This window comes from Oryzias latipes, chromosome 10, assembly GCF_002234675.1.
Source record: "Oryzias latipes chromosome 10, ASM223467v1".
Lineage (NCBI taxonomy): Eukaryota > Metazoa > Chordata > Actinopteri > Beloniformes > Adrianichthyidae > Oryzias > Oryzias latipes.
In genome coordinates this window covers 3,066,433-3,119,564 of record NC_019868.2, presented here as the reverse complement: position 1 = coordinate 3,119,564, position 53,132 = coordinate 3,066,433, and the positions used below count along the sequence as shown (strand labels likewise).

General features: G+C 47.1%; 3 protein-coding genes and 1 pseudogene across 4 annotated transcripts in view; all 4 read left to right on the top strand.

Moving 5' to 3' along the window:
* The window catches only part of LOC101170411 (START domain-containing protein 10), a 15,003-nt gene extending 14,946 nt beyond the window's left edge, over positions 1–57 (top strand). The window contains exon 7 of the mRNA XM_004086482.4: positions 1–57. This exon is cut by the window's left edge and continues 340 nt beyond it. The gene's annotated coding sequence lies outside the window, so the exon portion shown is untranslated.
* Positions 58–5,436: 5,379 nt separating this feature from the next.
* On the top strand, positions 5,437–40,352 carry arap3 (ArfGAP with RhoGAP domain, ankyrin repeat and PH domain 3). 2 transcript variants are annotated; one of them, XM_020701772.2, is made up of 36 exons: positions 5,437–5,589; positions 18,054–18,213; positions 18,431–19,330; positions 20,501–20,541; positions 22,419–22,501; positions 22,607–22,683; positions 22,864–23,100; positions 23,271–23,402; positions 23,530–23,599; positions 25,301–25,421; positions 26,388–26,572; positions 26,677–26,783; positions 27,953–28,152; positions 28,310–28,395; positions 28,499–28,681; positions 28,772–28,907; positions 29,180–29,284; positions 29,472–29,625; positions 30,598–30,700; positions 30,821–31,019; positions 31,104–31,167; positions 31,259–31,422; positions 31,878–32,090; positions 32,926–33,031; positions 33,097–33,244; positions 33,334–33,402; positions 33,538–33,612; positions 33,686–33,803; positions 33,877–34,005; positions 35,145–35,281; positions 35,355–35,437; positions 38,431–38,466; positions 38,740–38,803; positions 38,868–39,005; positions 39,160–39,198; positions 39,271–40,352. In XM_020701772.2, the coding sequence occupies exons 2-36, from the start codon at positions 18,104–18,106 to the stop codon at positions 39,712–39,714; spliced, it is 5,256 nt and encodes a 1,751-aa protein (XP_020557431.1). In that variant the 5' UTR covers positions 5,437–5,589; positions 18,054–18,103; the 3' UTR covers positions 39,715–40,352. The 2 variants fall into 2 exon arrangements, with proteins under 2 accessions (XP_020557431.1, XP_011471450.1); XM_011473148.3 differs by lacking the exon at positions 23,271–23,402 and having other exon boundaries at positions 5,438–5,589.
* Positions 40,353–49,848: 9,496 nt separating this feature from the next.
* Positions 49,849–53,084, top strand: LOC101162584 (protocadherin-10). Its single transcript, XM_023959515.1, has one exon. It carries the CDS (start codon positions 50,489–50,491, stop codon positions 52,901–52,903), a length of 2,415 nt encoding a protein of 804 aa, XP_023815283.1. The 5' UTR covers positions 49,849–50,488; the 3' UTR covers positions 52,904–53,084.
* On the top strand, positions 52,968–53,061 carry LOC111948079 (annotated as a pseudogene).
* Positions 53,085–53,132: the final 48 nt, after the last annotated feature.

Sequence of the window (53,132 nt, the reverse complement as noted above, 5' to 3'; positions counted from 1 at the left end):
GTTTCTTTCTTCCTCAGTGTGACAGTTGATCAATAAAGTTCCAGTGACTTGAACTGATTGAAAGTTTGGTCCATTTGTTTGTCCTCCTGAATCTTCAGCTCTCAAATTTAGTTTAAACTTCGGTTCCTGATGAGAGGCCAACACTTCAAAGCCACAGAGCGGGAAAAATATTTTAAAAATTCCCCTTTTTACTCAGAGGCAGCAACCTGAACGATGTCAAAACGATGACAAAATATGACTGAGAACGGCACAGGAGATGAGTGTTAACTAAAACAAACTGCACTAACGGCCAGTGAGAATACGCTGCATGTTAAAGCTAACTGCCATGAACTAACCAAGTAGTTTACCAAAATGTGAAGACTTGAAAAAAGTTGCTAAACTTTCAAGTTACTTGACGAAGTTGAATAAAGCTAAAGTAAGCTTAAAAAAATGTCTATTGGAAAAAGCAGTCAAGTTAAATTGCTCAATTGCAGAACCGCTCCTAAATCGACAAAGTCCTCATTTGTGGGAGCCCTCCAAAAGCCCCAATAACTGCAATAAAAATGTATTACATGAGCTCCCAAAGTCTGAAATCCAGAAAGATCTGTTTACATTTCATTGCAGATTACAAAAGGTGAACAGTTTAGGAATTTCATACATTGTTCTGTTTTGCTTCATATGTTCCTTTAAGTCTTTGGAATTTTGAATACAGCAAAAACAATGTATTAGTGTCATCTTTATTCAGAAATCTTGTAATAATGTATTTCTGAAGTGGATCCCAGGAAGAATAGTTGCTACATTGACAAACGCCAACAGGGTTTCTTAAATAAACATAAAAAAAAAAAAAAAGGCAGAGTTGGATGCCAGGAATATATAATTTCAATCATTATGAAAAAGATGCAAAACTGTAAATGTATAAAACAAAATAAGAAGGGTTTAGATTAATATTTCTTCGAAGTAAAAAGAAAGTGATTTAATGTGAACACTGACCTTTAGTCTTAGTCTATTACACCATTTTTCTAAAGTATTTTTGTCTTACCAATCAGCTCTTCAGTTCCCGTTACTCTTCTAATAAAAAAACAAAAAAAACCCTTCTGTTTGTCAATGCTAATCTGAAGGAAGAAGTTTGACAATATCCAGGATTTTAGCTTCTCTAGACAATAGCAAAGGGTGTCTAATTGACCACAGGCTTGTATAGAGCTGAGGATCATTCAACATTATATAGGCCCGTGATCCTACCCAAAACAGAGAGAGCATGTAAAGGGAGAACAGCAGAGGTCTAATGGAACTCGCGTGACGTGGAAACTGTCAGTCAGATCTATGATCACCATGGGAACAACGCAACCACTCCCGTCCAGATAAGACCTGACCCAACAAAGGACTTTACCTGATAAGTCAAACCAACTTTACCAGCCTGTCAAGAAGGATCTCATGTCTATGGTTGCAAAGGCTGCATTTAGATGAAACGGCACTATTGATAATGCTTTTGCTGAGTCAGCATTGATATGGATGTCATCACTTTCAGAAGTGCAGTTTCAGTGCTGTGCTGCTCTCCAAAGGTGGACTGAAAATTGTCAAAGCGGCTGTATGTAGCCCTATTTAGAGGAAAGGTTTATTTGGAAAATTAGGGAGCCGGTTTAGCTCGTGCTGGTTTGCGGCGCCTTCCGTCCGTGCTCCCTGTTACCTTCTCTACCTCTGTGCCGGTCCCAAGCCCGGTTTGAGAAGGTTGCGTCAGGAAGGGCATCCGGCGTAAAACATTGCCAAGTTTACCATGCGACTTGTTCGCTGTGGCGACCCCTGATGGGAGAAGCCGAAAGAGTTTGTTGTTTATTTGGAAAATTAGCCCATAAGGACATTTTTCACAATCCATTTTCAGAAACTTCTCCATCCCTTTTTGGGTCACAGGGTTGCTGGAGCATAACCTGGCTACTATTGGGTAAAGGCAGGCTATTCACTAATCAGGTCACCAGTATGCTGCAGGGACACACACACTAACATGCACTCCTAGGGATAATTTTAATTAGTTAAATAATGATGCATTTTTTTGGACTGTTATGATGCACCAGGAGAACATGCAGACTCCACACAGAAAAGTCCCAGCTATGATTTGAGTCAGGGCCTTCAAACTGTGAGGTGAGGGTGCTAACCACTACACCACCATCCAGCCCATTTTGCACAATGATAATGTTTCAGATTCATGATTTATTGTGAAGCGTGTATTTTTGAGGACAAACTATGACCTTTAACCTGCTTATAGATCCTAGGTCCAGATGTATGGTCTTCTACTCGTGAAGACTCCCTCCAGAGTTTGACATTGAAGTGTCTCAGCTGTGGATCTTGTAAAAGTTCACAGATTTCTCTGTCGAGACAAGAAAAACAGAAACTAGAATAACCGGACTTGCAGCTGAGTGGGAGTCTCATCTGATCTCTGTCTGTCTGTAGGCCTGATGTTGATCAGTCCCTAAACAAAACCATGTTTGCAAGATGCAGGTGAGTGCAATGGACCACATGGTGGCGCTGTTATTAGCCTTGTGTCAATCTCTGATGAATCTATGCAGTGTATAGAGTCTTTTGCTGACCGCCTGAGTAGATCCTGACTGGAATGAAGCTCGAAGTTTCTGATGAAGGTTTAGCGCGCTCATCCTGCTCCCACAAGGAAAACGTTACGAGGGACCGTTTCCTTCGTTATTGCCAAAGAATGCAGTGGTAGTCCGGACCCTTGCCCCTGTATTGTCTCAGGCGCTTCCTGTTTCCTGACTGCTCAGCTCTGATTGCAGTTGGAGCAGCGAGGAGGAAACTCCACCACCGTCCAGCTTGTTGCTGCGGAGCGGACGGGACACCACGTCCAGCAGGACTTCCTCCATCCGCCTCTGAAGGACTCACACTCAACATAAGGAAGAAGCACTTATCTATTGGTCTCAAACCTGCTCCAAGGAGCTCTGATAAAACTGTTGGTCATCCTCTTCAACATCAGACAGTCAAGGTCTCATTGGGGGACTCACCAGCAGTCTGTTTGTTTCAGTGTCTTTGGGTTTCAGGTAAGGCAGCAGCTTGGACACCAGCAGGCCACAGCACGGGGAACCCATCTGAACTGTTTTTTATACATGTTAGAAGAGCAATGTTTGTTTTTTCTTACCATTGTGACTTGTAAGCAATAAATTGTTGTAATGGAATTTCAGTCTACTTCTTTTTATTTAATAGAGCTTGTTAATAGAACTACTTGTTTCAAGGTTTTAACATCTCTTTTCATGATTCCTTTCATGTATTTGCTGCATGGACAAATGCTTTTCTGAATGAAGTTTAGTGTTTACATTATATAATTACACTGAAGATTTCTGACTGCACTTGCAGCAGTTCTGAACATCCAACCCGAAAAGTAATTGTGTATGCTGGACCTCTGAGTCAAGTTTACATCAGTCATTTAAAAGCCATTCATTCAAACCACATCTGAAGTTTGCAGATGGTATTGCAACAAGTGGAGAGGTATTGTATCTAGTATCTGTGGAATAAAAAAGTATGAAGAAAAACCCAAAGAACTGATGAAATTTGATGGGAAACTACAGCAGAAAACACACCAGAGTTCCTTTTCTGTCTGCTAAGACCTCCTTTAATAAACCACAGATCTGGGTTAGTATTTGATTTAAGATAAGATAAGATGGGACTTTATTGATCCCCGGAGGGAAATTCAGTTGTCACAGCAGCCAAAGCAAGAAATATAGCAATTAGAAAAAAACAGAAAACAAAGTAGCAATGAGTAAGAATAAAATAGTAATAATAGAAAGTGGAAGTAAAAGTACACGTCATGAATAACATGTTAAATAATTCAATAAATAACAGCAGCGGTTTCAGCAGTCCTATAATCATTTTATAAGACTATCATGCAGGCTCTCTTTGTCCAACCCTAAGACCCAGCTTATCAACAGGCTATAATAAAGATTTCCAATGATAGAAAAACAGCATTAAAACCTCAAACATTAATTCCAGAATGTCAACAATCCACAAAATGGCAGAAACTTTAACAACTTTTTTAGACATTACAACAGGCAAGTGAAATACACATTGACTTTTTGAGAAGAAAAGACTCTGAAACAATCAAAAATATATGTGCTGCTGCTGTGAAACAAACACCGATGAAGTTATTGGCAAAAGAATTGCAATGATTTTACAGTAGGTGTGGAGGGTGTGCTCCCATTGATGAGTCTCAACATGTCAACCAACATCCCAAAATGTAAGAAACAACCTAGGTATAAATTTGTATACCGAGGTTTATAAATACCGTATAAATCAAATTTTGGAAAATATGAAGATCATGAAATCAACTCACAGAACTTTAGTCCAGATGTAACATCAGCACCTGGAAAAATGAAAAGAGAGCAAGGGTCCATGAACAGAGAAGTTCCACAGTTTTTATAAACACCAACAGGCCTCAGGATCTTCTCACTGTATCTCTGTGCATTCAATGCCATATATTACATATACCGGTGTTCTTTGTCCATAACATGCAACTGCCCGTACCATAACCCCACCGCCACCATGGCCAGTCCAATCACAACACTCATCAGAAAACAGCCAATCGGGATGCAGAACACAGTCAACTGTAAATAAATAAATAAACCGTTCAAAATTGCACTAAAAAATCTGCAAAGCAGCAAGACTGAGAAAGGTGAACTGCAATATTGCGAGGGATCTCCGCCTTTGGAGGAATTGCAACATGAAGTGTTTTCCAGCTTTTTCTCTTTTGGGATGGGTGGAGGATCAAATTTCCCATCTCTTACCTTCCTCATTGACCCACATTACTCTTGTAGCTGTTGCAGTTGTGAACATTGACCTAATATGTGTAATCTATTTGGACTGGAGACAGACAAAGGACCTTGTAGAGTTTTAAATTTCACCATGATCATCTTTTGATCTATTGTGAAATTGTTCTCAGAGATCTTTCAGTTATGATTATGCCGTTTTTAGCCAAGATCGTAAAAACCCTTGTTGTATTCTAGGACATAGTTTCTGCAGAGTGGCAGAAGTACATTAGAAATTCACCTCTGAGTTGTAGACGAGACTGTTGGTAAAGAAGTCATCCCCCCTTCTCTTGCCCTTCTTGTTACCGAGAGTTGTCTGTTTAAACGCTCTCCTACTACCTTACAGCCTTTCACAGCCCCTACCTAACATTATCTGTGCAACAAAAATGGTGAGCAATATTTATCCAGACGTACAGTTTTGATCCAGATGTATCCTCAACAATGGAAACTCCAGAAATGTCAAGCCTTTAAAAAAACAATGATCAAATTATTTTTTTCCCACCAGCTTTGTCATACAGACGCACATTTTTAAAGGAATTTTTGACATATTATTTTTATCTTAGTGTGGGACAAAAAAGTTTTACCGGAAGTCTTTTGGGTGCCTGTCTCTTATTATGAAGGCGGGCGGAAGTTGTAGCGGTAGTGGTCTTGTCTGTTTTGTTCCCGCTCAGACCGGAGTTTCCTCCCAGACCTCCCAGTCTCACCCACAGCCTCCCCGGACCGCACCGGCTCTTTCGCCGGGACCGACGCCTCTGACAGCCCAGCAGGGACCCGGGCTGGCCCGAAAGGGTTCTGGAAGCGACCCAAACCCGAGGTGAGACGTTTTCAATCTGTTTCCCCTCAAGCGGAGATTTGGTTCTGCGAAAGTCGGGAGTCCCACGGGATCAGGCCAGACTGTCCCCGGCTCTGCTCGGTGACTCGAAACCGGGTCTGCAGGCTACTCAGCAGACCCGGGTTCGAGCCCCCGGTGGCAGCCTGACGCATGGGCGCCTACAGGTGTGAGTCAGAGTGAGCTATTCTGAGGCAGACGGACTCAGATGATCCAAAAATCCACCGGCTGCCGCACAGCTGGTCTTGGATTCTGTTCAGGTTCTGGCTGTTTGCTTGCTATGGTTCTGGCTCTGTTTTCTGCAGCTGCAGGTAGTGTCTTCAGCTGACAGACTAGGGTGGAACATCCATGAGCTGCTTGTTCTATGTGATCACTCAGAACCAGAACTGGACTGCAGGTTTGTGAGACCTGCCCTCACCCTGCCCTGTGCTGTAAACAGGTGCTCTTCATCAGGGATGCTCTCGTCTTCATCGGTAGTGTCCTAAATGCATCAGAATCAAAACCAGAGTGAGAGCAGCTTCTGCTGTCAAGGTCTGAAGGTGCATGAGCTGCTGGTTTCAAACCTGCAACCCCTGCAGAGTGACATCACAGTGACACACTTGTCTGTAAAGGAGCAGTAAGAGGAAGTGAGGCGCTGCGTCTGCGGTGCTGGAGTAACCTCCTCTCAGTTTCTGATCCAGAAATCATGGATAGCTGTCAGTCAATTTGCCTCAGGTGTGGGCGGAGCCTCAGTGTAACAGTTATCAACAACGCCTCTGTGTTATATGAGCTTTCTGTTTAGCTGCTTTGTTTTTGTTGGTTCTGTCTTTGACAGACAGATGCCTTGTCCAATCACAATCCTGGGTCATGGTTCTGTTCTCAGCTCATGGGATCATAGGTCAGACCTCTAGCCCCTTGAAGAGCACGCGTCTTTGCATAAACATCAGGATCATGCTGAGCCGGGACCGGGATGGTGGTCTTCACTATCAGTTTTGGTCCTGATGAAGCGGACCCGGTTGGCAGAAGGTTTTAAAGAATAAAACGGACTGAAGGCAAACTTTTAATGAGGAGGTTGGAAACAAACCCAGACAAACAGGAAGCACCTGAGGGGCCCGCTCACACGCTCTGCTGTCAGAACATTCAGGAGCCGGATCCCAGCTCTTTGCTCCCAACGCTCCCAGCGTTCCCAGTGCTCCCAGTGTTCCATCAGCCTCAGGCAGGAACAATTAGCTGTCTGTTCTCTACTACAGAGCAGCTCCATTGTTCTCCCGTGCTGCGCTCTGGCCTCTCAGCTTCTTTTAGTCCAACTCGCATTCAGAACCAATTCAGTCCTGCAGCACTTTGATTGGCAACCATGACAACCAGCACACGACCAGTACGACCCACTGGAGAAATCTGATCCAGAATCAGTTTCTACCTGATCTCAGTGATTCACAAACATTTTATATGTGTCTGTGTTTTTTCAGTACTGGTCTGCAGTGGTCTGGACTGGACTGGACTGGTCTGCAGTGGTCTGGACTGGACTGGTCTGCAGTGGTCTGGACTGGACTGTACTAGTTTGCAGTGGTCTGGACTGTACTGGACTGGTCTGAAGTAGTCTGGATTGGACTGTACTAGTTTGCAGTGGTCTGGACTGTACTAGTCTGCAGTGGTTTTGACTGGACTGTACTAGTTTGCAGTGGTCTTGACTGTACTGGACTGGACTGGTCTGTGGTTGTCTGTACTGGACTGTACTAGTCTGTGGTGGTCTGTACTGGACTGTACTAGTCTGTGGTGGTCTGGACTGTACTGTACTAGTTTGCAGTGGTCTGGACTGTAATGGTCTGGAGTGGTCTGGACTGGACTGTACTAGTTTGCAGTGGTCTGGACTGTACTGGTCTGCAGTGGTCTTGACTGGACTGTACTAGTTTGCAGTGGTCTTGACTGTACTGGACTGGACTGGACTGGTCTGCAGTGGTCTGGACTGGACTGCACTGGTCTGTGATCATCACCTCCCAGGTGGTCCAGCACATAATCCTCCTTTTCGATGATCCCTTTCCAGTGTTTCTAACTTTAAAGTAATCTTGGAGGACTTTTGCGGTTCTTGCTGCTTGTGGTGCTGTCGTTGTACCTGACCACTTTTTCAGGAATGTAATGTTTGTTTCAGATCCTGACCTCTGACCTGTGAAGCGCTAAGATACAAGGCTGGTCTTCACCTTTGTTTCTGTTGTGTTTATCTCCCGTCTTGGGGGCGTGAGCTCAGCGCAGCAGCAAGAACAGACACGTCTGCTGCTGGTTGTCCTCCGCTCTGTCACGTCTGCGGCTGCACAGTCCCCGTCCTCACAGCTCTGCCTGAAGAGGCTGTCGAGACCTTTGCCTGTAGAAACATCGGGACATGGGGATGAGGACGGAGAAGGAATGTGAGGAGCTGAGGGAGAGGCAGAGGAGCGAGGAGGGGAGGAAGGGTGCGCTCAGTGTTCTGGGACATGAAGGAGGGGCTGAACGAGGAGGAAGACTCCTTTCAGAATTTGCAGGAAGAGTGACTGCTGTGACAACCGAACCTGGACACCTCAGACTAGGAGGAGCGCCGGTTCTGATCCGCTGTCAGGAAACGGGACTGCCATTTGTATCTTTTTCCTGACAGGCTGATCTATTTTAACCTGCATCACTCACACCTGCTTCGTCATGAGGTGGGTGGAGCCTGTCCACAACAGACCAGCCCACAAAACCCAACAATAATAAGACTTTAATCTATTTTGAAGAAATCAATTGGAGTTCAAGTGTATTTAGTTCTGGTTGTTATTCGGCTGGAGCTCCTCCAGTTCTGCTGGTCTGGTCCTGGAGGGTGTGAGCAGTGGGGTCCAGCTGCAGAGGAGGACGTCCTGATGGTTCTGTGTGCGTTTCCTGTGTGCGACGTGAGGGACGTCTGCATCCTGTGTTTTCAGATTCACAGAGCTGATTACAAGAACAGGTCAGAGACATACGGGGGTGAAGAGGTGAGGTGGGGGAGGGAAGACCAAGGCCGGCTGATGATGGGTTCGGGTGTTTCTGGTTCAGCGGAGAGCTCAGAAGGAATGCTGGCAATGTTTGGCTTTTATTTTGAAAAATGGATCAGTGAAGAGGCTGCATCCTGTCGTTAAACACCAGCTCGGAACCGAGGGCCTTTTTGGACTTCAGCGGTGAGTTTGAGTTCTGCCTGAGAGTCTGTGGCTTCAGTTTGGGTCATCAGTTGTTGACTGTTGTTTCTGGGCTCCTGGTTGGGGCCCCCGTCTTTGGTGTTGGCGTGTGTTTGGAGGTGGAAGTGGGGTGGAAGTGGGATGGGAGTGTCCGTATCCTCCCGCTGCGTTTCCTTGCCTTGCTCCCTGACTTCCTGCCTCCCTGAAAAGCTCTCCAGACTCTCCTCTGCTATTTCTCAGACCCGATCAGAAAGTTCTGACAGGTTGAGAACCTTTGTTGAGTTCTGATTGTTGTTGTAAGCGCAGCGCTTTGATTTTTGTTCTTTGCTTAAATGATTCTCATCAGACATGCTCAAAAATGAAACCTGTTTTATTTTGTGTCTCGGTTCTGCAAAGTTCTGGATTCTAAAACGGAGCAGAAACTGTTGAATGAAGACGAAGAAGAGATGAAGAATCTAAGTGCAATAATTCTCATCTGTTGCCTTCATTTGGAGCTTGATGAATGACCTTCTCACACCCTCAGTCTTCCTCCATAAATACCAGAGTGTGCATAAAAACGTGCACATTTTCTGTGTGCGAGGCTTTGTTCTGGTCCCAGAACTGAACGGGGGCTGATCTAGGATCAGAAAAACAGAAGTCTGTTGGAGGAAGCTGCTGTGACTCACTTCCTCCGCTGCGTCCTGCTGGACAGCATTGACGTCTGAATGTGTCAGTCTGTGTGTGTGAGTGTGGGTGTGTGCGCGTAAGTGTGCATGTGCGTGTCCAAACTTTGTTTCTCCTTCTGCTACAGGAAACCGTTACAGTGATGATGTCATTGGTGTCCTGATGACATCATCTCTGGATTCTCCTAGCTGTCCTCTCATAGTCTTGCGGCAGCATGTCAGTGGAGGTTCTCCTCCATCCAGGTGACGTCTTCAAGTCTGGACTTCAAATCTTCTCTCTTGAAATGTTTCAGCTCTCATCCAAGTGGCTTCATCAGTCTGGTTTCCAAAACCGCTTTATGTTGCCTGTTCTCTGTCACGCTGAGCGTGCTCAGAATCGTCCCGGTCCATTGTTCTCCTTGTTCTGGAGGAAAAAAGGAAAGAACTGCGGAGTCAGAAGATGCTGCGATCATTGAAAGAAAGAAGCAGCAACATCCGAACTTCAGTGCAGCTGTGAATCCCAACACTCTGCACGGGGTATGAGACACCGATGAAGACCGTGGATGAAGATGTTCAATTTTAAAAATAAATTTTCTCATTTTATGAACCAAAAGTCAAATAGAGATCCAAGAAAGCATCCTGAAGCTCTGTTAATCGCATGGATGCTAGTCAGCACAGTAATGATGACCATCTTTATTCTTGTTTTCTTCAGATTCCTACAAATCCAATCTGAAACTGAAATGGTCCTAAAGTTACGACTAGAAACAAAGTCAGAAAGATTGTTATAAATAATAATAATCCCAGATTCTGAATGGAACATTAACAGTCAGATTAAATCTATAACATCACCAGCATTTAGCTCCTTAAAAGCATCACCAAAAATCAAAGCATTTCATTCTAGAATGAAAGACCTGGAGAGACGTGCTGCTCCTAGGCTGCTCCATGGTTGCTCCAAGGCTGCTCCATGGTTGCTCCATGGTTGCTCCAAGGCTGCTCCAAGGTTGCTCCAAGGCTGCTACATGGTTGCTCCAAGGTTGCTCCAAGGCTGCTCCATGGTTGCTCCAAGGCTGCTCCAAGGTTGCTCCAAGGCTGCTACATGGTTGCTCCAAGGTTGCTCCAAGGCTGCTCCATAGTTGCTTCATGGTCGTGACAAGGTTGCTCCAAGGTTGCTTAAAGGTTGCTCCAAGGTTGCTCCTATGCTGCTCCAAGGTTGCTCCTATGCTGCTCCAAGGTTGCTCCTAGGCTGCTCCAAGGTTGCTCCTAGGCTGCTCCAAGGTTGCTCCAAGGCTGCTCCATGGTTGCGACAAGGCTGCTCCATGGTTAGTCCAGGTTGCTCCAAGGCTGCTCCAATGTTGCTCCAAGGCTGCTCAAAGGTTTCTCCTAGGCTGCTCCATGGTTGGTTCATGGTTGCTTCATGGTTGCTTCATGGTTGCTTCATGGTTGCTCCAAGGTTGCTCCTATGCTGCTCCAAGGTTGCTCCTAGGCTGCTCCAAGGTTGCTCCAAGGCTGCTCCAAGGTTGCTCCAAGGCTGCCCCAAGGTTGCGACAAGGCTGCTCCATGGTTAGTCCAGGTTGCTCCAAGGCTGCTCCAATGTTGCTCCAAGGCTGCTCAAAGGTTTCTCCTAGGCTTCTCCATGGTTGCTTCATGGTTGCTTCATGGTTGCTTCATGGTTGCTCCAAGGTTGCTCAATGGTTGCTTCAAGGTTGCTCCATGGTTACTCCATGGTTGCTCCAAGGCAGCTCCAGGGTTGCTCCATGGTTGCTCCAAGGTTGCTCCTAGGCTGCTCCATGGTTGCTCCAAGGCTGCTCCATGGTTGCTCCATGGTTGCTCCAAGGTTGCTCCTAGGCTGCTCCACGGTTGCTCCTAGGCTGCTCCACGGTTGCTCCAAGGCTGCTCCAAGGTTGCTCCAAGGCTGCTACATGGTTGCTCCAAGGTTGCTCCAAGGCTGCTCCATGGTTGCTTCATGGTCGTGACAAGGTTGCTCCAAGGTTGCTCCAAGGTTGCTTTAAGGTTGCTCAAAGGTTTCTCCTAGGCTGCTCCATGGTTGGTTCATGGTTGCTTCATGGTTGGTTCATGGTTGCTCCAAGGTTGCTCCTAGGCTGCTCCAAGGTTGCTCCTAGGCTGCTCCAAGGTTGCTCCTAGGCTGCTCCAAGGTTGCTCCTAGGCTGCTCCATGGTTGCGACAAGGCTGCTCCATGGTTAGTCCAGGTTGCTCCAAGGCTGCTCCAATGTTGCTCCAAGGCTGCTCAAAGGTTTCTCCTAGGCTGCTCCATGGTTGGTTAGTGGTTGCTTCATGGTTGCTTCATGGTTGCTCCAAGGTTGCTCCTATGCTGCTCCAAGGTTGCTCCTAGGCTGCTCCAAGGTTGCTCCAAGGCTGCCCCAAGGTTGCGACAAGGCTGCTCCATGGTTAGTCCAGGTTGCTCCAAGGCTGCTCCAATGTTGCTCCAAGGCTGCTCAAAGGTTTCTCCTAGGCTGCTCCATGGTTGCTTCATGGTTGCTTCATGGTTGCTCCAAGGTTGCTCAATGGTTGCTTCTAGGTTGCTCCATGGTTACTCCATGGTTGCTCCAAGGCAGCTCCATTGTTGCTCCAAGGTTGCTCCATGGTTGCTCCAAGGCTGCTCCATGGTTGCTCCAAGGCTGGTCCATGGTTGCTCCAAGGTTGCTCCATGGTTGCTCCATGGTTGCTCCAAGGCTGCTCCATGGTTGCTCCAAGGCTGCTCCAATGTTGCTCCAAGGCTGCTCCAAGGCTGCTCCAATGTTGCTCCAAGGTTTTTCCTAGGCTCCTCCATGGTTGCTTCATGGTTGCTCCATGGTTGCTCCAAGGTTGCTCAATGGTTGCTTCAAGGTTGCTCTATGGTCTCTTCATGGTTGTTTCATGGTTGCTCCAAGGTTGCACAAGGTTGCTCCACGGTTGCTCCATGGTTGCTCCGAGGCTGCTCCAAGGTTGCTCCAAGGCTGCTCCAAGGTTGCTCCAAGGTTGCTCCAAGGCTGCTCCATGGTTACTCCATGGTTGCTCCAAAGCTGCTCCAAGGTTGCTCCATGGTTGCTCCTAGGCTGCTCCACGGTTGCTCCAAGGCTGCTCCAAGGTTGCTCCAAGGTTGCTCCAAGGCTGCTCCATGGTTACTCCATGGTTGCTCCAAAGCTGCTCCAAGGTTGTTCCAAGGTTGCTCCTAGGCTGCTCCACGGTTGCTCCAAGGCTGCTCCAAGGTTGCTCCAAGGCTGCTACATGGTTGCTCCAAGGTTGCTCCAAGGTTGCTCCAAGGCTGCTCCATGGTTGCTTCATGGTCCTGACAAAGTTGCTCCTAGGCTGCTCCAAGGCTGCTCCAAGGTTGCTCCAAGGCTGCTACATGGTTGCTCCAAAGCTGCTCCATGGTTGCTCCAAGGCTGCTCCATGGTTGCTCCATGGTTGCTCCAAGGTTGCTCCTAGGCTGCTCCACGGTTGCTCCAAGGCTGCTCCAAGGTTGCTCCAAGGCTGCTCCATGGTTGCTTCATGGTCGTGACAAGGTTGCTCCAAGGTTGCTTTAAGGTTGCTCCAAGGTTGCTCCTATGCTGCTCCAAGGTTGCTCCTAGGCTGCTCCAAGGTTGCTCCAAGGCCGCTCCATGGTTGCGACAAGGCTGCTCCATGGTTAGTCCAGGTTGCTCCAAGGCTGCTCCAATGTTGCTCCAAGGCTGCTCAAAGGTTTCTCCTAGGCTGCTCCATGGTTGCTTCATGGTTGCTTCATGGTTGCTTCATGGTTGCTCCAAGGTTGCTCCAAGGCTGCTCAAAGGTTTCTCCTAGGCTGCTCCATGGTTGCTTCATGGTTGCTTCATGGTTGCTCCAAGGTTGCTCAATGGTTGCTTCAAGGTTGCTCCATGGTTACTCCATGGTTGCTCCAAGGCAGCTCCATGGTTGCTCCAAGGTTGCTCCATGGTTGCTCCAAGGTTGCTCCATGGTTGCTCCAAGGCTGCTCCATGGTTGCTCCAAGGCTGCTCCAAGGTTGCTCCAAGGCTGCTCCATGGTTGCGACAAGGTTGCTCCAATGTTGCTCCAAGGCTGCTCCATGGTTGCGACAAGGTTGCTCCAAGGTTGAGACAAGGCTGCTCCATGGTTATTCCATGGTTGCGACAAGGTTGCTCCAAGGTTGAGACAAGGCTGCTCCATGGTTACTCCATGGTTGCTCCAAGGCTGCTCCAATGTTGCTCCAAGGCTGCTCCAATGTTGCTCCAAGGTTTTTCCTAGGCTGCTCCATGGTTGCTTCATGGTTGCTCCATGGTTGCTCCAAGGTTGCTCAATGGTTGCTTCAAGGTTGCTCTATGGTCTCTTCATGGTTGTTTCATGGTTGCTCCAAGGTTGCACAAAGTTGCTCCACGTTTGCTCCATGGTTGCTCCGAGGCTGTTCCGAGGTTGCTCCTAGGCTGCTCCACGGTTGCTCCAAGGCTGCTCCAAGGTTGCTCCAAGGCTGCTACATGGTTGCTCCAAGGTTGCTCCAAGGCTGCTCCATGGTTGCTTCATGGTCGTGACAAGGTTGCTCCAAGGTTGCTCCAAGGTTGCTCCAAGGCTGCTCCATGGTTGCTTCATGGTCGTGACAAGGTTGCTCCAAGGTTGCTCCGAGGTTGCTCCTAGGCTGCTCCACGGTTGCTCCAAGGCTGCAGGGCTCGACATAGCCATTTGTCCGCTGGCCCGGTCCTGTTTTTCGAGCAGTGCGGACCACAAGACTTTACTTTTCACTTGTCCGCTCGGGCCACTAAAATATCTAATGGTTTATACATTCTTCACCTTTTTCAATAAAGTAAATTTTGCGAAAACGTGTAGATTTACCTCGTCTTCATGATTTAGTTTTTTCTGCTAGTCCTGTGTTCAGACTTCAAGGGTTTCTATGGGAAACCTTCGATCACTTCTCCTTCTCTCCCGCCTGCGCGCGCGCGCGGCTTTCACTGCCGAGCACCACGCGGCACGCGCTCACTACTTTTTTTTTTCAAACTTTATTGAATGTAACAATTCAATACAAAACAATGTTAAACAGCAACAACGAAGGCACAAGCCAGTGGGTTATTATTACATTTGATTATAAATCCGACACCGTCACTGAAGAGAGACTGAAGCATGTCAGAGATGTGGAAGACATGGCAGGAATAGAAAGGAATATGTTAGATGGAGTAATGGGTATAATTAGTAGTATGGACAGCAAGATATTTAATGAATGCATTGAAGATGAAACTGTATCCACTAAGCTTTAAGCTGAATGTCAAAGAATCAAAGGCAACTCCAAATACCTGAATCTCAGACTCAAATGCAGTAGAATGTTAAACTACTTAATTTTGTTTTTCTTTACAACACTGTAAGCAGTAAGTATTTCTAGTTAGCTGAATGATCTCAGTTAGACCTGCACAATATGGGGAAAACTCGCGATATGCGATATCAGAGATTAAAATTGCGATAACGATATAATTTGCGGTATATAAACAAACAGCAAAATAACCAAATAACCATTCCCAGTTTAAAAATTATACTCCAAATGACCCACGTTGACATAGGTTACAAACATCTAACATAACAGGGCTCCATCTGATTGGTCAACAATGTGAAGGCGTCCATCCGATTGGTCAAATGCATTAAGGGATTTATTTGATTCGTTAAATGGTTCAAGCTGCCATTAGATTGTTTTAACACATTTAAGGTTTATGATTTATTGCGATATTTGCCGTTAAAAGCACCATGAAAACTTCTGAACTAGTGTTACCTACTACACTGCAGTGCTCTCTTCAAAACATCTGAAACAGACTAGAGCAGATTTAAGTTTGATATGGTCTATTTTCAGTCATTGAAAAGTGTAGAAATAAGTGATGTCACCAGAATGCACCAAATTGCACCATATTAAAAGTTTCCGGGGGGGCATGCCCCCGGACCCCCCTAAAGTTGCAAGCACCTGCGGAGCGGCGGGTTTCGCTGTGCGCGGTGTCGGGCCAGTAACTTTCAAAAACTACTGGCCCTGTGGGCCAGTGCAAATTTCTGGGCTATGTCAACCCCTGGGCTGCTCCAAGGTTGCTCCAAGGCTGCTACATGGTTGCTCCAAGGTTGCTCCAAGGCTGCTACATGGTTGCTCCAAGGTTGCTCCAAGGCTGCTCCATGGTTGCTTCATGGTCGTGACAAGGTTGCTCCAAGGTTGTTCCGAGGCTGCTCCAAGGCTGCTCCATGGTTGCTCCAAGGTTGCTCCTAGGCTGCTCCACAGTTGCACCAAGGCTGCTCCAAGGTTGCTCCAAGGCTGCTCCATGGTTGCTCCAAGGTTGCTCCTAGGCTGCTCCACAGTTGCTCCAAGGCTGCTCCAAGGTTGCTCCAAGGCTGCTACATGGTTGCTCCAAGGTTGCTCCAAGGCTGCTACATGGTTGCTCCAAGGTTGCTCCAAGGCTGCTACATGGTTGCTCCAAGGTTGCTCCAAGGCTGCTCCATGGTTGCTTCATGGTCGTGACAAGGTTGCTCCAAGGTTGCTCCGAGGTTGCTCCAAGGCTGCTCCAAGGTTGCTCCAAGGTTGCTCCTAGGCTGCTCCACAGTTGCTCCAAGGCTGCTCCAAGGTTGCTCCAAGGTTGCTCCAAGGCTGCTCCATGGTTGCTTCATGGTCGTGACAAGGTTGCTCCTAGGCTGCTCCTAGGCTGCTCCAAGGTTGCTCCAAGGTTGCAACAAGGCTGCTCCATGGTTGCTACATGGTTGCTCCATAGTTGTGCACCAAAGCACATCTCAGACACGTTGGTTCCTCATGAACCAGCTGGAGCTCTAAGAAGTTTAGGGACAGACGTTTTGCTGCTGTGTGGTCAGGACTAAACACGGTGAAGACTCAGTTTTATCATCTTGGACGTTCCCTGTGATGACAGTGTTCAAGTCCAGACTAAAAGCTGTTCCTTTTTGATTCGTGTGTGACAGCTGAAAGTCTCGTCTCAGCTCTTCTTTCATTTCTTGTTTTAAATTGTTCTTTTAATTAAATAGATTTGAGTGTTTTTATTTAAATTTTGTCCATAAGCTTTTAATTTACCCTTTTAATTGTGATGAACACTTGTGTAGTAAATGTTTACACATAAACCTGCCTTTGCCCTGTTTTCAGGAGCTAAATATTAGCCTGTAGAGCAACCAGAGCTGCTTTTATTTTGAAAATGTTTAGATAAAGAGAAAATGATCCGTTAATCTGTTTGGTTGTCTCAGAACCTTTGAAGTTCTGTCGTAGCTGTCCAAAACAATAAAAAAGCTGCTTTTTTTCTTAAATCATTTGAAAACATACATGGATTAGAGGGGGGAGGACAACATCAAATTCTTAGTTGGATTGTTTCTGCAGTCTCGCATAAAACTATTTCATTTTGTTTCACATTCACTGTTTTGACTGAGAAGACAGAAACTGGCAACATGCACTTTTGTTGCTTGTGAGAACAAAACATCACTATCATTTTCATGCTCTCCTCCTATATGTGTGGGCTTTCTACGGGAACTCCCACAGTCCAAAAACATGCTTCAGAAGTTAATTGCTACCTCTAAGTTGTCGTTGCCTCTTAAGTGTGTGTGTGACACTTGCAACAGACTGGCGACATGTTAAGGGTGTTTCCCGCCTCCACTCTGGGCTACTGCAAGGGATTCAGCGAATGGATGGAGATCATTTTCATAATAATAATAATAATAATAATAATAATAATAACAATGCACAGATGATCCTGCTGTGCATTATGGGTACCTGGGTTCATAAACTGAGAGGATCTGGAAGGTGCTTAAGCCCCTCCCCTCAGGCTGCAGATCCTCCTGATGGACCTTCTGACGTGGTGATACAAACGCTGTCTCTTCACTTCCTGTTTTCCTGCTGACGTCAGCTGATGGTTTTCTGTGGAACTCGACTGGTTCTGGTCGGAGTATGAGAACCCTGATCATGAAAGAGGTTTGTCCTCCTTTGGATGAGGTCTGGACCTGCAGACAGATGGAACCTTTGTCCTTGATGAGCTGATGTTTGGTGCTCCGTACATTTACAGATAGCAGATAGCATCAGAATGGAGCACACCAACTTCTTTTTTTTTTTTTTTTTTTTTTTTTTTTTTTTTTTTACTTTCTACTCAGTTTTTCCTTGAAAGCCCTCCCACCCTGCAGCTGGATGCAGCACATCTCTGCTGTAGACACTCCCTGCATCCTGTGTGTGTGTTTGTGCTGGTTATAAATGGACTACTGCTCCGTCCTCTAGCCTTTTTCTCTGTTATGTGTTGTGAGAGCCTCCAGGAAAGACTTGGCGTTGAGTGAGCTCTGACTGAAACGTAGACTCTCCTCTGACTGTCTGAGCCTCGGCTGAAGATCTTTGCTTCTTATCCTCTGTGCTCCCTTCTGAAACCAGCCTCTACTGGGCTCTTGAGGAACTGCAACATTGCTTCCGTTTTGGGAATGGAAAGTGTGGGCTTAGTGCTTTATTAGCTGACTGTTGCAGCAGACAATCCCTCTCCTTCAGCAGTTGTTCTTCTCACTGCTCTTTTCGGTGTTTAAAGGAAGATACTATCTTTTTTTTTGGTTATAAGGTAAAATATACAGAACTGAAGTTGGGAGTTACCATGGCGGTACCACAATGCACAACCTGGAGCTGAGGGGCGAGCGTGTCCCTGAGAGGAGGACTGTTCCTGCAGCAACAAAGAATGATGATGGATGAGCAAAGATCCCACGCCTGACTGTGCTGTCTTCCTCAGATGGACTCCTCTCCTCTACTGCTGCTGTAGGTCAGGGATGGCCAAAGCGTATGCGGCTGGCGGAGGGGACGAATCCTTATCCAGACTCCGTGGTTGTCATGGCTTCACTGGATGGAAGCACGCCGGTTGAGACGCTTCTGGCCGCGATCCATCTGGAGAGGTGAGCATGGAACAGGAGATGTTTGTAAACATCTGGAACAACTGGAGGTTGAAGAAGCTAACAAAGACATCAGACACTCTCAAAAGTCAACCCCAAACAGACATGGTGTTATGGGAGTTTCACTCTGTTTACGCTGTATTTTCTAATCCCTTCAGGTACAGACATGCATGTTTTTATTTAAAGGCACATCTTCTGACGTCTGCTGTCATCTCTGCAGGTACCTGGACTCCTTTAAGAGAGCCAGTTTGTTGTTGGCTAGAGACTTCACGCACCTGGACCATGACGCCTTGATCAGTCTGGGTGTAACGGCCACAGGACACAGGAAGAGGATCCTGCGTCTGGTCCACCTCATCCAGAGACAGAAGACGGATAACCCACGTGGTCGCTGTCAGTCCATGACGGAGTCGGGCTGGTCCACCACGGCTTCACGAAACTCAGCCGGACTGAGCAAAAGTTCAACACCGGACCTTTCCTCCATGTCAGACGACCCTGACACCAGCAGACAGCCGGTGAAGCCGGTTCCCAAGCCCAGGACTGTTTTCAACCGCAGCAGGACTGTGCCGGTCAACTTTTGCCCGTCACCGGACCCTGCCCCGCCCCCAGACAAGAGACAGTCCCAAGAGTCAATTTGCCTCACCGTGTTGGAGGACGTGAGCTCAGACACGCCCACAGCTGAGAACAGCCAAGCCTCTGAGGCCACACCCAACCACAGCCAGAGACAAAGGCAGGCGGGCAGGACCCGGCCCAGCCGCAGCCTCTCTCTGTGTGACAGTCTTGGGTCACTGCCCCCCGTTCCCCCTCGGCTGAACCGCAGGGCTGTGGTCTCCATGTCTCCACCCTCTTCGTCCCCCTCTTCCTCCTCACCTGTGCGCTCGGATCAGAGACCGGTGTTGTCCTCTCAGTCGTTTCGTTCTGACAGTCTGGACAGTAGCAGACTCTCTGGATCTCCACCTTCAGGTTCTCCCCGAGGACCGGGGGTGGAGATGGTGTCTAATGAAATTTACTGGGGCTCCTCACCTGTCTCTACTGCCCCCAATGGAGGGAGGCGTTACTGCAGCCAACAGTCAGCTCCGCCGACTCCACCCAGAAATACACCAGAGAGGAACCGCAAAGACAGGTGGGTACTTCAGTTAATGATGGGCGTGTAATTGAGTCACACATTTTAGAAAGAAGACACATGAGAACAGTTCAAAAACACGCCAGAAAAACATGGACTGCACCTCCAGATTAGAAATGAGCTCCTCCCCAGAGTGAAGGGCTTGAAGCTTTTGAACTTTATGTTCCAAAGAGAGAAACCTACAACCACAAGGTTTCTGGTTAATGAGGGGTTTAAACCACAGATACAACAGGCAGAAATTAGCTGAGGAGACGCCCAGGAGAAACAGATAGATGGATAATTATGGATGAAGATGATGGATGAATGGACAGACAGAGAGGTGAATGGGTTAATAGAGGATGGATGGATGGACAGTAGGGTGATTGGATAGAGGGATTAATAGAGAACAGAATAGATGAATGGTAGATGGATGGACAGACAGACAGAGGAGTGAAGAGATGGATGGATAGATGATGGATGGACAGGGAGGTGTAAAAGAATGGATGATGGATGGACAGACAGACAGAGGGGTGGATGGATTGATGGATGGACGGGTTATTAGAGGATGGATGGATAATAGATGGATAGACAGAGGGTTGATTGGATGGATGGATGGGTGGATTAATGGAGGATGGACAGACATAGTGTTGGATTCTCAAATGAGGGATGGATTGATTGACGGACAGACAGGGGTGAATGGATGGATGGATGGATTATTAGATGATGGATGGACCAACATGGGGTGGGATGGATGGATATTAAAATTCACCAACAAAGCCAACAAAAGATCAGAACCAAGAAATGTTGGTAGAAAGTAAAAGTAATGCGTGGTTAAAAACAAACAAGTCCACTTCTTCTTCTTTTTTTTCTTTTTTTTAAATAACCTGGAGACACTAATCCAATGTTGAATCTAAAATAATTCAACCACAGAGTCAAACGTTGTAGGGATGGAATGATAGAGGACGTCTTCAGCAGATTTCAGTACTGTGCATTCATCCAGTGAGTTACAGTTTGTAACTGTCTTCATGTCTGGACCTGGATGCTGGTTCAGATCCAGGTCCAGGCGCTTGGTGTTTGCAGTGTCTCCTCCTCCGTGGCGTTTACTCTCAGAGCTGCACGAGCAGCAGTATGAGCTCCAAAGTCTCTAAACTGAATGATGAATGGAAGTGACACTTTACTTCTCACTTTCAGGGCCAGCACTTTAAGCAACAACTCCTCAGGATCAGCCAGAGGTGAGATGCTTGTTCAGAAATGACACACTAACGGCCTCTGAAACAGTGAGACATGCAGCTGCCACTTCACCACATAAAAAAGATCTTATCTTCTAACTGGCATTATTCCTCTAAGTCCAGCCTGGATAAAAAAAGCTTCTTTCAAACTGCACCCAATGTTCTTCTGTGTCTGAAAAAACCCTCTTCAAATGCAGCCATGAAGAAAAACGGTTTAAAAACAAGCTAAAGATCCAAATAATTAAATAAAACTAAACTTGTGACCTTAACAGGCAAAAATGTAACTTATGTCTTTAAGATTGGTATTATTGATAAATCCCAAATCAACATGAATGCTAATATATCTACAGTCAGTATTTTTACTGCTTAAAAATAAACCAAAAAAATTAATATTTAAAAGACTAAGATACATTTCCAATGGCAAATTCACTGAAAATGTTGGAAAATTGAAAGAAAACACATCAACACGAGCCTTAAAATACTGTTAGTAGGGTAAATTGGTACTCTAAACGCTTAATCTACTAACAATATAACAGCTCAAATGAAAAAATTCAAATGCAAATTATTTTTCAAAGTATTTCCCAAGAAAACTAAAAATACCAAACGTGAGCTGAAATTAATGCAACTATATTGCCGTGTATGCAATATTTTATTAATGCAGAAAAATATATACAGTAAATAAATAAAAAATTCATTACAGATATAAAAGTGCTTTTAAAAAAACAAATTAACTGTAAAATTGTTCAATTATTCGTTTATTGTATATTCTAATTGTTAAATTTGCTGCAACAGTTAAAGTTGAGTTTAAAGACCCACTCAGGTGGAAACCGTGCTTTTGGTGTTTTTAACATGTTCTTGGGCATTTTTCTAATGATAAAGAAAATTAAGATATAAACTGCATTTCTGACTATTTCTTTATTCAAATTGCTGTGAATCAGGAGCAGATAAAAAAATGCAGTTTGAAAAAGAGCTTATTTGTTGTTATGTAGAGAAGATGCTGGGCGAGCTTCCTGCTCCGTTCTGATCCACGTGCATCATACTCCCGCGGCAGCAGAGTCAAGTCCGGCTACACCAACTGCCAGCATGGCAGCAAAACCAGTCAGTAAAACGTTTGGCTCTTTGATTATTTGTTTAATTTAATTTAGTGCCAACATTAGGATTACCATTGCAGCAACACATCATCAGTAGGGTAAAAGTAGCCTGTCTCACGAGGGTCATGGGTCCATGAATTACCTTGTTTTCCTCGTCTGAGCTGGAATCTGGATCCAAACTGTACGTCTGGATGGATCTGATATTGCTCCACATGTTTGTTACAGACACCTCATGTTAGGTTGGGTATGTGAGGGGCTGTAAGCTATCAGGAGAGTAAACAAAGGGTTAATGTGAAATAAACAACTCAGAGGTGAATTTCAAATGAACGACTGCCGCTTTGCACAAACATAGTTCTAAAATACGATCCAAGTTATTAGATTATGGCCAAAAACAGCACAATCATAATTAAGAGACCACTGGAAACACTTTGAACATAGATCAACAGATGGTCAGAGTGGGTCTTTAAGCTATATTACATGTGAAATGTTTTTAAACTTGTTTATTGCCAATAAATGGAGCCTGAATAAGGATTATTAACAGCAAAAATACATGTTTAGTGCTTTAATTAGTTAAAGGAAAGCACAGCTAAAGGAGCTGAGTCATGGTAATGTTGAGGACTTTACTTTGACTCTAGTCTGCGGGCTTTTCCTAACACAGTAACACTGTTGTTTTTTGTGATGCTAACAGTATGAATGGGACTAAAGTGCTGTAATAAAGTTCAGCTTTACGCTGATGATGTCAGTCCAGTACTTCTGCTGTGATGAAGAACACATCGCTCTGTTCTACAGCCTCAACAGATGACCCCGATGAGGAGATCAGTCCGTACTGCGAGACTGTTTACCAATCCAGGCGACCTCCACACAACAGCGAGGTGAGGCCTGACAAGCCCCGCCCCCTGCCTTTCTCGTGATGGAACAGCGGTCATGTTTGCCTCAGAAAGAAGGAGCATCTGCTGACTGAATGGTTTGTCCTGCAGAATGAGAGGAGCAGAGGGGATGAACGAGAGATGAAGATGGATGAGAGAGGCACGCAGAGGCACACAGAGGATCATGGGTAAGAAAGCGGCAGACTGACCTGCTCCAAACCATCAGGAGGCAGCGTTTTACTAAAGCTCGAACCTCTAGTTGCAGAACTCCGTAAACTCAGACGAGCTCAGGATAATCTGACAGTTAGACTGTAGCACAGATCAGATGTCGTCTCTTGAGTCAATAAAGTTTTCTTTTGCACCTGCAGGACTCACAAATTGTCCTGGACGAAGCGTTTGTCGCAGGCATTTCACTCCGGAGACTCTCAGGGTTACAGCACTGTAGGTGAAGCTCCGCTCCCCCCCAGCTGCCTCTCCTTGCCTGCCTCCACCTTCGCCGACGCTGACGAAGACTTGACCATCTCCCCCTACGCCAGCTACACCTCCCTCTCCGAGAGAGCCCCGCCTATTCTCACCGGCTGGCTGGACAAGCTGTCTCCACAAGGGTGTGTTAGATTTGCACAGCTAGTTGAGGCAGGGTGCATTTGCATGTGTTTAAAGTAGGGGTACGTTTGATATGCGCTGCAAGTACTCAGATATATGTTCGGTTTTTCAACCGGAGGTGCGTTGAATATCCTCACCCAGACTTACAGGCTGTTCTGTCTGTACCCGTCAGGGGTCGGAGGTCAGTCCCCGCTGCTCTGATGTGTCTGCTCCTTTCTGCTCCTCCCTGTGTCTCCTCTCTCGCGAGGAGCTGCCTCTGTCTCGTCACCTTCATCTCCCGCTCCTCCTCCCGCTCTTCCTCTCGGTGTGTCAGTCTTTTCCTCTCTGGCTGCTCCTTCAAACATGTTCTCTGGTGTTCACTGTGCTGCTGCAGGAGAAACCCACGCCAGATATCTTCCAGGTTGTGATCCTGTGATGCGTGTCTGTTTCAGGAACTACGTTTTCCAGAAACGCTTTGTGAAGTTTGATGGAAAAAACCTGATGTACTTTGGCAGCGAGAAGGTAATCAGATCATCTGATGTTATTGTTTGTTCCTGTTTTCTCTCCTGGATCAGCTTAGAGTTTCTGCCTGTGGTTAAGAGGATGTGAAACAGAAATCAGGTTTAATTTGCACACCATTTCTCAGGTTTAAGCTGTTCCTATTGGTTCACATTTACATGATATTTTCACTGTGTTTATTTTTAAAGTAAAAACCCCAGATTGTGTGTTTTAAAGTCTGCATGTTTCAAAGTACATCTGGATTGCAGGTTCCTGTCCACCCTGCATCATTACACTCCCACCACTGTGCTTCTCTGTTGAGCTGTTTTGCTTCTAGAGCAACAGTTCAAAGGCTTCTTCTTTAATGCTGGTCAATAAAAAAAAAAAGGATGTCAATTCACGGCTTGATGCTTGTTCAAAAATGTGTTCCTAAACTTGACTCTCCTGTCGCGTGTGGGAAGACTGTCCAAAGTTTTTAGCCTTATCGCTACATGAAAGCATTACGTATTTACAATGCATGGAAGACACGGTGATGTTTAGAGATCAGGTTTAGTTATTTGAAGAGCGCTGCAAAAGCATCAGTAATCACGTCTCCATGTCTGGATTCATCAGATCATTCAGAGACTCTAACAGTACGGAGAGCTTCACCGTTTACTGCAGGAGCTACGTCTGAACGACGGACGCTTTCACTTCTGTCTCTCTGTGACCCAGTTTGATGACTTGCTGTCCCATATTAGTCAGAGGAGGCAAAAAATAACTACAAGAATTAGAGAAACTTTTTACTATTCTCTCAATACAAATAAAAAAAATATGATGAAGTTCAGTGCTCGTGCTGGTTTGCGGCGCCTTCCGTCCGTGAAACCAGGGTTCGACTCCGGGCTGCTCCCTGTTCCCTTCTCCACCTCTGTGCCGGTTCCAAGCCCGGTTTGAGAAGGTTGCGTCAGGAAGGGCATCCGGCGTAAAACATTGCCCAATTTACCATGCGACTTGTTCGCTGTGGCGACCCCTGATGGGAGAAGCCGAAAGTGGAAAGAAAGAAAGATGATGAAGTTCAGTGAGAGAAAAAACAGATTCTCCTCCATGTTGGTTGTGAACTCCACCCGCTGGTCACATCATTAACGGGGTCCCGACCAATCAGGCTGAGCCCCTGATTGGTTGATGCGGTGCAAATTCTTCGCCAAAGTTCAGATATTTGAACTCTGGAAAGTGAATTTTCAGCACAGCATTTAGTGCTGCCACTAACTTTGAAACACGCTCGGTGAGAACACAGCTTCACATTTGTCTTCATGAAACCAGCACCTCTATTTGGAGCGGACCAGAAAACCAACCAAGTCCAGAGATGCCCAACAAAAGTAACACACTCAGTTGCTTGATGCTAAAGCCCTTTTCTTTTCAGAGATTTAAGTCATCAGTGCTCAGGCTTCTGGTCGAGGGTTTCTGTGCTTTTTCAGAATGAAAATTAAAAACCAGAAGGAACCTGCTGGTTCTTATAAAGAACTTCTTTCAGTTCATTCAGAAAAACTCTGCTGTGTCTGTTATGGATCAGTAAAGCAGCTGAAAGGGAGTCAGGCGATCCGGTCAGTCGGTCTCACCTGCACAGCCCACGTTCTGAACCGTAAAGCCGGCTGATGTGACTGTAGCCTCATCCTGGTTCTTGTTGAGTCTGTGTTTGTTGTTCAGTCTGCATATGAAGCTGACCACTAAACGTCTTGTGCGTTCTTTAAGGACATCTACCCCAGAGGAGTAATCCCGTTGGCTGTCATTCAGATGGCCCGTCTGGCCAAAGACAACAAGTTTGAGATTGTGACGAGTAACAGGATCTTCGTCTTTAGGACTGATAACGAAGGTAAATCCCGGTCTGACCACAGACATTTAGGGTTTGCTCTCACAAAGAGGGAACGCCGCTCACTGTGACATTCAGACACAATTGTTCCAGGACCTTCCTGGATTCTCTGTAAGTTTTGAAAACTCACCTGAACGCTGGTTAGGACCAAAGAAGAGAACGCTGGTCCTCTTGGGAATGAGTCTCACTTGCCGATGAATTCTGGTGCAGTAACCATGCGTTCATTGGAAATCAAGAAAAAGTGTGACCATGTCTGCTGGGTAAACGTGCTTAAACTAGTAGCTACAGAGGATTTTTATATAGATGACAATCAGCAGGACAAGCTGATTTATTTATATATATTTAAAGTGAAATAAAGGAATCTGTGAGATCCTGTTTTTTATACATTACTATATATAATATATGCAAAGTCTGTCTGAAGATGCTTACATTTATACAAATGGTAAATTATTGGTGCAGACAAGACAAGGGATCCTTGCCTGTGATTGTCTAACCCTTCTTGTATTTAGAGTGCAGTGATAGCAGCCTTGTCTTTTAAATCCTGGGATGTGGAAACAGCAATTTTCTGGAGGGAGTGTACTGTACACTGTACAGCAGTACCGATTTAAAGTCAGATAAATCAAGTAGAGCTGCTCACGCTAAAGGGGGCGCTGTGGGGCTCTGCTCCTCGTTAAACATTATGAACGTCGGTTTCTGTTTTTTTCTTCTTCAAACTTTGAAAATATAAATACATGCCGTCATGCCCTGCAGTTACGTCCAGATGACTCTGCTTTGACCTGATCACACCAGAGATAAGCTCCGCCCTCTGTCACAAGAAAAGGATGCCCAGTTTGAGTTGATTTGGACAAATAACTCTGCAGACTCCAGATTCTATGGTTAAATAAAGCTCTGCATAGGAAAAAGGTTCTGGCTTTGTGGTTCTGGATTGATGTGAGTGGTACTGAGGATGCTGTGTGTCCTGTCCATCAGTCCTGAGGCGGCGCTGGGTGACCACGCTGCAGGAACACATAAGGGATCAGCTGGTGTTTGGTCGGCGCCGTTTTGGTCCCGGATCTCACTGCCAGAAACACGGAGTCCTGGAATTGAAAGGAACCAAGTCCAAAGTGTACACAGCCATCAGCACGGACCAGATCTGGCTGCACAAGAGCGAACAGGTGAGAGTGGAGACAGATTATTAGAGGTCAGACCGCAGATGGCAGCAGAGGTCAGATAGGATGTTGAAGCCAGATTCCTTCTTGAACTCTGTTTGTGTCTGCAGTGTTTTCGTAATGGAATCGGCATCACGGTGATCGAAGCTCGAGGAGCAACCATCCGAGACGGGAAGCACAGAAGCTTTGACCTCATCACTCCCTACAAGAGCTTCAGGTAAAGATGACCGGTCCAGGTCCTAAAGTCTCTCCTAAGACAAACAGGAAGCCAGTGAACTGAATGAAGAACTGGAGTTGCATCTTATTGTTTCCTGCTTATTTTTAAACTGGCAGATGGTTTAAAACATTGGGTTGATATGTAATAAAGTCTCAGTCGTTGTCCCACAACTGTGTTATCTTTGGGGTAGGGGGGAGCTGCAGTCACAGGTGCACTCAGGAGCCAAACATACATTTTAAGAAAAAACGGTTTCACCCAACAGGCTTGAACCCCCATCCTTGAAAGTAAAGAACTTTCCAGAAAGTTTTAATCCCAGAGGTTCAAACTTTTGAACCTCTGGGATTAAAACTTTCAACGTTCCTCCAAGCACAAAGCTTGGATCTGACCTGAGAAACAAACCAGCAATCGTCCTGTTTTCACCTGGACAATGAGGGGTAACCAATGCCTAATGTCACCCAGGAAGGACTGTGTTCCCTATATTTAGTATTTGGTTATGACCTGACTTTGATAGGCCTTGTTTGAACCCGTCACTGCATCTGAGAACTGGACTAAGTGGCCCCTCCCCCTGGCATTTCGAACAGGAAGGACCAAAGCCAGAATCCCACATGCTTCTATAGAGACACAAACAGCTGTTACTCAGTTATTCTATCTGTCAACACAATTCTTGCTCTCATACCTTTTTAAACAAAGTCTTTACAATTCTAATTTTTTTTCAGAGTATTTTTTTCTGAAGTCCAGGTTATTCAAGTTATAAACTGACCAATGAAAGGCCTCAATAAATCTAGGTGGTCTCATGTCAAATGTTGGAAGCGTTCATCAACTGTATAAGTGGACAGATAGTGTGTGACATCACCCATAGAAAAATGACTTGCTTTCGGTTCCAATCGAAAGAAGTCAACTCCCTTTTTTTCCAATGCGTCCGTCGCCATGTTGGAACCAGACGTCCTCAGTAAGCAGTGATTGGTCCGTGTCAGTCTGAGTCAACGTTTCTATGGCAATGACTCTCTTCATCAGGACTGGATGAGTATTTTAAAAGACCACAACTCTACCACTGAAAATGGGCTCAGGAGAATCTGTCAATCAAATACTTTGAATGTTTGACATGAGGCACACTACTTTATGGAGGCCTCCTATTGGTCAGTTTATAACTTCATGTTCCTCCTCTGCAGCTTCACTGCTGAGTCAGAACGGGACAAGCGGGACTGGATGGAGGCGCTCCAGGAGGCGATTGCAGAGACTCTGTCAGATTATGAGGTAGCTGAGAAGATCTGGTCCAACAGATCCAACAGGATGTGTGCTGACTGCAAGGCTGTGAACCCGGACTGGGCCTCCATCAACCTGTGTGTTGTCATCTGCAAGAACTGTGCAGGTAAGATCTGCAGGCCCTTCAGTGCAGTCAGCTAAGGTGGACTGACGTCATGTAGGAGAATCCAGAACCTTCCGTGTTTCATCCACAGATCACCTGTGGAGCGTGATCGGGTGTCTCTGATTATTGACCATATGTGTTTTCGTATGTGTGCTTGCAGGACAGCACAGAAGTTTGGGGTCAATGGTCTCTAAAGTGCAGAGTCTGAAACTCGACACCAGCGTGTGGAGCAACGAGATCGTCCAGGTCAGAACTTCACTTTGTAGGATGAAGGTTCTCCCTGTTGGAGTAATCAGGCTTTTTCTCAGATTGTTTTGGATTTGTTTGTTTGCATGTTTGTGCGACTCAGCTCTTCATCATGGTGGGAAATGACCGTGCCAATGATTTCTGGGCCGCCCATCTGTCTCAGTCTGAGGAACTGGACTGTGACGCCTCACCTGAGCAGCGAAAGGACTTTATCACCCAGAAGTACAAAGAAGGCCGCTTCCGGCTCGCCCACCCGGCGTTCAGCACCCACGAGGAGCTGCTCAAGGTCCAAAGGGGTTGTGTTAAGTTCCAGAGGGAGCGGTAGGTGGTGTTGTCTGCGCAGGAGTTGAACAGGTGATGTTCTGATCTCCAACAGGCCCTGTGCACTGCGCTGTCCGAACAAACACTCCTCAAGACCGTCACTCAGATATTTCTGGAGGCGGAGTCTGCACGCCTCACCGGTGACAGCCGCCGCCAGCACGATGCGCCTCAGGGTTATAGCCCCTCGACAGGTCAGGATCCGTCGTCTTCACAGAGGTCTGATCCGCTCTGCTGCAGGTCCAGACTCCACAGCTGTCAAGATGGGGTTCTTTGTTCTCCACCCAGAATAAGTGTTGACATGATTCTGGTTCAGTTCTCCAAGAACCTCATCGAGTCTGAGTCCAATATGAAAACTGTGATGCTGGGTTCTGCTCAGAACCAGCCTGGGAACCAGCAGCTGCCCGTCTCTGCTGTTGAACTTAAACGTGCCTGTCTGTCCTCTCAGGACTGCTTTGTGTTTCAGATCCTGGGGTGTATGACGAGATCATGCAGTCCGTTCTCCACTCTGGATTTCTCTACAAGTGCAGCAGCGTCAGCAGAGGAACGATTTCCAGGAAAAACAGAGAAGGTGGGAGGAGAAACTGTCCTGACTGAGCTTTTGTCAGAGGTTCAGCTCCCTCTGCACCTCCTGCTGAGAGGAGCAGCCTCAGGATGTGTGAGATATGAGCTGGGGCTGCAGCTGTCTGCCTTTTTTTTTCCTGACATTTGTGTGACTTCAGTACCTGAACCTCCTGACTGTCCCGTCTTGTTGTCAGACTTTCAGAAGTTCTGGTGTGTAGTGGATCAGTACCTGCTTCTCTACGAGTCGGAACAGTCTTCAGAACCAAGTCTGCAGATCAACCTGAAGGACATGGTGTGTCTGGGAGTCTGTCGGCCCGACTCGTCCAGCAACAGCGGCTTCATTGATAGGTTCTGTCTTCCCCTCTGTCTTAATCCAAGCTGTGCTTCTGCTGATTCTGACTTTCATCCGTCTGTCTGCTCATTTTTCCACCCGTCTCCATCCGTTCATCTCTCCATTCCTCCATCTGTTCATCTCTCCATTCCTCCATCGGTTCATCTCTCCATTCCTCCATCTGTTCATCTCTCCATTCCTCCATCGGTTCATCTCTCCATTCCTCCATCTGTTCATCTCTCCATTCCTCCATCTGTTCATCTCTCCATTCCTCCATCTGTTCATCTCTCCATTCCTCCATCTGTTCATCTCTCCATTCCTCCATCGGTTCATCTCTCCATTCCTCCATCTGTTCATCTCTCCATTCCTCCATCGGTTCATCTCTCCATTCCTCCATCTGTTCATCTCTCCATTCCTCCATCTGTTCATCTCTCCATTCCTCCATCGGTTCATCTCTCCATTCCTCCATCGGTTCATCTCTCCATTCCTCCATCGGTTCATCTCTCCATTCCTCCATCTGTTCATCTCTCCATTCCTCCATCTGTTCATCTCTCCATTCCTCCATCGGTTCATCTCTCCATTCCTCCATCTGTTCATCTCTCCATTCCTCCATCGGTTCATCTCTCCATTCCTCCATCTGTTCATCTCTCCATTCCTCCATCTGTTCATCTCTCCATTCCTCCATCGGTTCATCTCTCCATTCCTCCATCTGTTCATCTCTCCATTCCTCCATCTGTTCATCTCTCCATTCCTCCATCCGTTCATCTCTCCATTCCTCCATCTGTTCATCTCTCCATTCCTCCATCTGTTCATCTCTCCATTCCTCCATCTGTTCATCTCTCCATTCCTCCATCTGTTCATCTCTCCATTCCTCCATCTGTTCATCTCTCCATTCCTCCATCTGTTCATCTCTCCATTCCTCCATCTGTTCATCTCTCCATTCCTCCATCGGTTCATCTCTCCATTCTTCCGTCTGTCTTGTCCTCCAGGTTTCGTTACACCTTCGAGTTGTACCTGACCTCAGAGAAACTTTACCAGTTCGGCTTGGAGACGGCTGAGTCGCTACACAGCTGGACCAAAGCCATAGGAAAGGTCAGAACCCGACACATTCTGACTCGGTTTTGGTTCCTTGTAACTTCAGAGCCTCGATCATCATGCTGGTATTAAAAGTCTTCACTCTTATCCTTTTTGTTTTGATCATGGTGTTGCCAGGCTGCCACTCCGCTCAGCTGCCACTGCTTGCTCACTCGGGAGTTTGAGCGAGTCGGGCTCCTGCGGTACCGAGCCATGCTGGACCCTCAGCAGTGGAAAGACGCGTACTTTGTTCTGCAGAAGTCTAACCTCTTCATCTGCCCTCGAAATGATGGAGCAGCAGAGGACATCATCAACCTGAAACGTCTGCAGGAGCTGAGTCTGTGTCTCAGTCCCGGTCCCGTTAGGGTTCTGGTTCCAGTCTACAGACGGTCTGACTTCTTTTTCTGTGCTTGTGTTGAAGGTGTTGCCTCAGAGAATGATAATCAGGAGAAGAAAGACATCCTGGTTTTGGTGGAAAAGGGCAGGTGAGAGGAGAAGATGGGCGTCTCCTCTGAAGGTCTTTTTATGGATCTGGTGTTGGCCTCCATCCTCACCGTTTGGTCTTCCTCGCCCCAGGACTCTCCACCTGCATGCTATTGGACGGATGGATTTCTCGCTGTGGTACTCAGACATCCAGCGAGCAGCTGGTGGACGAGGAAACACTCTGAGGGAGCAGCAGATGAGCAGAAACGACATCCCCATCATTGTGGACAGCTGCATTGCCTTCATCACGCAGTACGGTGAGGAGGATGAGGGTTGTGGAGCAGAGGAACAGATGTTTCGTGGTGGATCCAGAACAACTGCATCTGTGACGATCCTTTAAACATGTTCCGCACTGAGGGGTGGAACTTAAATGTCAAAAACGGTCAGGCTGACCTTCAAGACTGAGTCAGGCACAGGCTTCATGAATCTCTTAGAAACTCAAGATATCATGGAAAAAGAAATAGAAAAGTATTGAAAGTTCATAGTCTCATAGGTAATGACTGTCCTTGAGAAGTTTTGAAAGATAAGCCAGAGATCCAGGAAATTGGGCTCTGATGAGCTTGTCTTAAGATCTACGTGATGACTGATGTCATGGCAGGATGTCGTGCAAATCTGAGACCTCCGGTCAGCTCAGCAACTCGATGACAATTAGCTTCACCAAAGCAGCTCACACCTCCAGTCTCCTGAAGCTTGTGGTTCTGGTTCCTTGTAGGGTTGGGCCATGAGGGGATCTACAGGAAGAATGGTGCCAAAACCAGGATCCGGCTGCTGATGGAAGAGTTCCGGAAAGACGCTCGAAATGTCAAACTGCGCATCGGAGACCACTTCATTGAGGATGTGACCGATGTTCTCAAGAGGTTCTTCAGAGAGATCGATGACCCCATCTTTATGGCAGAGCTGCACGCTTTCTGGCAGGAAGCTGCGAGTGAGTCTACTCGGTATCAAACCAGAGGGTCCAGACATCATCAAAAGCCCAGAACCACCAAGCTGGCTCTTGATCCAGTTCATCTTTCCACTGTTTAAAGTCCCACTCTGATCACCTTTTGATTTATTGTAAATTATAATTATTCGTTTTTAGCCAAAATAAAAAAAATTGTGTAGTTTTCTAGGACATAGTTGCTGCAGAGCAGCAGTAGTTCATTAGAAGTTCAGCTCTGACTTGTGGGCGGGACTGTTGGAGGAGAGCAACGCTGCCCCTCTTCCCCTCCCCATTGCTGAGATCTCGGAGCAGTGAGCTTGTGGCTCGCCCAGCGTATTTTCAACGCCACAAATGTGGGTTTTTTTGTCTGCTCCTGATTCACAATGATTTGGATAAAGAAATACTCAGCTTAATTTTCTTTAAATATGCCTCCCATCATCAGAAAAATGCCAAAAAACATGTTAAAACCGTCAAGACCGAGTGGGTCTTTAAACACCTCCTGCTTCCCAGAACTTCATCTCTGTTTCCTGTTTCCTGTTTGTTGAGTTATTTGTAATAAGCGAGAATTAGTCAGATGTGTTTGGTAAGATGTTGAGTTTTTGACAAGCATAGGAGAATGAATGATGTAAAGCAACTTTTCAGCAGGAGTGCAGGAGTGAAAACAAGGAAACATACTCAAAGTGTTTGGTTGTTAGATTTCCCAAAACCAAATAAAGACATTTTAATCTCAGGATGTAACCCCACGGCAGCTGTGACGGTCACACTTCATGCTGTTTTCTGAGCATGAAGCTCATCAGAGAAAAAGAGTTTCCTGCTTATCCGGTTTGCTGTTCCTGTGCAGAAATCCCTCAAAAGCGCCAGCGGTTGGAACGTTACAAAGAAATCATCCGAAGTCTTCCTCGAGTAAACCAGACAACTCTGGCAGCTCTCATTGGTCACCTGTACAGGTGAGCTCCGCCTCCCACAGGAGCTGCAGCGCCGACAGCAGCCTAACCCGTGCGCTCTCCGTCAGGGTCCAGAAGTGTGCCGACCTGAACCAGATGTGCACCAAGAACCTGTCGCTGCTGTTTGCTCCCAGCTTGTTCCAGACTGACGGGAAAGGGGAACATGAGGTGAAGATCGTGGAGGATCTGATTGACAACTACCTGTTCGTCTTTGATGTGAGTAAACCGAGAGGAAATCAAGGCCTGCTCCTTTTGGGGTTGGCCGAGCGGCTGAACGACCCCTCTCATACGCCGTGGTGTTTCAGATCGATGAGGAGCATCAGACCCAGATTGAGCTGGAGATCAGTCTCATCACCACCTGGAAGGACACTCAGGTCAGTGACCTTTGTCTCATAGATCTGCCCACAAAGAGGAGCTCTCAGCTTCCTGTGGTTTGTAGACCTGCGGGTCGGCAGTGACCTGTTCCCTGCAGGTGGGCAGTCTGATTGACCGTAGTGGTTTGTGTGCAGCTGTCTCAGGCTGGAGACCTGATCATTGAGGTCTATCTGGAGATGAAAGTCACAGACTGCTGCATCACTCTGAAGGTATGTCCTTCACCATCTGCTGCTGCTGCTCACCAGAGGCCTCAGGTGTGACGTGCTACTGCTGACCCCCCAGGTGTCTCCCACCATGTGTGCAGAGGAGCTAACCAACCAGGTTCTGTACATGCGGAATGTCCCAGCTGGAGAACGAGATGTTTGGATGACCTTTGAGGCCATCGAGGATGGACAGCTGGGTGAGTGAGGCCCGCCTACCACCTTGCAAATGGGGCGACACGCCTGACTGAGGTGTTTGCTCTTCTGTCTCAGAGCGTCCCTTACACCCTAAAGAGAAGGTTCTGGAGCAGGCCCTGCAGTGGTGCAAGATGGCCAACCCGAGCTCCGCCTACCTGGTAGTGAAGAGGGTTCCTCAAGGAGAGGGGATCCAGCTCCTCACCTGTAGGTCACACACCTGAATGCTCAATAGAAGCTGTTACTAAATGAGGCACAGAGTGTGGTCTTCAGTCATGCAGCAGATGAAGCTGAGAAACAGCGATGCAGCTATTGATAGAAACCTTCTGTGAGCAACAGCTCTGCAGCTGGGTGACGTCCAAAGAAGCTGCCGAGTTGACCTTTTTTTTTTTTACCACAGGGGGTTAATGAACGTCTGTGACATGCCTCTGTGCGGACGCGAAGTACTGCCTCTGAACAGGGGCATCCAAAAATTCAGCAAAGTGTCAACCCAGACCAAAAGCCATCATCTGCGTTTGAAAAAGCGAATCCAATGTAGATCAACAGATCTACGTCTTTGTTTTCCTCGTCTGAGCTGGAATCTGGCTTAAACCTATAGGACTGCATAGCTCCAGTGTTCCTCACCATTTTTGTTGCACCGCTAAAGTTAGGTTGGGGGGTGTGAGGGGCTGTAAGCTATTACGAGTGAGTGTTTGAGCCAGACGTCCCGCCCACATCTCAGGTGAATCTCTAATGAACTCCTGCCGTTCTGCAGAAGCTATGATTTAGAAAAATGACACAGTTTTATGATTTTTGTCCAAAAACAGCAGCATCAATATTAAAAGACAACTGGAAACAGTTAGAAAATATATCAAAAGAGGATTGGTCTTTAATTCATTCCTTGCTGAATGATGTTGTTTCAGCTAAACTTGTTTTTGGAGACGTCATCAACAGCAGAAAGTACAGCCTCGGTCAGGACGAAGAAATAGTTCATTCATCATTCATTCGTCTTCTAAACCCGTTTTTGTCCCTTTCGGGGTTACTGGGCTGCCGGAGCCTATCCTGTGTGAAGTCAGGGGACATCCTGGTCAGGTCGCCAGTCTGATGCAGGGCCACTAATCACACGCATCCATACACACCTGAGGACGATTTAGAGTAACTAACAAATCTATGAAGCGTGTTTTTGGACGGTGGGAGAAAAGCGGAGAAAACCCACACATGCAAGGGGAGAGCATGCAAACTCCACACAGAAAGGTCCCCCAGAAGAAATTGTGGCTAGCATTTTAGCTTAGCTCAAGAGAACTGCCCTGTGTTTTGGGTCATGCTTTCAATCATCTCAGTATTTCAGAGATCTTTGTCTGTTTCAGCGTATAAGAGCGAGACCATGAAGATCGGTCTGCTGAGATGCCGTGAGGAGCCTCCAAAGCTCCTTCAGGGGACCAGGTTCCAGGAAAGAACGTTCCAGATCCGAAACCACAAACTGCTGCTACTGAAGGACAGGAAGGTAAGCAGGCTGCATTTAGAAGCAGAAAATCCGCCTCCTCTGTCTGTCCGGACTGATCTGGGTTGTTTCCTAGAGCATCAAGCCAGAGAAGGAGTGGTTCCTGAAGTCCATGAAGATCTACATCGGCATCCGCAAGAAACTGAAGGCTCCGACCAGGTGATGCAGAGCTCACACCACACCTGAGGCCCATTCTTCAAAGCGTGTCATCTGTTTGACAACGCCCACACCTGTTTCTGTTTCTGAGCTGAACTTCAGGTGAAGAAATGTGACCTGCAGACTCAGCAGGTTTATGCTACGCTCACCCAAACTCCATTCACGCCTCAAGTTTGCTGCTCAAAGCTTTTCCAGAAATCTCTTCATAAACTTGATTCCCCAGTCGCATGTGGGAGGAGCTACCGCCAGATGTTTTTAGCCGCACCCCACATCGAAGCATTGATTGTATGTCTCTTTTACAGTCAGTGCACTGAAGACACAGAACATAAAACAACTCTGAGCTCTGACTAGATTGTCGGATTTTTAAAAAAACCCTCAGTTCTTCATGAAAAGGAAAAAAGCAATAAAATCTGAAAATATTTTTAATTTTAGTCATACATATATTTATTTCTGGTGGAAACTCTCATTCTTTTAAACCTTTTAACACTGAATCAATAGTTTATGCAATTAAAGTACTTCAAGTGGTTTCTGAAGCAAAGAAAAACAGTTTTGTGCCGTTATGCAACACTTTAAGTTAGTAATGTGTTGCATAACAGTGCAAAGCTGATATGAAGAGCCGCTTTTTTCCAAGTCAGAATCAGTTGATTCACGTTGTTTGAAGAGTTAAAGGGACATCTCTTTTGCAATCTGCCTCTAGTCATGGAACTGCAACATGTGGTTCATCAGGGTTTGCTTTAAAGGTTCTAACCCAGGGGTGTGCAAACATTCTGGTTTCCCTTCCAAAGGCTTCCAAAGTTTGATAGAAGGGCCGTACTGGAGCAGATCCGTGGAGTCTTTTGGTAGTCCACCCCAGAAGAGAAGGAAATAACATGGAATCTGGACGAAAACACTTGAATTGAAAATGAACATTTATATTTTAAAACGGAACATCCATCCATCTTCCTCCACTTTTCCGGTACGGGTCGCGGGGGCAGCAGTCTAAACAAAGATGCCCAGACTTCCCTCACCCCAGCCACTTCCTCCAGCTCCTCTGGGGGGACCCCGAGGCGTTCCCAGGCCAACTGACAGACATAGTTTCTCCAGTGTGTCCTGGGTCTTCCCCGGGGCCTCCACCCAGTGGGACATCCTCGGAACACCTCTCCAGGGAGGCGTCCAGGAGGCATCCGGACTAGATGCCTGAGCCACCTCAACTGGCTCCTTTCAATGTGGAGGAGAAGCGGTTCTACTCCGAGCTCTCCACGGGTGACCGAGCTTCTCACTCTATCTCTGAGGGAGCACCCAGCCACCTTACGGAGGAAGCTCACACCAGCCTGCCGCCTCTCACCTTGAGCAACTCCAGAGTGGTAGAGAGTCCAACCCCCTCTCTAAAGACAGAGTTTTAGAGTCCAGGCTATGTGTGGAGGTGAGCCCGACTATATATAGATGGTATCTCTCAACCTTTCGCACCAGTTCAGGCTCCCTCCCTCCCAGAGAGGTGACGTTCCATGTCCCAAAAGCCAAGTTCCATGACCCGGGCTTGGGTCGCCGAGGCACCCATCCTCGTCTTTGCCCCTTTGACACTTTGGAGGACTGCAGCTCCTCACACATCTCACACTTTGTGTTAAACTTCCCCGTAAACCTGAGCAGCTGTGCTGTGTCCTGCACTACTGTGGAGTCCAATTCCTGGACATATATGTGCATTATTTCAGTTTTTGCTTTTCCAGTTTTTGCTGGAGTTACCTTCTAGAAATAACAAATGAAGATGAAATCCTCACTACACACTTTTTACACCTTCCTCAGACAGACGTGAACATCTTCAGACTTTTCTCTCTTTTTAAATTCAACGTTCAAACCTTCATAGAAAAAGAATCCAGGATCTTGGAATGAAAACAAAGATCTGATCGTGACCAGAGCTGCATGCATCTGTGCAGGAGACACGACACAGAGGAGACTGATTGACAAGGTCTCCAGCCAATCAGGACACAGAACAGGAACTGTTTGAAAAGAAACAGCAGCATAATGGCACTGAAGGAATCAGTGAGACCGCGAAAGGTGAACAGCGCTGTAGAAGGGGAAGACTGTCTTCTGTTCTGTTTGACAGGGATGTTCAGAGGGGTTCAGATAGGAGCGCAGACTGGAATAAAATGTCACCTTCTATGCGAGTCTCGATCACGTGACCAGATGGAAAGACAAAAAAAAATCATGCATCTCTGATATCATTCAGCAGGCCTGTTTGCCCACCCCTGGCCTATACAATGCAAAATCAATTTTTTTAGCTTTTAAGTGGATTATCATGTTCATTCCTCACGAAAACAAGCCCCAAAGTGGTATTTTGATCTGATCACATTTCTGAGTATTTCTTTAAAAACCCCGTTCTGAGCACCCAATCCATGAGGACCAGTGGGTCCTCACAGTGTAATGTATGACAGTGAGAACAGCCCCTTCCAGTACGAGTCTCTGCTGCCAGCACCGCCCCCAGGCTATTACGCCCTATTTGACCACAGAGCTAACTATGATCGGCAAAACACTTTCTTTTTTTTCTTTTCACATCCATGTTAGCAAAAGTTTGGATGTTGTTTGTTTTCTGGGGTGAAACACAGACACGCTGCTGATGCCGACTCTAGGGTGACGTCATGAAATGGGCGGCACCCACAAGGAGTGAAAGGCGGAGCCTCAGAGATCGAGTCCGGGTTGAGAAAGAACTCAAGAAAATAACTAATATTTAAGAAAATATTCATTCTTTTTTGGTACCAAAGGTAATATATTATCATAGATGTGGATATTGTTTGGTATGAAAGGCTTAAGAATAATATGGAATTGTCTCTTTAAATGGGGAAGGTGGCGGTTCACTCCAACCATGCAGTCGTTCATATCTCCATGGGACAGTCCATTTATCCATCCTGTTGCTTCTTCCATCCGTCCTTCTGAAAGTCCTGCAGCTTCCTGAACACGTCTTCATGTGTGAGTGTGTTGGTGCTGTCGGGGTCATAACTTCCTGTTTTTGTGTTTTCTCTCAGGTGGGGCTTCACCGTGATGTCGGACAAACATCAGCTGTAAGTGTCTCCAGTGAGGACCAGATCTCAGCAGATTCATTCTCCATCAGAGTCTGAACTAACATCTACATTTGTCCATAAAGAACATCCTTTTAGGATTAAGGTTGTTTTGTGTTTCATTAATAAAACCCAGGGCTAGTCCCTGTTATTGGTACAAATGTGCCACCTGGTGATGCTTGGCGGTACCTGAACAGCACCGGTGCACTCCCTGCGGGCAGAAAGCCACTGGTGGATGTTACCCCGCAGGCAGAACGTGACTGTGTTTCTGTTCAGGTTCCTGTGCTGCAGCAGTGAGGCTGAACTCTGGGACTGGGTCACCAGCTTCCTCAAAGCTCAGGTGAGTCACCTGCTGGCTTCCTGTTTGGCAGAAGCTCTCTCCTCACTCCTCCGGTCCTCTCTAGAACGACGACCCGGGTCTCCCGGTGATGCGCCGCCACTCTCTGTCAGAAATCTCCAAACAGAAGTTCGGCACGATGCCGCTGGTTCCGATCAGAGGAGTGGAGACCAACAGCAGCATGCTGTCAGCCAATCAGACGCTGGTCAGTCAGCACACCTGCCTGCAGGACCCCAGCCCTCCATTCCAGAACGAGTCCACCTGCTTGCTGAGTGTCTGTTTGGTGACCCGTTCTGGGATCTAAGGAGGGCCTGTTGGTCTGTTTCACTGGTTAACCGGAGTTTCCCGTCTTTCTGCAGAGGAAGCTGCACGACAGGCGGACGCTCTCCATGTACTTCGTAAGTGTCTGACCAGCTCAGGAACACAGAATGACGTGAGGAGGTGAAACGGTTATGTGTTTCTTTGCTCAGCCCATGAAGGTCCAGCGAGACTCCTTTGAGGAGCGCTCAGAGTCTCCGGACCTCCCTGAACCGCTCTACGAGGAGGTGGGAGACTTTGGCCTGCAGGTTCTGAGATCACTGGAGACCAGCTTCCTGACCAGCAGCACCGCAGAGACCCATGAGGCCCCAGACCTGCCGCCCCTCAGGCTGGTTCTTTCGGAAAACAGCCGTGTGGACCACATGAGCGACCTCGAGGCGGATCAGACTGGCCAGGAGTCGCAGGAGCAGAGCGGCGGTGAGGGGGTCGGAGGAGGCAATGGAACCGGGCCCGAACCCGACCTCCAGCTGGCTGTGAGGAGGAGGCAGCAGTCGGGAGTCTGCACACCATCTCAGGAGCTGCTCCTCCAGCAGCTGTCTTCAGCCTTCAGCAGGAGCACGGAGGAGGAGCAAGAGGAGGCCCCCTACGACGTTTGAGGAGCACACAACATCGTTCTCCTGAAGCTGAAGTTATTTTCAGGATTGGACTGAGAGCTGGGTCAGGAGAACCTCCCGCTCTTCATCAGTCTGACCATGCTCTGCTGGGTCCAGTGTGGATCTTGAGACATTCCACCTCGGACTCTCAGAATTTAAATCCGACACGCTGGTCGCTGATGCCGGTCTGAAGTTTTCTTCTCATCACAACAGAAAGGTCATGCTAAAGGAGCGCAGCGAGCCTCCACCTGTCTGGAACTCCGCCGCAGCTCCGCCTGAGTGTGGCAGAAACATCTTCACCAACCCCCTGATCGGGTTCTGCAGACAAAGGACGTCTGCTGGACGCCTCGCCACCAACCTCAAAGGAAGCTGATGAAACCCTGTTCTGTCGTCTTCATCATCCTCTTTATCTTTGCTGCTGTTCTTCACTCATCATCACTTCCTTCAGCTCATGTCTCACTGTTTTTGTAACTTTCACTTCTCTGCTTGATTCGTTTTTTTCTCTTTCTTTTTCATTTTTGCTTTTATGGAAAAGTTCAAACCAAACCAGAATGTGTAAGCACAGTTCTATGGTGGCTCCAGAGGGACAAAACTATGTAAAGATGGAAAAAAATGCCAATAAATAATTTAATGAAATTTTACATGATGTTTTTTTTCTTAAACAAATCTAGCATTCATTTATTATTTTAAGAAAATTTAAATATCATTTTATTATAAATAAATACCAAAAACTAATAAATTTTAGGTTTTAATCAAAAAATCATAGAAGTTTCATTAAAACATTGTGATTTAGCTTAAATTATTATTAAATATTAATCAGTGCAGTGACATTTTTAACACAATCGTCCATCTTATCGTCCACAAAGTGCTACCAATAAACGATTTTTTTAAATACATGTATATATTTATATAAAAACATGAATACATTTAAAAACTTTATGTACATGAAAAAATGCCAATACATTTATTGAAAGTATACTATATATATATATATATATATATATATATATATATATATATATATATATATATATATATATATATATATATATATATATATATATATATATATGTGTATATGTATATATATATATATATATATGTATATTTACATAAATAAAAGTAAACTTTCAGAATAACACCTGAAAAATGTCAAAATATCAAATAGGCAACAGAAAGCACAGTATCACTGAGGGGCGTTTTTATCTATATCTATATATACCGGTATATAAAAACGCCCCTCTCATCCTTTCGCGGCTGGTTTCTCACCCAAGCTCGGGTCCTCTACCAGGGGGGTATTCCAAAAAGCAGGTGTGACCCCACCCTTCCATTGACGTGTTCTCCCTACCATGATAAAGGTGGATAAAGGTGGAAAGATTTCATGTAATCCATGGACACCAGTGAAGATCACAAATCATTGAAGAAAAAAGGTTCAGAGCACTGTCTAGTCACAATACAAACACTGTTCCCACACGCATACTTATGCCTTCCAACAAACTAGTGTGAAATATTTCCTTCAATCACGCAAACTATTAGTTCAAAGGCGAGCTAACCCCTGTGCTCAGGGGCCTCATTTATAAAACTTTGCGTAGGATTTGCGTCAGAAGTGGCGTACGGATGAAACATAGGACGTGCGTACACACAGAAATATTCGGATTTATAAAACCGTGCGCACGCACATCCTACGCATCTTTCCCTTAATAAATCACAACCAAAATAATCCGTAAATGCTGTAGACTCACAACCTCGGACCGTGGCCGAAATAAAAAAGAAATGGTCGGACATCAAAGTCGAGGCAAAAAAACGTCTAGCGCTCCATCGCCAGAGTGTGTCTGCCACGGGGGGGGGGGGGGGGGGGGGGGGCATCGGAGCGCCAGATGCACCGGGTGACACGCGTGGTTCCTCCGAGTTCTCCTCTGTAACGACGGGCCCAAAAGCCCGCAGAGGTCCAACAGGACGGCTCGAGGAAGTCGGAACCGGCTCATAAGCCACTCGTCCTCGTTTGCCAGCAAGTCTTCTTGCTGTCTAAAGATGCGTTCACTCCGAATTCTTCCATTTGCCACATCTTCTAAGTGCGCTAGATCAGCCATTGTGCGTCATTACGCATTGTGATGGGGCATTTTATTTCCCTCCATTTAATTACATCTGACAAGCTACAGATGTCGGTAATAATCAACGTGGAAATGGGAAATTGATCAGCGCAAATGTAATTTCTTGTTGCTTTCTGAATGGTTGAGACATACGCCATACATGGTTTTATCAAAAATAAAACACACTAAAGGCATATGCATGAATACCATAATTCCATAGCTTATGAAGAAATGTTTTAATATGAAAACAACTTTCCCCAGTGGACAATTAATATGTCTGTCCGTCCGTCCGTCCGCACGCCCGCACCTATATCTGCTCCGCCAGACGGACACACTGACGAGAATATCAGTTTTGTACAATATTTCGTTCTGTTAACTATATTATTTATGAGGATGAATTGCACAACATGCCAATATCGCAGAACATATTTCACTTTTCTTTCTGCAAATAAGTGTTCATTTGAATTTCTGTTGTAATTTTCGTTTGATTTTTTTTGTTTGTTTCACTGCTGATCGATCAAATGGGTGTTCGTGTAGCTGTTAATTGTAAGACTTTCTTTGTGAAGTCTTCATGTTATTTATAAGAGGCAGTATTGTCATTTTCACTTTCACGTGTTTCTTCCATCTACCGACGGTGTCGCCGTTTCTCATATCACCCGTTTTTGTGCGTACGCCTGGGTCAGAGCTTGCGTGAAGGACCGCACATTTTCCCGTCAAGTTTGCTTTTTATAAATCTCAATTATTGCGTAGAGAGTGACGTACGCCTTCTTTTGTGCGTACGCAACGTTTATAAATGAGGCCCCAAGTGAGTGTTTATGTTCTTCTAAAATGGATGGTGGAATGTGAAAAGAAGGAGGGAGAGTGCCCAGCCATCCCCACACCAAGACCCCCGCCGCAGCAGCAGCGGCAGTCAGAACCCCCCAATGCCACAAGACAGCAGGTGGAGAGCAACCGCTCCCCAGGCGATCACATCTGCCACCCAGGCCAGGGCCAGCAGGACTGCCACGGGGTCCCCAGAGCCAGAGAACAGGGAGGCATGGGGGGACAGAGAGCGCAGCTCCAGCACAACCAGGAGAGCAGCCCCCCCCCCCCCCGCCTCGCTGGGAGAGCCCAACGCAGGGCCCCGCCCCAGAAGAGTGCCCACAGCCCCAGACGAGCACCTCATTACCATCCAGGAGTTTTTGGCATCCCCCCGCCCAAACCCCAGGTAAGAGCCATGACCCCCCCCAAGGGAGACCCGCGCTCCAGGCAGCCACCCACCCGGCCCACGGTTGGTCCAGGAAGGAGCAAGGCAGGGGCCAGCCACCCCCGCCCAGGAGGAGGACACCCAGGAGAAAAGGGGGTCCACAAGAGGTGTTGTAAACATGGCACGACCACGCTTAGCTATAGTTGGAAATTTGGCAACGCCCAGTACTCGGGGGAAAGGACCAGAACCCACACCACAGGGACACGGACACCCCCGGCTCAGGTGTGATGTGATCCCTGGCTCTTGTTCTTGCCAGAAAGCTCAGGGATCCCTCTTCCTGCGTGGAGAGAGGACCGCCGGGCCCAGGAAGCCAACACCCAGGGGACACGGCTGCCGTTGCCAAGGGCCCAGTACCCCCTACCAGGGATGGGGTAGGGGACAGATGGTCCTAGGTCCCCCCTTCCTTGTGAAATGCATGTGTGTGTGTGAGGGTGTGTGTGTGTATGCATGTGTGTGTGTTTATGTTGGAATGTATATTTTGAGGAGTGAAGGGTGTGTGTACTAAGGGGGTGCAGTTAAAATTGGCGGGTAGGGCACTGAGGGGACATCTCCTAATTACTCACAGTGATGTCCCATCACCCTCCCCACCAAGGGGCCTTAAATGTCTAGCAAATAGGGCCCAGGTCCCTTCAGCCCAGGGGTCCCATCCCCCGAGGCGCCAACCCCCCAGCCCCCACACCACCCACCCCACACAGATAGAGAGGGCCAGAAAGGGCCGCCCCCCCGGAGTAAGTCCAGGCCCCCGCCCCAGGCGCCGCCCCTGGGAGAGCTCTAGTCAGGCCTCGATGGGACCGAGACAGCCAACCAGCCGGGGAAACCGCCGATTGCCTCAGCGGAGATCCCAACCCGTCAAACCTCAAGGTCCCGTACCAATAGAATCAGAATCAGAATCAGAAATACTTTATTGATCCCACACGTGGGAAATTTGTTAGTCACCATGGCAACTGACAGCTGAGGGAAAAAAAAGACTAAGAATAATATATAAAAAACAAAAAATAGAACAAAGAAAATGTAGCATGAATGCAAACAACAAGGTCGTATAATTTAAAAATCTATTTACAGAACAGTGCACGTAAAAAGATGTGCAAAAGAAATGTGCAAAATAGATAAAAACGAAATAAATAGATAATAAAAATGTGCAAAGGTTATCTTTTGCATTGTGATTTGTTGTACAGGGTTATTGCATTGGGTATGAAGGATTTCTGGTACCGGGCAGTTTTGGAGCGGAGCTGCCTGATCCTTCTAGAGAAGGACCTCTGCTGTTTGTCCAGAACAGGGTGGAGAGGATGCTCTGGGTTGTCCATGATTGAAAGGAGTCTGTTCAGTGACCTCCTCTCCACCACTGCTTCAAAGGTTTCCTGTTTGCAGCCAATGACAGAAACCGCCTTCCTGATCAGCGTGTTCAGTCTGTTGGTGTCACTGACCGCAATACTGCTTCCCCAGCAGACTACAGAGGCGAACAAGGTGCTGGCTCTCACAGACTGGTAGAAGATCCCCAGCATCTTGCTGCACACATTGAAGGACCTCAGCTTCCTTAGGAACTAGAGTCTGCTGCAGGCCTTCTTGTACACAGCAGTGCTGTATTTAATCTTCCACCACTTCCACATCCTTGCCCAGGATGCATAGGGGTTGTAAGACTGTCCTTTTCCTCCAGAAGTCGATCACAATCTCCCTGGTCTTGTCCACATTGAGCAGCAGGTGATTCTCTCCAGCCCACTCCACAAATCCGTCCACCAGCCTCCTGTACTCTTCCTCCCGTCCACCGCTTATACACCCCACAACCACAGAGTCATCAGAAAATTTCTGTAGGTAACATGACTCTGAGTTGTGCTGAAAATCTGAGGTGTACAAGGTGAACAGGAATGGAGAGAGCACAATGCCCTGTGGGGCTCCCACACCACTCAGCACCACGTCAGACAGGACGCCACCCAGTCGGACAAACTGTGGCCTGTCTGTCAGGTAATCTGTGATCCAGGAGACGGTGGACGCACCAGCACCCATCAGCTGCAGCTTCTCACCCAGTAAAGAAGGCCGGATGGTGTTAAAGGCACTGGAGAAGTCAAAGAAGGTGATTCTCACCATGCTTCCACCACCATCCAGCTGTGAGTGAGCTCGCTGCAGCAGATGGATGACAGCATCATCCACCCCCAGACGCGGCCGGTAGGCAAACTGCAGGGGGTCCATCTCCTTTTCTGGGGTTCACCTCCTCACGGCCTTTTTGTGCACGCGTTCCAGCAGGGCAATAGGGACATAGTTCGGGAAAAGGTGAACCAGGCTATGGTCAGACCTGCAGAAGGGAGGGGGGGAGGGCTGTGGCTCTATATGCATTCTTTGCATTTGCATTCAGCAACCAGGAAGCCCCCCCCCCACAGGGCCAACAAGCCCCGGCCCTGCACCCCCCAGAACCCCAGACCGTGCGGATGTCACCCAGAGCGACCTCGGGCCCCAAGAGGGTTGCCCCGTCCCGTCCCAGAGCCAGGGAAGGAGTGATCCCAGCCCCAGGTGCAGAAGGGCAGCCCATCCAGCGCCACTGGAACCCCCCCAGAGTAGGGCCCCCGCCAACCCCACAGGTTGGCGGGGGCACAGGCAAACAGGCAAAAAGACCACCCCACCCCACCCACCCCAAACCACGGCAGAAAGACAAGGAGCAACGACGACCACGCCCCCCACCCTCTAAGTCATGGAGTTAGCTATGGGAGACCAGAGAGACTGAATTCTTTCAAAGTTACTTGAACCTTGGGCTGACATTTTTTCCAAGCTGATATGATCAAGCAGCAGATTTCTGTGTTGACTTATATTCATATTTTTGTTGTTTTTCCAATTTATTAAAAGTGTTTTTTTTAGCAATACAAAGAGTTATGAAAATGATAGATACTAATCCTTCTTCTATATCGATGGCACTCATGTCACCAAGCACACAAAGTGACGGTGAAGCTGTGATTGAGACCTTCAGCCAGACTGATAGATCGGCACAAACCTGCTGCCAGAGATCCTGGACAGGCGTGCAGAACCAGAGTGCATGCATGTAACTGTCTGGTAGATTACTGTCACAGTGCTCACACATGTCTGAGTTACTGAGACCCATCTTGAACATCCTCTGTCCAGTGTAGTAAATTCTGTGAAGAGTTTTGAAATGGATTAGCTGCAAGTTTGGACTTCTTGACAGTTTGAAAGTGTTTAGACACAATTCTGATCAGAAGCTTTGATCTGTGGAGTCGGAGATTTTAATGAACATTATACGTCCATCAAAAAAGTAATCCTGCTGCATCAACAAAAGAAAGAGTTTCTGCTTGGAGAAAAAGAACGGACAACGTAAACGCAAGAGTTTCTTATTTTCATTGTGACGCCTATATATATAAATGATCCAACTTAAATGAATTAATTCAATTTGTAACAAGTAATTCAGTTAAATTATTCAACCTAATTTCTTACATCTATCCAACTCAATATTTTTTTACAACTCAAATTTTCATATTTATCTAACTAAATGTAATATTACTCCAATTCAATTAAATGTTTTTCCATCTTAATTTATTGTACTTCTTGAACTCTCATATGTCTAAGTTAGAGGCTGCAGATTCTGATATTGGTTAAATTAAAATAAATGAAACAGAGTGGCTTTGCAATGTACGGAATGTTTATTATTTATCTTGACTGTGTAACTTTAGTTTTTATGCCATACAAATTCACTAGATGTGATAAATAATCTCATCATCCTCTCCCTCCCTCTCACTCATGGTGCAGAAAGAATTAAACATAACAGGACAAATAACTCTGCAAAACACAGTGAAACAGCTAAACAACTAAACACATTTGGTCAAAAACATTCACTTGTACCCAAATCCGTCCAGACAGCAAAGGGAATGGTATCCCACAATCCCTTGCGGTGCCGATCTAACAGCAGCACCAAAGTTACATCTACTTAATTGAATTAATTTGAATGAAAGTAAAATAAATGTCTTATAACTACGTGTTATTTTTAAGCTGACTTAACTAAAAAAAATTGATTTATCTTAACTAAAGCAAATAATTAAGTCAGATCAAAGTAAAAGTTTATTTTTCCAACATCTATATGTGGTCTTATCACCCTCTCATGGTGGAAAAAGTATTATCTGAGCTTCTTCATCCACTAAATCATCTTCAAATGGACACGCCATGCTGCTTCACCTCTCTGAAAACAAACTAACCTTCAACTAAACCTGCTCCAGACCAGGTTATGTTCAGAGCATGAGTTGCTATGGCAACTTGACATACCCTGAAACATACCTCTGTTTTTGGAACCGACAGCGGTGGTTGTACACTTCTTTAGCCTCAAACTTATCGTGGGAGCTAGCATAACCTGCTTTTATGGAATACCCCCCTGGATCGTTAGCCATTTGGGGTGAGTCCCATCTCTTAGCAGCTGGTTCATTTGTGCTGCCAGGCGCTCGTGGAGTGCGGTGAGCTACTTTGGCCAGTATGCATGTATCATGTCAGGGCCCGGTGCTGTCCAGTTCTTCCAGTTCCGTTTCTAGCCTTGGATGGTCTGTTTGGCTGTTTTGACCCTGCCACTGAGCGTACACTTTTGCAGGTTGAGTTGTGAGCAGCCTGTTTATCCGTCTGGCTTCATTGTCTCTTGTGTACCTCTTTAGACGGCTCATCTGGCTGTATCTCTTAGGTTACTTGCTTTCTCATTGTACCTCTTTGAGCCTCTGTCAGATTACTCACATCCTTCCAAGTTCCCTTGATTTTGGCCTCTAACCGTTGCTTCCATGGTGGGAATTGTTTTCTCCTATGGTTGTTCTTATAGCCAAGCATCTCAAGGATCACTGCTGCTGAAGTGCAAACCAGTTCATTGGTTTCTGGTTTCTGTGATTGTTGTGGTAGGAATCGCCCTCAATTGCTCCTTCAAAGTTTCCAGAAGACTTTCCAGAAGACTTTCAGGCAGTATATCACTTAACTGTTATGTGTATGTATGTGTGTGTGTATATATATATATATATATATATATATATATATATATATATATATATATATATATATATATATATATATATATATATATATTATATATATATATATATATATATATATATATATATATATATATATATATATATATATATATATATATATTATACACACCAGGGCTATATATATACCAGGGTTCGACTCCGGGCTGCTCCCTGTTCCCTTCTCTATTTCTGTGCCGGTCCCAAGCCCGGTTGCTTTGAGAGGGTTGCGTCAGGAAGGGCATCCGGCGTAAAACATTGCCAAGTTTACCATGCGACTCGTTCGCTGTGGCGACCCCTGATGGGAAAAGCAGAAAGAGAAACAACATATACATATATATATATATATATATATATATAATATATATATATATATATATATATATATATACACACATACATACACACATACATATATATATATATATATATATATATGTATATTGGGACCGGCACAGAAATAGAGAAGGGAACAGGGAGCAGCCCGGAGTCGAACCCTGGTATATATATAGCCCTGGTGTGTGTGTGTGTGTGTGTGTATATATATATATATATATATATATATATATATATATATATATATATATATATATATATATATATATATATATATATATATATATATATAAACTTGACTTTAATAGTCAAGTTTCCAGGTAACGTCGGACTCCATTTTCTCTTAGACAAATTTTTTTTTACACCGTCTTTTTTATCAAACAGAGGGTCCAACGATATAAGTTTAACAAAGTGTACAAAACATACCTCCCTCCCATTAATGTAACACTCTTTCAAGATGTAAATATTTTGTAAAATATAAATTTTCAAAAGAAAATAAACCTCTCACTTGCATATTTCCAAAGTACAGAGTCCATCGTTAACCGTTAACAGCAGTGACGTCTAAATTCTTCATATAACTTAGGAAGGGATTCCAAGTGGTACAGAAATCTTGTGTAATTGTTTGTTTTAAACTTCTTTTGAAAAAATATGACTCGTTTGCATCGTTCATAAATGAAACTCCAAAACCAGATTCTTCTTCCCGCAGTCACGGCTGTGGTGCTTTGAATAGCCAGCAGATGGCAGCAGAGGTTTATCAGTGTTGATAAATCTGTCTCACGTCACCAGATCAGAATCTGATTAAACCTTCATTCTCTAACATTTTTCTGTTTCCAGATTTTGGAGTTAAAGTGAATAGAAGCCTCGCTTCCAGAAAAAGTATCTACAGAAAATGTGCTGAGGAGATTTCCTGAGACAAAGAGGCAGTGAAGGTCCAGAACATGTTTTTTCTTTTGGTTCAGTAAAGTGCCTCTATCAGAGAGGTAACAAAAAACAAACAATTTAGCAAAAAAAATGTTCAATAGTTCATCTTGATGGTTTTGTTTAGCGATTAAAAAGTGACAATCAAAAACTTTTGATTAAGTTTAGAATCTTAGCGACGTCAGTTTTTGTTCTCAGTACAGTACTTTTGGAACCAAAACTGCTCTGAATAATCAGCTGAGATGATGGATTTACATTACATCCTTAGATTCCCCTTTAAGTTATAATCCGCGGGAAAAAAACAAGAAAAATAATTCTGCCTTGTGTTTGCTCACGCGCGTGTAGTGGGCCTTTAATTGTTAGTTTTTAAGACATAAAGTGGTGTTTCTGACGCATGCTCCGTCACAGTGATTTCTGCTCCACAGACTGAGGCTACAGGAGTGGCCGACAGGGGTCGCGCGCGCTCTGCGCAGCAGCCTCAGCTCCGCGTGAAGCTGCTGCGTTCACCTGCTGCCTGTCAGTGGAGTTCCGCGCTCTGAGCGCAGCTTTCTCCGGCTCTTTCCAAACATCTGAACGCTTCAGTCCAGATCCTCTGCTGGCCTCTCATTCACTCTTTATTCTATCAGGGCTTAACTTTAGTCAGAAAAGAAGCCACAGAGAGCTTCAGATGAGCTGCTGGAGTTACAGATGTCCAGCTTCTTCATCACGCACAATCCGGGCTTGAGGAGGTGAGAGAAGAAGACTGACAGTCCCAGCAGCCAATCAGGACAGAGTTCTTGGCGTGGATTGGAGCCGCGGGGCAGGAGGGGAGGCGCGACGCGGGGAAAAAGCAAATAGTTGTGTGAAGAGCATCACTACAGAGTAGAGCGCGCACGGGGAGCGAGCCTGAGGAGCGACAGGAGCAGAGCCGCGTCTGTCCGTGACCGCGGTGGAGAACACGCTCGCTGAGTCCCCTGACATGGATTACAGTCTCCACTGTTTGGACCGGACCCACCGCTCCGGCAGCGCAGAACCTCCCCGGGATGTTTGTGCGCAGCCGCAGCTCACCAGAGAGCGGAGCTGAGCGCGGAAAAGTGCGCGAGGAGAGCAGCCGGATCCAGGTTTGATGGACTCGCGTTCCTGGAGACTTTTACGCATCTGGAGAGTTTCCGCGCGCCACTGAGGCGCATGGATACTGCTACACGCGCCACAGACCAATGATACTCAGGTGTAGAACCCGTGTTTCGGACCAACGTGCACCCGGTTCTCCCACGATGTCCATGCTTCTGCTCCTGCTGTGCGTCATCCAAGGAGCGCGCGCTCAGATCAGATACTCAGTGCCGGAGGAGGCAGAACACGGAACGTTCGTGGGGAACATTGCGGAGGACCTGGGGCTGGACCTCACAAAACTAGCCTCGCGCCGCTTTCAGGTGGTGCCGAGCTCGCGGAGCCCGTACCTGGAAGTGAACCTGGAGAACGGAGTCATGTTTGTCAAAGACCAGATAGACCGCGAGCTCATCTGCAAGCAGAGCGCGAGCTGCCAGCTGAACATGGAGGTGTTCCTGGAGGACCCCCTGGAGCTGTTCCGCGTGGAAATCGAGGTGGTGGACATAAATGACAACCCCCCCAGTTTCCCGGAGACCGATATCACTGTGGAGATCTCCGAGAGCGCGACCCCCGGCACGCGCTTCCCGCTGGAGAGCGCTTTCGACCCAGACGTGGGCTCCAACGCTTTACGCACGTACGACATGACCACCAACAACTTCTTCTTCCTGGATGTGCAGACCCAGACGGACGGGAACAAGTTCGCAGAGCTCGTGCTGGAGAAGCCGCTGGACCGGGAGCAGCAGGCGGCGCACAGGTACGTGTTGACGGCCGTGGACGGCGGGCAGCCCCCGCGCACCGGCACCGCGCTGCTCGTGGTTAAAGTTCTGGACTCTAATGACAACGTGCCCGCGTTCATGCAGCCCGTCTACACAGTGAGTTTGCCCGAGAACGCGCCCGCGGGCACTCTGGTCATCCAGCTGAACGCCACGGACAAGGACGAGGGGCTGAACGGGGAAGTGGTCTACTCCTTCAGCAACCACATCTCCAGCCGCGTCAAGGAGCTCTTCAGCATCGACGCACGCACTGGGCGCATCGAGGTGCGAGGGGAGGTGGACTTCGAGGAGAGCAGCTTGTACCAGATCTTCGTGCAGGCCAAGGACCTGGGCCCCAACGCCATCCCCGCGCACTGCAAGGTCCTGGTCAACGTGGCCGACGTGAACGACAACGCGCCCGAGATCACCTTCAGCACGGTCACGGAGTCCGTGAGCGAGAAGGCCGCGCCCGGGACCGTGATCGCGCTGCTGAGCGTGATGGACCGGGACGCGGAGGACAACGGACAGGTGCACGTGGAGATCCTGGGGGACGTGCCCTTCAAGCTGAAGTCTTCCTTCAGGAACTATTTTACAATCGTCACTGACGGGCCGCTCAACCGCGAGCACGTGGACTCCTACTCAGTGACCGTGGTCGCGAGGGACAAGGGAACCCCGTCACTGGCCACCAGTAAGTCCATCCGCGTGCAGGTGTCTGACGAGAATGACAACGCGCCCACCTTCACCCAGCCCGTGTATGACGTGTACGTGACGGAGAACAACGTGCCTGGGGCGTACATCCACGCGGTCACGGCCCTGGACCCGGACACGGGGCAGAACTCCCTGATCAGCTACTCCATCCTGGAGTGTGACATCCAGAGCATGTCCGTGAAGACCTACGTGTCCATCAATGAGGAGACGGGGTACCTGTACGCCCTCCGCTCCTTTGATTATGAGCAGTTGAAGGACTTCTCCTTCATGGTTCAGGCCAGAGACTCCGGCGCCGAGGAGCTGGCGTCCAACGCCACGGTCAGGGTCATCATTGTAGATCAGAATGACAACCCCCCCCTTGTGCTGGCTCCTTTGGGCAAAAATGGGACAGCCAGGGAGCCCCTCCCCCGTTCAGCTGAGCCAGGTTACCTGGTGACCCGGGTGGTGGCCATGGATGCAGACGACGGTGAGAACGCCCGCCTGTCCTACAGCATCCAGCGTGGCAACGAGAACGGCATGTTCCGGATGGACTGGAGGACGGGGGAGCTGAGGACGGCCAGGCGGGTGTCCACCAAGCGAGACCCCCACCAGATGTATGACCTGCTGATTGAGGTGAGGGACCACGGCCAGCCGCCGCTGTCCTCCAGCGCCAGTGTGCTGGTGGTGCTGGTGGACAGCGTTGCTGAAGGCCGTGGCGGTGGAGACAAGGGGGCCACCACTAAAGCCAAAGATGGCGCCCTGGACCTGACCCTCATCCTGATCATCGCCCTGGGCTCCGTGTCCTTCATCTTCCTCCTGGTCATGATCGTGCTGGCTGTGCGCTGCCAGAAGGACAAGAAGCTGAACATCTACACGTGCCTGATCAGCGACTGCTGCCTGGCTGCAGCTCCTGCAGCGCGCGGCAGGCCCGCTCCAGGAAGAAGAAGATCAGCAAGTCTGACATTATGCTGGTGCAAAGCACGGTCAATGTGGGGGGCCTGGCGTGGCCCAAAGTCCCCGTGGAGGAGTCTGGCAGCTTCGGCTCCCACCACCAAAACCAGAACTACTGCTACCAGGTGTGTCTGACCCCAGAGTCTGCAAAAGAACCGACCTCATGTTCCTGAAGCCCTGCAGCCCGTCCAGGAGCTCCGACACTGACCACAACCCGTTGTGGCGCCGTGATGTCAGCCTACACGGACCCGCAGCCCGACATCATCTCCAACGGCAGCATCTTATCGAGCGAGGTAAGAGCTCTTCCTGTGACGCTGCTTGTTTCATCAGAGGTCAGAGGTCAGCTCTGGAAAAAGCTGCCAAA

Excerpts from the sequence above, each read along its gene's own strand:
- arap3 (XM_020701772.2), top strand. The coding sequence starts at position 18,104 with ATGCGGCTGGCGGAGGGGACGAATCCTTATCCAGACTCCGTGGTTGTC. Across the intron at positions 19,331-20,500 it reads GAGAGGAACCGCAAAGACAG|GGCCAGCACTTTAAGCAACA; the intron begins GTGGGTACTTCA and ends TCTCACTTTCAG. Across the intron at positions 20,542-22,418 it reads CTCCTCAGGATCAGCCAGAG|CCTCAACAGATGACCCCGAT; the intron begins GTGAGATGCTTG and ends TCTGTTCTACAG.
- LOC101162584 (XM_023959515.1), top strand. The coding sequence starts at position 50,489 with ATGATACTCAGGTGTAGAACCCGTGTTTCGGACCAACGTGCACCCGGT.